Source organism: Arachis stenosperma, chromosome 1 (assembly GCF_014773155.1).
Source record: "Arachis stenosperma cultivar V10309 chromosome 1, arast.V10309.gnm1.PFL2, whole genome shotgun sequence".
NCBI classification, from domain to species: Eukaryota; Viridiplantae; Streptophyta; class Magnoliopsida; order Fabales; family Fabaceae; genus Arachis; species Arachis stenosperma.
In genome coordinates, this window is record NC_080377.1 from 130,143,876 (window position 1) to 130,215,964 (window position 72,089).

Below are 72,089 nucleotides of genomic sequence, written 5' to 3' on the forward strand. Positions count from 1 at the left end.
CCTGATGGGTATTTAATAGAGCCATCAGCAAGTTGAAGACATATCCTGGTTGGTTTGATTTATTCAGTTAAACCAAGCTTTCTGATAGTAGATACAGATATTAGGTTGATACTTGCCCCAAGATCACATAAAGCTTGCTTGGTGCAAATGCCCTCTAATGTGCATGGTATCATAAAGCTCCCAGGATCTTTAAGCTTCTCAGGTAAGCTTTTCAGAATGACTGCACTGCATTCTTCAGTGAGGTAAACTTTTTCAGTTTCCCTCCAATCCTTCTTATGACTTAAGATCTCTTTCATGAACTTAGCATAAGAAGGTATTTGCTCAAGTGCTTCTGCAAACGGAATTTTTATTTCAAGAGTCCTGAGATAGTCTGCAAAGCGGGCAAATTGCTTATCCTGTTCCGCTTGGCGGAGTTTTTGAGGATAAGGCATTTTGGCTTTGTATTCCTCAACCTTAGTTGCTGCAGGTTTATTACCTATAGAAGTGGGTTGGGAAGCCTTTTTAGAAGGGTTGTCGTCAGCACTTGTATGTGACTAATCCCCCACTAGCATTTGAATGCCAGGGGTGGAAGCTGGAGTGGCGTTAGACGCCACCTCCTTCTTTGTTACTGGCGTTTGAACGCCAGAACCATGCTCCCTTTGGGCGTTCAACGCCGGATTCATGCTTGTTTCTGGCGTTGAACGCCAGGAATGAGCATGGTCTGGGCGTTCAGCGCCAGCTTTATTCCTCTCTGGGCTCTGACTGTCCTCAGAGGGATTTTGATTAGCCATTTGTTCATTTCTTGGTTTCCTGCTGCTTTGAAGTGAGGTATTTAATGTTTTCCCACTTCTTAATTGAACTGCTTGACATTCTTCTGCTATTTATTTTGACAGTTGCTTTTCTGTCTGCTTTAATTGTACTTCCATATTCCTGTTAGCCATTGTTGTTTCCTGTAATATTTCCTTGAATTCGGATAGCTGCTGAGTTAGAAAGTCTAATTGCTGATTGAATTCATTAGCCTGATCCACCGGACTGAGTTCAGCAGTTACTGTTTTAGCTTCTTCTTTCATGGAAGATTCACTGCTTAGGTACAGATGTTGATTTCTGGCAACTGTGTCAATAAGCTCTTGAGCTTCTTCAATTGTTTTTCTCATGTGTATAGATCCACCAGCTGAGTGGTCTAGAGAAATCTGAGCTTTTTCTGTAAGCCCATAGTAGAAGATGTCTAATTGCACCCATTCTGAAAACATTTCAGAGGGGCATTTTCTTAGCATCTCTCTGTATCTCTCCCAAGCATCATAACGAGATTCATTATCTCCTTGTTTGAAGCCTTGGATGCTTAGCCTTAGCTGTGTCATCCGTTTTGGAGGGAAATAGTGATTCAGGAATTTTTCTGATAGCTGCTTCCATGTTTTTATGCTGTTCTTAGGCTGGTTATTTAACCACCTCTTAGCTTGATCTTTTACAGCAAATGGAAACAGTAATAATCTGTAGACATCCTGATCCACTTCCTTATCATGTACTGTGTCAGCAATTTGCAAAAATTGTGCCAGAAACTCTGTAGGTTCTTCATGTGGAAGACCAGAATACTGACAGTTTTGCTGCACCATGATAATGAGATGAGGATTCAACTCAAAGCTACTAACTCCAATGGAGGGTATACAGATACTACTCCTATATGAAGCAGTAGTGGGGTTAGCATATGACCCCAGAGTCCTCTTGGACTGTTCATTCCTACTTGCTTCCATGATGGAATACAAGGGATAATATATATGTTGATTTTTTTTAAGTTAAAATAAAAAAAACGAAATAAATAAAAGAAATTGGAAATATTTTAAAATTGAAATTTGAATTTTTATATAAAATTTTCGAAAAATGAAGTTCAAAATTAGTTAGAAAATATAATTTTTTTTTGAATTTTGAATTTTGTGATGAAAGAGAAAAACACACAAAAGACACAAGACTTAAAATTTTTAGATCTAATGCTCCTTATTTTCGAAAATTTTTGGAGGGAAAACACCAAGGAACACCAAACTTAAAATTTTTAAGATCAAGACACAAGAAAAACTCAAGAACACCTTGAAGATTCACAAGAACACCAAGAACAAAAGGAAGAACACCAAACTTAAAATTTTTAGAAAACTTTAAGAAAATTTTCGAAAATTATGAAAAGATTAACAAGAAAACACCAAACTTAAAGTTTGGCACAAGATTAAATCAAGAAAAATTATTTTTGAAAAAAAAGATTCCAAAGAAGATACCCAATTGTCAAGAACAACTACCAATGCTCCAATCAATTGGGCAGTAACTTCAATGTTGATTTTAAAAATGTATCATATTTATGGATAACAATATAAATTTTTGAAAGTTAATGTTTTGAAAAAGCACAAGAAAAACAAGAAAAGAAACAAAACAAGAAAAACTTGAGATCAAACAAGAAAAATAAACAAGAACAACTTGAAGATTAATGAAGAACAAAGAACACAAGTCGAAAATTTTAAAGAAAAATATAAAATATGCAATTGACACCAAACTTAGAACAAGACACTAAACTCACAAAAATTAGCAATTAATTAAGAGAAATAATAAATTTTGAAAAGAAATTTTTGAAAAGAAATTATCCTATCAAGACTTAATGACTCTATAACAATAACAATAAAAATAAATTATTCCTAATCTAAGAAATAAAATAAACCTTTAGTTGTTCAAACTCGAATAATCCCCGGCAACGGCGCCAAAAACTTGGTGCACGAAATCTTAATCTCAATATCAAAATCAAAATTTCTTATGATCTCGTACCACTAACCAGCAAGTGCACTGGGTCGTCCAAGTAATACCTTACGTGAGTAAGGGTCGATCCCACGGAGATTATTGGTTTGAAGCAAGCTATATTTATTTTATTAATCTTAGTCAGGAGGCCAGTAAGATTATTTGGATTTAATTGTAAGAAGTCAAAGTGTTTAAAATTATTAGAAAAATAAAAGAGAATCAAAGCGTTACTTGTTGTTCAGTAATGAGAAATATGTTGGAGTTTTGGAGATGCTTTGTCCTCTGAAATTCAACTCTTCCTTGAAATCCTTTTCCACACGCAAAATCCCTTCTATGGCAAGCTCTATGTAGGGTGTCACCGTTGTCAATGGCTACTTCCCATCCTTTCAGTGAAAACGTTCCTATGCTCTGTCACAGCACGGCTAATCATCTGTCGGTTCTCAATCAGGTTGGAATAGAATCCATTGATTCTTTTGCGTTTGTCACTAACGCCCAGCCTTCAGGAGTTTGAAGCTCGTCACAGTCATTCAATCCCGGAATCCTACTCAGAGTACCACAGACAATGTTTAGACTTTCCGGATTCTCATGAATGCCGCCATCAATCCGGCTTATACCACGAAGATTCTGAGTAATGAATCTAAGAGATACTCATTCAATCTGATGTAGAATGGAGGTGGTTGTCAGACACACGTTCATGGACTGAGGAAGGTGATGAGTGTCACGGATCATCACCTTCTCCATAATTAAGCGCGAATGAACATCTTAGATAAGAACAAGCGTGTTTGAATGGAAAATAAAGGAATTGTATTAATTCATCGAGACGCTGCAGAGCTCCTCACCCCCAACAATGGAGTTTAGAGACTCATGCCGTCAAAAAGTATGTAATTCAGATCTGAAAATATCATGAGGTACAAGATAAGTCTCTAAAAGTTGTTTAAATAGTAAACTAGTAACCTAGGTTTACAGAATATGAATAAACTAAGATAATTGGTGCAGAAATCCACTTCTGGGGCCCACTTGGTGTGTGCTGGGGCTGAGACTAAAGCTATCCACGAGTAGAGGCTTTTCTTGGAGTTAAACTCCAAGTTATGACGTGTTTTGGGCGTTCAACTCCGGATCATGACGTTTTTCTGGCGTTTAACTCCAGACAGCAGCATGTACTTGGCGTTCAACGCCAAGTTACGTCATCTATCTTCGCACAAAGTATGGACTATTATATATTGCTGGAAAGCCCTGGATGTCTACTTTCCAACGCCGTTGAGAGCGCGCCAATTGAACTCCTGTAGCTCCAAAAAATCCATTTCGAGTGCAGGGAGGTCAGGATCCAATAGCATCAGCAGTCCTTTTTCAGCCTAAGTTAGATTTTTGCTCAGCTTCCTCAATTTCAGCCAGAAAATACTTGAAATTACAGAAAAATACACACACTCATAGTAAAGTCCAGAAATATGATTTTTGCTTAAAAACTAATAAAATTCTATTAAAAACTAATTAAAACATACTAAAATCTACATGAAATTACCCCCAAAAAGCGTATAAAATATCCGCTCATCACTGTGGTAGTTGCTGTTTCCCTTGTTTATCAACCAAAGGAGTCTCCAGATAGGTTGGGTGTGCTTCAGTGCTTGCTTCCTCCTTCAGCGTCTCATCATGATCTTTACTTGGTTCCTTGTGCTCTTGGTCTACTTCTTGTGAGAGTTTGAAGACATTAAAGCTGAGCCGTTTATCATGGATCCTCAATATTAGCTCCCCTTTCTCCACATCTATGAATGCTCTGGCCGTAGCTAGGAAGGGTCTTCCCAATATGATTGGGTGAGTGTGACTCTCTTCCATGTCCAGGATGACAAAGTCTATTGGGAGAAAGTATTTCCCAACCTTTAGTAACACATTTTCCACCATTCCTATTGCTTGCTTTTGAGTCTTGTCAGCCAGTCTGATGACCACATCTGTGGGCATTATCTCATTGATCTGCAGCCTCTTCGCCAGGGATAGGGGCAGTAAGTTGATGCTTGCCCCTAAATCACAGAGTGCTCTGTCAAACATTGTTTCCCCTATGGCACAGGGGATGTGAAAACTCCCTGGGTCTCTTCTTTTTGTAGGCAATTTAGGTTGAATAAGGGCACTACATTCCTTGTTTAACACTATAGTTTGGCCTCCTTTATGAGTGAGCTTTTCTTGGGAAGAAGTTCCTTCATGTATTTGATGAATGCAGGCATTTGTTGTATGGCCTTGATGAATGGTATGTTCACATGCAGAGATGCAAACAAGTCTAGGAACCTTGAGTATATTCTCTTCCCCACAGCACCATTGAGCAGTTGGGGAAATGGTGCATAGAGCTTCAGCAACTCTTGTTGTGAGATTTCTGGTTCTTGGTGATCTCTATCCTCCTTCTCTGTTGAGTTGTTTTCAGGCTGTTGGGAGAGGTTGCTTTGCTCGTCTTCATCCTCTTGATCACTTGTAGTGACCATTTTGCAATCTTCCCATCTTACTTTCTTTGCTTCTCCTCTTGGGTTTTTCTCCGTGTCACTTGGGAAGTCATCAGTAGGTTTGGGAATCTTCTCAGCTAAGCATCCCACTTGGAATTCCAGCTTTTTGATGGTTTTTCCTTGCTTCTTAATGTTGGCTCGCACCTCTTCTCTGAACACCTTGTCTTCTTGAATCTCTTGGCATATTCCTTCAAGTAAGGTTTCAAGCTTAGAGAGTCTGTCATCAATTGATGGTAAATTGGGATTAGAGGTGGAAGGATGAGAGGTGTTGTTGTGGGGGTGTTGATATGTCCTCTGTGTGAATTGTTGATGAGCTGCATTGTTGTTGGAGTTGTAACGTCTCTGGTCTTGGCTTTGCTCTTGCTGATTCCCCCACCCAAAGTTTGGATGGTTCCTCCATCCAGAGTTGTATGTCTTGGAGTATGGATCATGGTTCTGTCTAGGTGAATTCCCAATGTAGTTGGCTTGCTCAAGGTCCTCTTCTTCAACTTCTTCTTGGGTTGTTGATGAAGTGGTGATTGCTGCCACTTGGTTCCTTTCCATCTTCTTGGTGAGGTCAGCTAGCTGCTTGGTAATGAGCTTGTTTTGAGCCAGCAGAGCATCTACATTGTTTAGCTCTATCACTCCCTTAGTGTTCCCTCTTTCGGAAGCATAGAAGTAGTCATTCTCAGCTACAGTTTCAATGACATCTATGGCTTCTTCAATGGTCTTCTTCTTGTTCAAGGATCCTCCAGAGGAATGATCTACTGCCTTCTTTGATTCATATGACAAGCCTTCATAGAAGATGTGCAGTTGGACCCACTCATTGAACATCTCTGGTGGGCATCTCCTTGTTAGGTCTTTGAACCTTTCCCAAGCTTCATAAAGTGTCTCCCCATCCTACTGTCTGAACGTCTGTACTTCGGTTCTCAGCCTATTGATCCTTTGAGGGGGTAAAATCTTGCCAAAAACTTATTCACTACCTCCTCCCAATTTGTCAGGCTTTCTTTTGGGAAGGATTCAAGCCATTTGAATGCCTTGTCCCTGAGTGAAAATGGGAACAAGAGCAGCCTATAGACATCCTGATGGACTCTATTGGACTTCATTGTGTCACAAATCCTCAAGAAGATGGTCAAGTGTTGATTCGGATCTTCTTGAGCACCTCCTCCAAATGAGCAATTATTCTGCACAACAGTGATGAGCTGAGGTTTTAGCTCGAAATTGTTGGCATGTATGGTGGGCTTCTGAATGCTGCTCCCATAGTTGCCTGGGTTGGGATTGATATAAGAGCTTAACACTCTTCTATCCTCCCTAACATGATTTGCTCTACCTCCTCCCCCATGGTTATTAGCCTCTTCTTCATGTTGGTTTTCTATGTTGCCTTCCATGTTTAGTTCAAAGTGTTCCTCCTCCTCTTCAGCACTGATTGCACGTTTCCCTCTTGCTTCCCTCCTTAATCTAAGGAGGGTCCTTTCTGGTTCAGAATCGAAGGAAGTTGAAGCCCCGCTTCTTCTCCCTGTCATACAACCAACAAGTACAAGCAAGTAAAAATATGTGCAGATAGTATTGTTGTCAGAATTAGTGTTAGTTGTGAGTGATGCAATATATCAAACAGTTAGTGGGTTAGCAAACTGAATTGTAAATAACAAAGAAACGAAAAAGTAGAGGGGGAAGGGAAGAAGTTAACTAAGACAGAAAGTAAATTACTCAAACAGAAAGTTAATTCAACAAAACAAAAATGCTCAATCTAGTGATCTTCCAATCTAATAATTGTTGATGCACAATCAATCCTCGGCAACGGCGCCATAAACTTGATGCAGGTGGAAATTGTCTCTCAACAAATTTCTTTCGGCAAGTGTACCGAATTTGTCGTCAAGTAAAAACTCACAATAGAGTGAGGTCGAATCCCACAGGAATTGATTGATCAAGCAACTTTAATTAGAAGAATGTTCTAGTTAAGCTAATTCAGAATTTGGGTTGAGAATTGCAGAAAATAAAATGGAGGTAATGTAAATGACAGGAAAAGTAAATGCTAGAATTAAAGAGCTGGAAGTAAATGACTGAAATTAAATTGCAGAATTGTAAATGGGAATGGGGTGTTTGCTCATGAAAATAAATGCAGAAATTAAAGAGAATGGGTGAGATCAGAATTGGGGAATTCATTGGGCACAGGAGATGTTGCAATTCTCCGGATCAAGTTCATTTTCATCTCTTCCTCAATCAATGCATTCATTGATCTCCTTGGCAATCTTAATTGATTGAATTACAATTTCTTGCAATTCAATCTCTCAAATCTTGATCAATAGCCAATTCCTTGGTCAATTGCTCATGAGAAGAGATGAAGTGTGGTCACTGATTATACCACATGCATTTCCCAAATTAAGTTTTGAGAGGATTATAGTCACATATCCATCCAAACCCAATTTGGTCCAGCATGAGAAAGCATTTCTAGCTTGATCTCTTTATTCCTCTTTCAAGGTTCAAAAGGGATCCAAGTTTGAATAGTTTCTTTTCCAAGATAACTACTCAATGGGATGAAGATCGAAAGCTTTCAAGTAAAATCAAGAGAAAAGATAGAAGAAGAATGAAGAAAACTAGTATTGATCCATCAAATTACAACAGAGCTCCCTACCCAATGAAATGGGTTTAGTTGTTCATAGCTCTAAAAAATGAAAACAAAGATGGAGAATACATTCTGAACTAGAAGAGCAGAGAAAGTAAAAATATAGAGAGTAATGCTTTTCTCCACTTCCAGAACTCTTTCAAACCTTCAAATAATTCAAAGCTACTCCTATATATACTACTCTTCTATTCTTCTAGTTGATTCTTCAAGTCTTGGGCCTTTGGATCTTCAGTTTGGAGCAGTTCTCTTCTTCACTTGGGCTCGGTTTTACTTGCAGAGAGAAAGTGTGAAGTGGGCAGAGACTTTAGCTCAGGACGTTAGAGGTGTTAACATTCAGTGAGAAAATGGGTTCGAAAACGTTAGTGTCATTCAACTTTTTCACTAACGTTTCTTACCCAAGTAAAGGCCACGTTAACCTCAACGTTAGTGGCACAAACGTTGCCACTAACGTTGCCTCTTTGTCCTTCCCACACGTTATTGGGACTTAACTTTCCCAATAACGTTGAGAGCCTCCCCCTTTCCCACATTAGAGTCCACATTAACTTAGTTAACGTGGCTCTTTTAACGTAGGCGTGCCAATCTTCGAGAACGTTAGTGACACTCAACATTGTCACTAACGTTCCAATATGCCCCTATCTCACGTTAGAGTCCACGTTAACTAGGTTAACGTGGCTTCTAACGTGGCTTTGCAAACCATTTCCAACGTTAGTGACAATGTTGAGTGTCACTAACGTTGGCTCATCTTTCACTCATTGCCGTTAGCTTCCACGTTAACTAAGTTAACGTAGAAGTTAATGTGGCTCCTTGGGGTTTTGTCGTTGCTTCCAACGTTAGTGACAATGTTGGGTGTCACTAACGTTGTCGACCATTCTTGCCTCTCACGTTAGCTCCCACGTTAACCAAGTTAACGTGGAAGTTAACGTGGTACATTGCACCTTAGGCCAATGTTAGTGACAATGTTGAATGTCACTAACGTTGGCTTCCTTCCCCTTGTTAACGTTAGAGGCCCGTTAACCAAGTTAACGTGGACTCTAACGCGGCCACTTATGATCATTGGCCAACGTTAGTGATAATGTTAAGTGTCACTAACGTTGGCTCAAAGTCCTTTCTTCACGTTAGAGCTCACGTTAACTTAGTTAACGTGACTCTTAACGTGGGCAATGATGGCTTCGAGAGCGTTATTGGCAATCACTTTTCTCATTAACTTTGCAAGTTACCTCCCATTCCACGTTAATTAGATTAACGTGACTGCTAAGTGGTTCTTCTTTGCTTCCTTTGGTCCTGAAATCAAGCAATAGAGTGCATCAAAGTTCTAGTCCAAGTCATGGGTAATGCAACATACAATTTGTCACTAAATTCATGCAAAATCCTCATGAAATCATGTAAAATGCACAATGTATGCTTGAATCAAGGTGTAAGTGAATATCTACCCAAAACTAGCTTATTTCCTAAGAAAATGCATGAAACTACCTTAAAAACAGTAAAGAAAAGGTCAGTGAAACTGGCCAAGATGCCCTTGCATCAGAATTTTGGTAGAATTTTTAGAAATTAGGATTTATTTCAACTCTTCAGCAGGTTCAATGTCTTTTTATTTCGACTCCTCTTAATTGTTGATTATTGATGTTGCTTATTTGGCTTATGACTCTTCATATTTTGATTGATTTTATTTTATTAATGCAATTGAGGTATTTCAAATTTATGATTGTTTTCTCTAATTTATGTTATTGATGCTTGTACTCCATCCAAATTATTTTCATTCAGGTAGGTTTTATTCCCTTTTGGCTTTGGTTGATTAATTGGTAACTCTTGAGTTATCAAACTCATTGTTGACTGAAAATTGGAATTCTTCAAGAATTGATTCGAGATCCAATGACTCTAACCTTTCCTAAGGAAAGACTGGGACTTGAGGATTCGAATTAATTCATTCACTTGACTTACCTTCATAGTTAGAGGTTAACAAAGTGGGAGAAAAAATCCAATTCTCATCACAATTGATAAGGATAACTAGGATAGGACTTTCAGTTCTCATACCTTGCCAAGAGTTTATTTTACAGTCAATTATTTATTTTACTTGTCATTCATCATAATTGTTCCTCATTCTTAAAACCCCCAATTTACAAACTCATAACCAATAATAAGAACATACCTCCCTGCAATTCCTTGAGAAGACGACCCGAGGTTTAAATACTTCGGTTATCAATTTATTTAGGGGTTTGTTACTTGTGACAACCAAAACTTTTGTACGAAGGGATTTCTGTTAGTTTAGAAGCTATATCTGCAACGCGAATATTTTTATAAATTCTTTACTAGCAAAAATCCTAACGTCACGGACCCCGTTCCCGGGTCCCGGACTCAGAGTTGCCTCCGACACAATTACCTGGGCCAGGACCCCCTTCAAAGTCCAAACCGGTCTTATAATTCCTAACCAACATTTAAATCAAATATCCCTCTTATCTTATCGATAAGATAACTACCTCGAGCTATATAGCCAGAGGTCCCCTCAGGTACGTTGCTCATTCCACTCATTTATACCTCTCAGATTCGTTCTGACTTAGACATTAAAGTGTCTTTGCAAGTACTATCCTCACCGCTTCAACCAGACGACCCAGCAACTATCTTGACTCGCAAGTCTCTGATTTATCTTACTACCCGTACTAGAGACTTCTAGTACATATTAATTTAAGGTATTTAATTTTTATGTAAATATGTAATTATTGATCATATATTAGTAAAATTAAAAAATATTATATATACACAAAAGTATCAATAAAACAATAATGATTATACATTTTCTATAAATATAAATTTTTAATTTATATTTTATATTTTAATATATATTTTATATGAGCAACTGATTTTTAGTATATATATATATATATATATAAAACTAAAATAAGTGTATTTGCTAAACATGATTTGTTATTTAAGCATTCTCAATTAATATTACTTTATTTTATAATCCACAGCAATGCAACTTGGATCTAAACATGATTTGTTGTTTAAACGTTCTCAATTAATATTACTTTATTTTATAATCCACAGCAATGCAACTTGCATTGAGAGCACAACGTGGCATTTCTATTTTTTAAATATGGTATTATTAAAAAAAATAATAAATAAAATTATTTTATTTACTTTAATATTTATAATTTTTTGTATCTATAGTTATGATATTTAAAATAATATATTATTCTATTTATCATTAATAAATATTAAATAAAATAATTTTAAATTATTTTAACTTAATTTTTATTGTTTGTTAAATATTTTTATTCAAAAAAAATTAGAGAATTAGTAGAAATTATTATTTTGGTCAATGGTTAACTAACAATATTTAAAAGTGTAGGCTAAAAATATATTAATAAATTATTTTGTTGATTCTTTTAAAATTAAAAATAATTTTATTTTTGTGGATATATTCGAATTTCGATCTAATTCTATCCGCAAATGTGCGGATATTGGACAACCCCTAATCTAGGTACACAACACACCCACACACTCCTCACACATATTATCACATTTTTTCTCAATTGCTTTTTCTAGGGTTTGAATCCTTGACCTTTGATGTGGGGAGAGGGAGAGATGCCATTAGAGCCGAGGCTCATTTGCTTTTTGTAACTATCTTAGTTTATCCTTTATTGTCAAAAAACGCTTCATTCATTTCACCGATTTTTTTCAAACCTAACAACTTTCATTTCATCCCGTTTTGTCCGCGCAGCTCATGATGCACGTTGCAGAAACGATTTTTTGGCCTGAAAATGTCCAAAATTGCCCACGCAGTAAACTCTTCAAACTTTACCACACTTAAGCTTAATCCACTGCTACTCCATCCACAGATTTCCCTTGCCACCTGTCATCACATCATTGGCCACTCAAATTTCAGTCACTCTTAGCCACCCGATCCCGTACCACCATAGAAGTACCCTTGATATTTTATCGAATAATCAAACGAGTCCGGGCTTATATATACTCCCAAAAAATTACGAGGTTGGAATCAAGCAATCACCTTCGATCCACGTTCAAATTTACTTTGTCATCATCATGAATACTCTTTTCTTCATTATCTGCTTTTGCTTATGCATTCAAACCCATGCATCAGCTTCTTCGAATTCTTCCAAATCAAACCCACTGTTTCCAAAAGAAGCTCACCCCACAAAATCAGGTTACCTTTCTGTCAGCAAAACCTTTTCTTCCGCCTTCTTCTACACTTTCTATGAAGCTCAGAACTCGACCTTGCCTCTCTCCAAAACCCCGCTTCTCATTTGGCTCCAAGGTGGCCCTGGAAGCTCCTCCATGATTGGCAGCCTCTATGCGGTTGGACCATGGCGTATCACAGAATCCATCACGTTTGAACCCAACCCTGGTGCTTGGAACAAGTTCTTTGGCGTTCTCTTTCTTGATAACCCCATTGGCACTGGATTCAGTATAGCCTCATCACCGCAAGAGATCCCAACGAATCAAGAAGGTATTGCCAAACACCTTTATGTTGCTCTTACAAGGTTTCTTCAACTTGATCCTGTTTACAAACACCGCCCTATTTATATTGTTGGCCAAAGTTATGGAGGAAAGTATGCGTCTACAACTGGAAATTACATATTGAAAAGAAATGCACGGTTGCATGCTTCTAAAAGAGTGAATCTTGTTGGTGTGGCTATTGGGAATGGAATAATTGAGGCAGTGACCCAATCCCGCACGCATCCTGCTAATGCTTATTATGAGGGTCTGATCAATGCGAGGCAAAAGAGTGAGTTGGAGAAGGATCAACTGGAAATAGTTAGGTTGGCACAGATTCGGCATTGGAGTGAAGCAACGATTGCATGGCGAAGACTCCAGGGGAAGTTGCAAAACATGTCAGGGCTGGCTACTTTGTATGATTACACAAGGAAAGATCATCCTTATCACTATCAAGATTGGGTTACTCAATTCTTGAATATAGCTGAAGTGAAGAAGGCATTGGGCGTGAACGAAACTCAAGTGTTTAAATCGAGCAGCAGTAATGTTGGGGAAGCATTGCTAGGAGATATAATGAAGAGTGTGAAGTTTATGGTGGAGGAGTTGTTGAAGAGCAACACTATTAGGGTGTTGTTGTACCAAGGTCAACTTGATTTGGTTGCTGGTCCGGTTCAAACTGCGGCATGGGTGAATACTATGAAATGGGAAGGGATTGAGGAGTATGTGAATGCAGAGAGGAAGATATGGAGGGTGAATGGAGAGCTTGCTGGCTATGTCCAACAATGGAAGTCACTCACCAATGTTGTTGTCTTGGGTGGTGGCCATCTTATGCCTGCTGACCAGCCTGTTAATGCTCAGACAATGATACAAGATTGGGTCTTGCAAAGGGGTTTGTATCAAAATGTGTAACAAAAACATGTACCTAAAAATTGTTGTATTGAAAAGGAAAAATCATAAATAGATAAATGAATAATTCAAGTTACCCCTTAAAAAAATTTGTTAACCTTTAATTTAAATTAATTATATCCCGCCGTATTTTAGATTTCTTTTGTGTAGTCAAGTATTATTACTACGAAAAATGTTGAAGAATAAACATTATTTATTATTTTTTTTAGTATTTTTAGTCATTAATTTAACTTTTTTTTATGACAATCTAACAATATTTTTATTTTATATTTTTAAATATTATTAACTAACTACTTATTAAAACAATAAATTTTATTAGCATTTTGGCTCTGTCACTATTTTTTCTCAACATAATTTAAATTTGCCACGAAAACGTGCCACATAATTGACTTTTTATTTTATTGTATTTGTCATTTAGTTTTATTTTATTTTTTTAATTTATTCTATTATATAAAAATTGAGTTTCTACACTTAACACATACTTCTGAGAGTATTTTTTAATTTATGTTTTTTAATTCATTAAATATAAGTTATTACGATGAACTAATTATATCAACTAATTGATTTGATTAGATATTTAAATATCACATAATTTATTATTAATTTATATTAATTTAATTTGATAGTATTTTCTTAATTATTTCTTTTAATGTTCTGTTAGTATTTTTTAAATTATTTCTTTTAATTTATTAAATCAAATTTATTATGTGTATTAATTAATTAATTTGATTGATTTATTCGTCATTAAAATAATAAATCTATCAATAAAATAAGTAATTGAAATATTTTCAACTAATAATTGAATCAAATCAAATCATATATATTAAGTCAAATTCAAATCATCTGAATTAAGAACTAAAATAAGATGATTTCTTACTTATTTAAATTAAATACAATAAATACAAATTAATTTTGTTAGACAATTATGGTCTTCTATTCTACTATATATAGATGGCCACACAAACTCATAAGAATCGTCATTTTTATCACTCTTAACTTGCTATTTCAACTTTTTTTTTATGTATAATTTCTTTTATGTATAAATGTATTCAAAATGAGAAGGTACATATGAGTGTTTCATTGATTATTTGTTTAACGAATACTATAACTTGAAAATATCTCAATTTAGACATTCTACCACTATCGATAGAAGTTGAACATGTAGTAATTCAAGGTGGCCAGTGTATTTTTTATAATATTGAATCGAAAAATATTTGTTAAAATGACTATATCTATTGTAATAATTTTTTTAATGGTTAGATTTTTATTCAGTCTTGTGAATTCTTTGAAGGCACAAGACAATAAAATAAGTTGACTTTAATATCATTAGAAGCTAAATTTAATTGTTCAAGTAAGCACCACTAATTATGTTAATAAAGTAATTTTGTAATAATAATGTGATTTATATTTTAATTTTCTCGAGTAAATTCAATTCAAAATGTAAAAATTAGACTCAATTACGCTAAAATTTTGAAGGCAATATAAAATTTCACAGCAAAATTAACCGTCATTAAGAAAATAAATTTATTTATGACTCTTTTCTAATTATAAATAAGACTTAGAAAAAATATTAATGTCATCATTCTTATCAACTAAACCATAATATTAGGTAGTTGATAGTTTCATAAGTTGACATGACATGCTTTTGAGAGTGTTTAACGATTTATTTTTTAACTCATTAAATATAATTTATTACGATAAATTAACTATATCAACTAATTGATATAGTTAATTATTTAAATATCACATAATTTATTATAATTTATATCAATTTGATTTGATACTATTTTCTAATTTATTTCTTTTAATGTTCTATTAGTATTTTTTAATTTATTTAATTAATTTATTAATCATTAAAATAATAAATCTATGAATGAAAAAGACAATCGAGATATTTTTTATTAATAATTAAATCAAATCAAATCAGATATATTGAGCAAAATTAAAGTAATGTGAATTAAGGATTAAACTAAAATAAGATGATTTTTTACTTATTCAAATTGAATGCAATAAATACGAATTTATTTTGTTAGATAATTATGGTATTCTGGTATTCTATATATAGATAGCCACACAAAATTATAAGAATCATCATTTTTATCGCTTTTGTTATTTCACCTCTTTTTTTTTCTTTATGTATAATTTCTTTTATGTATAAATGTACTCAAAATGAGAATGCATGGATGAGTATTTTATTATTGTTGGTTTGATGAATACTATAACTCAAAAATGTCTCAATTTAAGTATTATATCGTTGCTGATGGTAGTTGAAACTGTAGTAATTCAGGGTGGCTATGGTATTTTATATAGTATTGAATATAAGAATATTTTTTAAAATAAATATACCCATTGTAATTAATTTTTTTGTGAATTTGTTATCTTTTACCTAATAAACAATATTCATGTTGAATATATTATTTTCATCAGAAGTCATACATAATTGATTGATAATTCTATATATAAAAATACTCATGTGATAAATAAACACCATAGTGTTACTTCACCAAAGTTAATTCTCCTATGATTATCCCAATGTATAGCACTATTAGATAAAAATTAATTAAATTACATTTTTTTCTAACGAGGTAGGCAAATTTTTCATGGTTGGAATTGAGGAAGGTTAAAAAAATGCTAACAATACAAATATTTTTTATTTTTAATACCCAATAATAAATATATAAATTAAAACTAATATTTTTTCATACAAAATAATAAAATGTATATTATACTCAAAACATATCCAATCTGTATTATTTGTCATTGTTTATTGGTTACGTTATAACAAATCTGGTTATTAAAAAAATTAAAATTAACTTAAATATACACAATATTATTCCACGTCTTTTATTTTTATTTTATCATCATAAGAAGTCATATATATTATAAAAGAACCTCATCTTTTTACCAATGGTTTTTCTATTCAGTAATTTCTATAAGAAAAGATGGATGATTTTGTTAATTTCGGTTCTTTGGTGTGTGGACGACGCATAATAATATTATGTTTGACAAGAATATATAGGAGTTTGAAAGGCTTAAGCATGGGTTTGATCCTTGGCGTATTTGTAGATGAAGTGCAGAGTAGATAAAAAGATGGTTAATAAAAGAATAAATGGTTAAAGCTTCCTCAATGCTAATACTCGTAGTGCATGATAGGTGTTTTATAACATTTTTGAATTTGATTGTTTCTTTATTATTATATATTGTTCTATTTAATTTGAGCTAAAAAGATTTTTTATGATCATTTTATCGTGTTAGTGTAAAAGTTGTAAGTGTTATATTTACTTTGTATGCTTTTAAATTTTACGTCCCTTTTAGATATTTGTGATTGAGTAATTACTAAAAGAATTTGGTTTAATATCTATTTTATATTCTATTTAAATTATAATATTGAATAAATATTTTTTTCAAAATAAAAAATATGATTTTTTTTATAAAAATAAAGTTTAAATAATTATGAAATTAGATTATATTATAAATGTTGATAAATATTTTAGCGCTAAATCTGCTATAAAAAAAATTTCTAGAAATATTATATTGTATTATATAATTTGGTCAAAATTTTCTTATATCTAAATTATTTGGATTGGCATATTCTAAAAAAGTATTATTCAAAATTTTAATTATTAAATCAAATCAATTATAACTAATTAATTAGGTTGATTAAATATATAGATATCTTATAATTTAATATAATATAATTTAATTTATATAGATACATGACTTTTACAGTTTTATTATTTATGTAATAAATTCTAGAGATATTTTTTGTAAGTTATAATTTATTTTTTTATTTGTATATTCAATTTTTAAGAATAATTTTTTAGTTTTTTTATTTATGAATAGATTTTTTTTACTTTAATATATATATATATATATATATTTAACTTTATAATTTTAGATTATTGTATCAATATAATTAATATGATATTATTTATATTATTTGAGCATCAATAATGTCTTTATGGATTTTTTTATTGCATAATTTACTTTGACAAAAAAATTGATTTATGAAAAATTAAACTTGAGTGCTTATTACACTACAAGATTAATATTGATTTGAGGGAGTATTTTGATGGAGGTTTTAAAAACCTCCACAATATATTTTATCTATGGCATTTTAAAAAACCTCTACTCATAATTAATTAACATTCAAAGTTTTGGAATAAAACATCATTTTCTCTTTTTTTTTTCCCAAAATGTGGGGCACCGAGTTCGCTGAGAGAGAATGAAACCCTAAGTTTTCTACATACGCCATTCTTGCCGCTGTTCTCACTGCCGTTTCCGCCGCCGGCACCATCACCATTGCCGTGTCCGTTGCGGCAGAGAGCTTCTGGATCGAGAACTTCTGGATCAGGGAGGTTGATGTTGCCCGGTAAGATCCGTTACGAGGATTTCATCGCCAGAATGGTTGCTAAGTAAACTCCTCACATATCAGATCCTTGCAAATTCCATTCGCTATGCTTCTGGATTTTCCTAAATGCGTTCTTTCATTTTTTTCAGCTATTTCCGTATTGCTGTTTCTTCTTCTTCTTCTTATTTATTTTTGGTTAACCATGTTATGCGCATTTTGGTTTTTTGCCATATTAATGTCATTATGTAGCTAACAATGGATGGTTTTAGGAGGGATTCAAAAGTTGCTTGGATTGAATATATGTGTATGGTGAGATCCGAAGTGGTCTTTATCTGCTTCTGCTGTAATTATTTATTGGCTAAATAGACTATGGCCATGGTTGGGCAAATGTGTGTGTTGTGTGTGTGTGTCAAACTTGTGTTCTAATTTCAGAGAAGAAGAACGAGAAGAGCGTTGTTTTGGGGGGTTTCAAGTTTCAATTATTTTATTTTTGTTTTTCTGTGAAATTTTGTTTTCGGATTGAATGTGACTCGGAGTGCGCAGCCGAAAGGGTGAAAATGAATGAGGAAAAAAAGATTATTATATGAATATTTTTCCCTTTGTTTGATGCTTTTGCAGGTTTGAGTTGATAGAGTTTATCAGTTTACTCTGCAACTCATCTCACTCTCACTCTCCAGCTATATTTTCTTCCATGTTATCATTATTTTTCAAAAATCTCAATTGGAGGTAAATTACCAAATTTGACATGATAATAATATCTACATTTAATTTACATCTTGAGATGGTGGCTTTTTTTGTGTCTAACAAAACTGATACCAATTGTCCATGGTCCATAGTCCAATTGCATGCTCTACGTTTTTTTTTTTGTTTCTTTTGTTTCCATGTTTCACCTTGCATTCTTCAGCAAGCTTGTTACATAGTAATGGTTGTCAACTTAACTTTTTCTTCTATCAAATGTAAATGCATCCCAGCATGGTTGACGTTATTATCTACCTATTGTTTCATTGAATTGAATCTCAAATCTAATGCTGGATACTGAATTTGTGTTAGGAAAATTGTTATCAGCTACTATTTCTGAGTGCTCGTGCAATTGTCCAAGCTTATCTAACCAGGAACTTCTTGATTAACCTGAAACAGGTATTGAAAGTTGAAACTAACAGTTTATTTTCAATTATATTGTAGGTTTATTTTTATTCTTTCATCCAGGAATTTATATATGAGATTTTCTTATGAGGGTTTTGTTGGTCTTAGAATGCATGAGTAATTAAGTCCTCATCTGTTTATTTATATCGTGTTTTTCTTTAACTGCCTTTCGTCTTACCTTAAACTTAGATCTATCTCTCTTTAACTACCTTTAACTGCCTATCTTTCAAGATTTGTTATTTGCTATAATTAAGTGACAAGTGTTGCTCTAAGCCCTGAGCTTGAGGCTAGCGGAGGAAACTTGCTATAATTAAGCGGAGGAGACAAGATTTGTTATCTATAATTACTGATGTTGACTTTTCCAAAGATGCAGAAGCTTTTGTTGATGGATCTTGAGATCTTCCTTTCTTAAGAGCTTCCTCTGTTCTGTTGCAACTTTCTTACTGGTATTCCCTTTTATTCTGTATTTTTTTAAGTCAAGACATTAATTACTGTTATGTTAGGAGTGATAATTAGTTACTTTGTTTTGGTTGGTTGATTTGCATTTTGTATTTTTATTTTCTGTTCTTATTTTTTAAGTTTGACTTATAGAATATGTTTAAAATCAATGAGTATTTTTTACTATGTATGTGACTTAGGCTTTTTTACAATGTATGTTTAAAATCAATGACTTAGGCTTTTTTGACACAGGCCTTTCTCTTATTACTGCTGTAAACACTGCCCTTTTTCCATCTACCAGTTTGATTATTTTCTATGAACATGATTCTCTATCTTTCTTTCTAATTGTGAATTATAATTACTTGATTAATTAACTATTTCCCTTGCTACCTGCTCTTATCAGTTGTCTCTTAACTAGAGTTTTGAGTTACTTCTATTTACTTCTGGTTATTTGTTGTTAAGGCTGAGATTTATTCTAGATTGAAAGCGTTTGTATTGGTGCACCCACATATTTGAGCTAATACTCACCTTGAGAGATATTATGCCAAAGCAAAAACTGAGGTACAAAGAGCTTGAGATAGATCTAGTAGTTTACTAGCAGGGCTGTTCTGTGTAAATATTTTCGTATTTGTACTTTATCATCCACCACAATGCCATGCTGCAACTTGAATTATTACATATCTTTGCCAACTTAGAATTTTGCTTCAATGTGTGATAGGCAAGGTTTACATAAAGTTGGGTGTGGAGATTTCTGCTGATGTTGAACTTGTAGAACCATTACAAGAATCCTGTATATGGCGACAAGCTAAAGGTTCAGCTACTGAAATTTTTGGAATTGATGATGGTCTAGGATCCATAGACAAGGTTTTTTCTTTGCCAATTGTAGCATTCTTTGGTGAAGTAGTCTAGTTCTGCAGTTGCCAAAATTTATGTGTTGAACTCTTGGTGCAGGCTAGTGTTGCACAACAATGGTACGATGAACTGGATGATCTTGCCGCTCCTAAACCCGAAACAGAAATGGTTGTTGAAGATGATAATCTGAATAACAATTTGGTTGTTGACGATAAGAAAATTTGCATCAACTGTTGTATTTGCAATAGCCCTGGAACAAGTGAGGTATGCATATTTGTTTTTGACCATGCCTTTTTCTCATGTCATTTACTGATTAGAATAGCATACAAGAGATGGTAACATAATTGATGTGCCTTATTCTGTTATCAGTCCAAGTTGTTCTCTTCTGTGACTGTCTTGAATTAATTTTCTCATTAATCTTGTAAGTTGAGGTATAACTTTCTTCATTATATACATCATTAGGTATATTTCTCAGTCCAACCACTTCACTATTCTTTATAGACTTTCTTTCTGGTGCTTATTTATTCGTTAAATCATGCTTAAGTATGAAATATTTTCCATCTTTACTCTAGATGCATTTAACTTGATATATCTATCATTTTTGTTTCTCTTCTTGATAAGCTCACCTATGTTTGTGCTAGTTTTAGTACATTAGTAACTTGAAGTAGATTGCTAAGATTTATTTTGAATTGGGTCAGAAGTTTTACCACAATTTCTCTTAGGTTTAGTCCTTATAGTTATATCTATAAAGTATTGGTTATTTACCTTTGCAAAGCGATAATGTGTAGTCTGTTTCAATTATAAAATGAGTGTTTGTGCATTATGAGAGCCTATATTAATCCTATGAGGTATGTGTATTTGTTTAAAGCTTTAAATAAATTGAAGATCCGTATATTGAGATTTCATGGAGTTCATTGTTGTTAAATAGGAAGGGAAGCTTAAAGGGTGGGAATTGGATGCATGTGGTGACTGTTGGGTGAGTGAAGGCTGTCTGCTTGATTCAAATGACACTCCTACATCCATTGACGCTTACATGTACAGGTAAAAACCTCGTATAGAATAATTCTAGTAGTTTGATTTAATTTTTTGGACACAATTTTCGTTTCTAAGTTAGCAAACTAGTCTTCTAAGATTTAAATATATTAAGGTGCCTTTAGTTTATATTTTTATTTCTGTTTTTGTTTTTAATATTTTTTATTTTTAAAATTTTATAAAAGAAAAGTATAAAAATAATTTTAATAAAAATAAAAAATGAAAATGCAAATGAAACCCATTCTTAAATTCATGTTTAAATCAATGAATTCAATCCTTACTATTTTTTTAAATAAATATTTTATGTATACTAAAAATTTTCACTAAATTAATCATTATGTATTTATTAATTTACACATTTTTTATTTTATTGATCCTCCACTTGTTTATTTTCATGTGTATAAAATTAGTATCTTTTTTTTTTAAATTTGTCAATATTATAAATATTTATATTTAAAAATAACAATACACCAAATTTATTTTTCATCAGGTTCTTTACTAATTAGAGAACTATCACTTCATTTATTAAACAAAAAAACCAATACACCAAATTATTCTCTTTATTAATTATTATGTTCTGCTATTTGAGTTTAATTTGCAGAGGAGGCTCGGTACTGCTATTAATTATTCTCTTTCATTTTTTTATTTTTATTTTACAAATTAAACTCACTCATGGATTTAATTTCTGGTTTTATTAGGTATTTGCTTGGATTTCTTCTGTTTCTGGGATTAAAGTGGGTACTGGTTTTTCTCTCACCAGTTTCTTGTTATTACTTTTGAACAAGCACTTGTTGAGGTAAGATAATAATTATATCCTATTTTGTTTTAAATATGTTAGAAGTCTATTATAGCTTTGTAGTTTATTATCTTAGAAATCCCATATATATTTAGTAGTACACATGTCTAGTAATTATTTTTCCCTACTTGAAGTTTAACTAGCAACAATGGATAAATCTTGGATTGCTAAGCCACGAAACTCATGAATATATAGTTGGTCTAGAAAACTTCTTGGATTTTGCATTTCAACATGGAGCAATTGGGAATAGTAAGATAATATGTCCATGTCCAAGTTGTGGGTTTCGCAAATGGCATGCTCGAAAAGATGTTAGAGATCATTTACTTTACAAACCATTCCCTAAGAATTATGTTGTATGGAACTTTCATGGCGAGAAAGAAGTAACCGAATTCTCAACAAGTGCACATGTCATGCGCGAGACATTGGCAACTGAACATCCCCTAGATAACATGGTAAATGATGCTTTCGGGATACATATGGATCAGGAGAGTGGTGAAGATTCAGGCATGGAAGATTTTGTAAACGATGAGCCAACAGAAAATCACAGAGACTTTGATGAGTTTCTCAAGGAAGGCATTCAAAAGCTACAGGAAGGAAGTGACTTCACAAAGCTAGAATTCATAGTCAAATTGTATCATATTAAAGTCTTGTGTGGACTAAGTGACAAGGCCATTACCATGATACTTGAGTTGGTGAGGGATGCTTTTAGTTGTGTGAATTTGCCTACGACTTTTGATCAGGCAAAGAAACTAATTCAAAAACTAAGTCTTGACTATGTTAAGATAGATGCTTGCCCCAATGATTGTATGTTGTTCGAGGATGAAGACCCAAACAACATCCAACAAACATGCGGTCATTGTGGTGCTTTTAGGTGGAATTCTAAGAAGAAGAAGAAGAAAAAGCAAGCTGCCAAGGTTTTGAGATACTTTCCGTTGAAACCAAGGTTGAAAAGATTGTTCATGTGTCATAAAACTGCAGAGCATATATTATGGCATGCAACAGCGAAGGGAGAAAATGACAAAATGGTGCATCCAAGGGATGGTGAGGCGTGGAAGACTTTTGATTTAACACACAGAGAGTTTGGATTACAACCTAGAAATGTTCGCTTAGGACTTGCTAGTGATGGTTTTAATCCTTATAGATCAATGAGTTCTACTCATAGCATTTGGCCTGTGTTTCTGATTCCATATAATCTTCCTCCTTGGATGTGTATGAAACACACTTCCTTTATCCTGTCAATGGTTATACCTGGCAAGCATAATCCCGAAAATAATATTGACATATATCTTAAACCACTTGTCAGAGAGTTATTTAGCTGAAGAGTCTCTTACTTTCTGTTCTCGGTATATTGACGACATGGAGACTAGATTTAACAGGCCTAGTCGTCTTTGTTATGATCCCCCTTATGAAATGTCTTCAGTCTTGCCCAAGTTAGGTACTCCACATGGAGGTCATTCAAACTTCAATTTAACTAAAATAGAGAAGTTGCAAGCTCATCGTTATGTGGTTTTCAATCGCGAAGGTGTGAAACCATATATCAATGCCTTTAGAGACCACATTAGGAGAACTTCAAAGGGAAGAAGACTCTCACCTGCAGAGATATAAAAGAAAGTTAATAAAGATTTTGTTGATTGATTTCAAGCATTAGTAAGTGAAAATTCATATTTTATAAAGTATACATTGTATATTAGTTAACTAAATAATCTTGACTGATACTTTTTATTTATTTCAGAGTGTGAATCCAGATAATCCATACGAAATGTCAACTGATATAAAGTTTCTTGTACGAGGCCCAATGATGAATGCAATGAGATTTTCTGTTTATGACATCAATAGGTATAGATTTCGAACTTTGACTAGAGAATTTGGTCTTAAGACACAAAATAGTGGAGTATTCTTAGTCTCTAACACACCCTGCATTGCAAGTATTGCTGATAGAAATATGAGACAAGCAAATTTGCCATATTATGGCAAGTTAGAAGATATAATTGAACTTAAATACCATGGACAATTTGCTGTTGTTCTTTTTAAATGCAAATGGGCTGACACTACTAGGGACAGAGGCTATAAAAAGGACCATTGGAATTTCAATTGTGTCAATTTTGATAGATTAATTCACACGGGTGAGCGTGAGGAACATGAACCTTATATTGAAGCATCTCAAGCACAAATGGTGTATTATGTTGATGATATGGTAAATAAAGGGTGGAGTATTGCTGTGCATGTCAAGCCAAGGGATATGTATGACATGGGTCAAGGAAATGAAGATATAGTGTACGAAAATGAGCCGTATCAAGAGCAAGAACTTGAACAATTATTTGACCCCAATAATGAGTACATCCAATTAGCTACCAATTTATTAGATAGCGATGCTATTGAAGATAATGTAGCTACTAACTTGGCAAGGGATATGTTTGAATGAAAGTTTGTACAAAATTTTACCAAAGATAACGTTTTATGCTTTTTATTTATTATGTGCTTGACATTTTACCAAAGGTTGATGATGTTATTAATTAATAATATTTATTTATTGGAGCAGATTTCATATGGAAAGACAACCACTAATAATAATTAGTAAAGGCAGAGCTTTGTACTGAAGTTGGAATTGTTACCAGAGGTATTATTATCACTATTACCCTTTTTAATTAATAGTATTTGTTGCTATTGAGATTTTTCTGTGTGCTGCATACATTTGTTATTTAATTTGAGTTGCTTATTGGGACTTGGATGAACTCTTGTGTTGGATCAATGGCTGCTGAAAATGAGACGAGTATTAATTGCAAGAGGGCTACATGCAAGATGGGTAGCAGAACCATTGCTGCATGTTGGAGGTTGTATTTTCAACATGTTTATTGCAAGATGGGTAGCAGCACCATTGACATATATATATATATATATATATATATATATATATATATATATAAAATGTGTGGATAATGATGATTTCTTCTTTGACATTCTTACTCCATTCTTCATTGAAAAGTATTGGCAGCTCTAAAATAGCTATATATATGCGGGGTATTAGAATGAAAACAGTAGTTAATAAATCAAACAAGCTTCTTTTATTTATTTATTTATAATTTTGTATTTAGGATGTGCAATTATTGTTATTTTTTTAGCAAAGTCCATCTTGGAAACAGTAGTTAATAAATCAAACAAGCTTCTTTATTTTTTGAAGTGATTTTAGGGATTTAAATACTTGATTTTGATGCACTAAACTAAATTAAAAACCGATTGAAAATGTGAACAGCTATTGATTCCAATTATGTGACTGTTTTTGTAGATATACTCGATGGCTTATGGACCATGACTATCACTATCAGTCGCCATGCCCAAAAAGAAAAAGGCATAAATTACAGGCTTGTGGATGGTGCTAATTCTATGCTACTGTTTTTATATATTAGATGGTGCTACTTCTATGCTACTGATTTTATTTTGAGGCTTTTATGTAATTAGATGATATTGAAATATTAAAGTTGTATTATTTTACTTTTTAAAGAAAAACAATAATAGTTATGTAGAACAATATCATATGGAATTGTGTTTGGAACTATTGACATTGAGAATATTTTTATATATAGAGTTATATCTTATATTGAGAAATTGTGTTATAAAAGATTTAGTTTTTAAATTTTGATATTAAAAAATAAATTTCTAATTGAGAGTATATGAATGAGATGAGATTAATGAATGATTTGTAATTAAAAATAAATAATTAATTACAGAATTTGTGGAGGTTTGAAAATCATACAAAATAGTTAATTCTTGTTAAATTAAAAAATCAATTTGTGGGGGTTTTAAACTGCCACAAAAGTGATTTAAAACCGTCACAAAAGTCTAATATAAAACCCCCACTAAACACTCACAAAACTCCCACTGAATAGATTGTGGAGGTTTTTAAAAACTCCCACAAAAGACCTCGTGGCACCTCAAATTTTGGGGGTTTTAGAAACCCCCACAAACCATTTGGTGGGGGTTATAAACCTCCACAAATAAGAAAAAAACCTCCACAAATAAACAAAAATCTTGTAGTGTTACTATGGTTAAGCTCAAATTTTAATTTATTTTGTCATATTATATAAATATTAAATTCTTTGATTAAACACTTACATGATTACGATATGATATTATATATAACTTTTATATTGGCAATTAAATTTCAGTTGCTATATAAATACTGTATTTTAGGTAATTGTATACTTTTTGTTATTTTAAAAATTATTATATATTTTTAAGATCGTTTAATTATGTTTATTTTTTTCAGAACATTGTCATTATTGTAAAATAACTAATATCTGTGATAGCTATAATTAAAAAATTAAAAAATACAAGATATTAATATTCTGAGTTTTCAAAGTATAAATCTTGAAGTAAATATATATGATTATATTAATGATCATAATTAAAAATCTTTATTTTATTTTAATTTAATTATATTTCTTTATTGATTGCTATATTTTGTACACTTAATTGTCATTTTTATAACTGGAAAAAGGTAGACATGTATCTAAATAATGAAAAAAAAATATTTTTCTTTTAGTAAAAAATTTATGTCGCTTTAACTTTTTTTTTTTGCATCATATGTTATATTTTTACTATATTAAAAGTTTTACAGATACAACAAATTAATTGTTACATTATTAAATGTATTATTAGAGGAAAATTATTAAATATAAATTAATAAAAAATATATAATACTTAGTTAATTATCGTAATCACATTTAAAGGTATCTAACTTATTTTCATATAATAAAAGTGATATATTTTAAAGGTATCTAACTTATTAAAGTGGTGCATTTTAAAGGTGTATTAATAGAATTATTCTCTTATTATTTTTTAGAATGTACTTTTATGTATTTTGATTAATAATTCTTAAAAGAGTTATTATTTTATTTACTAATATTTTAAATTTTCTATAATATTTTCATAAAACGTGATTAATAGGTTCTTCTTCATGATTTTTTTTTGTTGAAATTTTTTAATAAAAACATATTTTAATTTTTGTTTTTTATTTTTTATATTTATTGATTATACTAAATTTTTCTTACAATGTGTATTTATCAACTACACACATTGTCTTTTCTGTCTTCTTTTATTTTTTTAATTATTTTGGTACCCCTTTTTTTAATTATTTATTTTACTTTTGCACCTCATATATTTATTATATTTTACTTCATCTTAGTATCAATTTTATAGTTAACTTTCAATTATATAAAATTGAATAATTTCTTTCAAAACATGCTTAAATATATTATCTATTATATACAATCATTAGGATAAATAAACAAATATAAATTGAATATATAATTTAATTTTAATTTAAACTAAAAACTAAATGAATTGTCAGAAAAATAGCAATTAATTTTATTTTTACTTTTTCTATAATTTTATTTAAAGATAAAAATTTCTCTATAACTACTAACATCACTGATAAAAAAAATTATAAGTCTCTATAAAATATAAAATATATAAGATAAATAACATATATGTAATTTTAAAGTTATTAATAATAGATTATAGACAAATTTCTAAAAATAAATCTTATGGATCAACATGCAATTTTTTTATATTTTTAAATTTTTCAGACTTATCAACATTTAAGTTACTTATACATCACTTCTCAAAGTATTATGATTTCACAAGTTATAATATGTGACATTAGTTATTGATATATATGAAAAATGTGACTTATTTAGTGGTTATCCATTTATCTTCTTTTAATATTATTATAACAAGGATACATGTGACTTTATAAGAATGATATAACCTAGACTTTGATTATCTAAGAATTGATAAAGTGGCTGGAATAATATAACTCCACACCACAAACCAATGAATGCTAACGATATGAATGATCACAAAAATATCAGGGACCACAAGGATTACTTGCGTTTTGGGCTAGATGGGGACCCATAAAATTCTCACGACCTGCCATGCAAAAATGGATAGGGACACAGACATAAGTATCCGTATGTATGGGGCCTATAAATCCACGCGAATATAAAATTACTAATTTATTTTAATTTATATATACATAAATCTATTTCTTAAATTTAGTAACCCTAATTCCTGCTTTAAATTCGAATCCTTCCTTTTTTTTTCAGACTCATTCTTAGCCTCAATTCTCTCTCTCTCTCTCTCTCTTCCTCTACCTCTCAAGTCCGTCACCACGTTGTTCAGTATTATCCTAAAAAATTATGTTATGTTATTATGTTGAAATATGTTTTTATGTTTTTTTCCTTTTGAAATGTTATTTTTCACAATGAATATGTTATGAATTGTGTTGAATTATATTAAATTGATTATTGTATAATTATTTTATTATGCCTTTTTGTGTTAATTTTTTTTCAAAAATTTTCAAACAATATTCGTAGATATGCTCGAGGAGATATGTGTTCTCTAAGGGGGATAATTAAACAGAAATTTGCAAAGACGGAGAAGGAACGGGAGCATACCCATTACCATACCTAACTAGCAATGGAGAAACAATTTAAGCCGATTTGAGAGGGAACACGTGGACTTCATCTATATTGAGCTTTTAAGGTAATAACCTAAGTCAGATTTGGAACCTTAACAATGAGTCTGGGTTGATCTTGCTTGCATTGAGGTCTTACTAGGTTCAAGTATATCTTGGATTAATATTTTGAGTCATTGTTATAACAAATACTATACTATTTAATATTCTAACACTTAGTATATGTAAAAGTTGGATATATTTACAAGAGATTTTTTAATTCAAATTAATGAAAAAAGTGAAAATAACAATAATCACTCACATAATTAAAATAGATAATCCTAATATATACATAACTCTACATATATCAAGGATTATTATATATGATAAATATATTTTTTTGTAATGACTATTTATATAATTTATTGCATAATTTTTCTCATCTTAATATTTAATGAATTTAAGAAACAATATATTATTTAACATACAAAATAAGAAACTTAAGTCATTATTTAGGACAATAAGTATAATGGTATAAATACCTACTTACTTATTAATAGTAAAAAAATGTAAATATTATAAATTGATATATTTTAGTATAAAAATAATAATAAAAGTTATTAATTAAGTTAATTATATAATTAAAAAGTATGAATAATTTTTTAAATAATAATAAAAAATGATATCATTATTTTCACATCCTACAAAGTTTATAAAAAAATCTTTGAACAATAAATCAATCCTCAATAGATTATACATTAGTCTTGTTAAAAAAATAAATAATTAATACATTAGATATTATTATTTACGTACTAATATAATATATATTATCGATTATTAAGTTTATAATTAATTTTTAACCCAATTTTTGGTAACTAAAATTTAAATGATTAAAATTATTAAAATGCTGAATATTTTGCACATAACTAATTTTATTTTTGTTATTAAAATTAAAAAAAGGAAGAATGGTTAATCAAATCTAAATTTTAATTTAAATTTGAGTAAGAAAATAAAAAAAATATTTTAAATTTTATCTCACTAACCCAAATTAATTTTAAGATAAAAAATTACTTTATACATCATATTGTAGGATAATGTGGTCATTTACTATTTTTTCATGACAAATATTATCAAATAAAATGGTATAAAAAATTTAAAAAAATGTATTTATTAGTTCAGGAAATACTAATTTATTTTTCAATAGAATAAATTATAGGAAGAATTTCATGTATACCAAATACACAGGTGTTCCAATAATTTTAACCATTGATCTTAATTATAAAAATGTATATATAATATATATTTATTAAAATCATCCTTTAAGGTTACTAAAACGCCGGTATTCTGGATGCATTGGAAAATTTTCCTAAATTATATATTGAATAACAAAAGTTGTTATTGGTTTTTCTTCACACTAACTAATACTCAATAATGCTGTTTTAGTACACGATATTACCAAAAAATATTAATCAATCTAATAACTTTTGTAATGACATAAATTTATAAGATTGAAAATTTAAAACTCATGTCATAAAATGTGAATCTTTTTAACAAGTAATAATATAGTTCATATTTTTTTAACTTCAAGAATCAATACAATACCAACAAATAAAATTATCTTAGGTAAATTTTAACAAAGACAAAAGTTCATAAGTATTTCTACTAGTGAGAAATTAATTTATTTTAAAGACAAATACAATATTTTTCTACAGATTTTCTAATTCGGTAGGCCAAGGACTAATCCATCACGTATTGATATTCTATTTATTAAGTGTCTACTGCTAACTAATAGATTGTTACACATAGAAGACCAGATTCGAACTCCAAATACTTACTTAAGCGGGCAAATCATTGAGTGAGATGACCATTCAACTAATTCAAATTGGTTAAAACAAATACCAATTATTTTTAATATTTTTTGTTTCATCTTTTAATAAAAAATTTTATATAATTTTATATAAGATCCCGTGTAGGACACGGGAACATACACTAGTTTTTAAGTAAAAAAGGAGTCTTTATGTCACATTACAGAAAGCCTTATTTCAAAAAAGAAAAAAATTTGGTAACAAAATATTTTCAGCATAATTAGCCAAAATTTTCTATAATTTACTTCATTTATATCATTTAATAATAGTTTTATTTTTTATCACACTCTCTTATTATTCCACTTATCATATTCTTATCAAATTCACTTATTAATGATATTAATTATCATATTATATCCCTTAATATTAGGCATTTTTGTAATCAATACTTAATATTTTCTTTTATAATTTAATTTTTATATTTAAAATAATAATAATAATAATAATAATAATAATAATAATAATAATAATAATAAAGAACGGTAATGATAATATCAATTACATCCAATAATTATAATTAATTCTTATCCGTTAAGGCATTTATCATGACTTAATGGAGATATAAAACATGAAAACTATCCTAATATATACCTTCCATTAATTCAATTATGTTCATTCAAAAATTACAAAAATAATACCATTGCAAGCACAATAGTGTATAAACCAAGAAATTTTACAAGAAGTCGCCTTTATCATTGCAAATAGTATGTCATTTGAATTTGACTTTAATACGGTACCTATGGCAGAAGGTGCTGAAGAATTTGAACAACAAACAGACTCATCCGATATGGTTGTTGTTGGTCAACCAATTTTCAAGAATATGAAAAACCACACTAACTTTGATGAGGTACGATAATAAACTGATTTTTTTTTTGTGTTTTTATGTGCATAATTAGAGTATAGTAAGTGTGCTAACTAAGTTCATACGCATAACATTCATAAGTTTATATACATAACATCCATAATTATATACAACTAACATCTAAAAATTAAATTCATATTTATTAGATATTACATCCATACACATATCATTTTTTAGTTATTGCATAAGTAACTATCAAGTTAATACATATTTTTAAATTTTATCATAATTGAATTTGAAAAAATGTCAAATTCTTAAATTAATTTATTCAACTGATAAATTTACTCATAACATTCATAAATTCATACATATAACGTCTATAATTTCATATTAATAACATCCATAATTTTGTACTCATAATATTCATAATTTCATACATATGATGTTTATAATTAATAAATTTTTATAATTAATATTACCAAATTTTAAACTATGCATCTTATTGAATTTTTTAAATTATCTCATATGTGCACTAATAAGTCATGATTTTAATTATTCTAATATTTTTATTTAATATTCATATGTTTGTTTATTTATTGATTTTAATATGACGAATTAATAATTATTTTTAAAAATTTATTTTTAAATTTTTGTTTATATTTTATTTTTTATTTTTTATTTTCTAATAGTTTATATATTAAATATTTTTATTTTTATAATAGAAGTTGTTAAAATTTTTTAATTTAATCTCCAAAATTTTTGCAGAGAAATTACATTTTAATGGGTAATAATCTGATTGAGGGATGTTAGGAATTTAATTTTGAAAAGAACATTAATGACTCAAAATAACTAGAAAAAAGATGGATAATAAGAAGAATGAATGATAAGGAGGTGTATGTCACTTACTTATCAAGGGAATAAAAATTTTTTCGTAACATTTTCATATTGTAATTACTCTTTAGCTTCCTAACATCACTTTTAAAAAAAAATACACCATTTAAGGACTTTACCTAGACCAAGTAAAAAGTAAAAACTCGGCGTCTTTCCATGATTTAATATGAGATGGGACTTAATATCTTGGAAGGTGCCTGATAGAAGACCAAACGTGGTTTCAGATTTTTCACAAAATAGATTTTCATTGTAAGTATAGCTCTGAACCAACAATTACCTAATCAAAATTTAATCCAAGATATTGTCACAATTCAAATCAAATTAACCGAGAGTATTTAGACTCCCGGGTCATTCTCCCTAGGAACTAGTGACAACAAGTGCATAAAATTTTGGTTGTGGAAAGCAAGGGTGACGAACGAACTTTATTGTGGTCTAGAATTCACAAATAAAGGCTCGTTGAAAGTATAGCTTCTAAACCAACTAAAATTCTTTCGTACAAAAGATTGTTTGTTACAAGTATAAACCCCTAATAAATAATAATCGAAGTATTTAAATATCGGATCATCTCTCAAGGAATAGCAGGGAAGTATGCTTATAATTGGTTATGGAAAAGTCTTTTTTGGGGTTTTTTGAGATAAGAAGCAAGAATAGTAAATGGTAATGAAAATCAAATGACTAGAAAAGCTCATGGTAAGGTATGAGAACTGAAAATCCTATCCTAGTTATCCTTATCAATTGTGATGAGAATTGTTCATTGCTCCCACTTAGTTAACCCTCAACGAATGAAGGAAAGTCAAGTGGACTAATCAATTTGATTCCTCAAGTCCTAGTCAACTCCTGAGGAAAGACTAGCTTTAGTGGAATCCAATTCAATCAGCAACTTTCAATTATCAATCAATAAGGAGTTTGATAACTCAAGTGTTACCAATTACTCAACTAAGCCAAGAACATAAAATCATACTCTAACATCCTTCTAAGCATTTTGTCAAGTACTTGGAGGGCATAACATAAAAACATAGAAAAGCAATAAGCAATAAGAGATAATAAAATCCAAACAATAAATTGCATTAATATGGAAATTGAGTCTAACATCAAAAGTTCACAAACTAAAATAATAACAACGAGTAATCAATAAGAGTAGAAGAGAAATCCTAAATCCTAAAACCTAGAGAGGGGAGAGAGCCTCTCTCTCTAGAAAACTACATCTAAAACCTAAAATTTTGTAAAAATGAGAAATGAAAGATTGAATGAATGGATTCCCCCACTTTGCAGCTTCTATTCTGTGTTTTCTGGGCCGAAAACTGAGTCAAAAACTGCCCATAAATTAATGGGGGCAATTTCTGATACGTACAGGTCACGCTCTGTCACGCGTACACGTCGCCCACGCGTACGCGTCGCTTGTCTGCAGCACAATCCACGCGTGCGCGTGCTTCACGCGTGCGCGTCACCTAGCAGCAAGGCAACTATGGCAAATTATATATCATTGCGAAGCCCCGGATGTTAGCTTTCTAACGCAACTATAGCCGTCTCATTTGGATCTTTGCAGCTCACTTTATGATTGATTGAGTGCGAAGAGGTCAGGGTTGACAACTTTACAGTTCCTTCAGCTTCTTGTATTCCTTCCACTTTTGCATGCTTTCTTTCCATCCTCTAAGCCATTTCCTGCCCTGTAATCTCTGAAAACACTTAACACACATATCAAAGCATTGAATGGTAATGAGAAAGGATTAAAATTAGCTAAATTAAGACCAAAAAACATGTTTTCAATCATAGCACAAAATCAGGAAGGAAAATGTAAAACATGCAATTTCAATGAATAAGTGTGAGAATAGTAGATAAAATCCACTCAATTAAGCACAAGATGTACCACGAAATAGTGGTGCATCAAATCTTCCCACACTTAAACATTAGCATGTCCTTATGCTAAACTCAAGAGAAACTATAAGAGTGAAGAGGAATGGTAGGATGTATGAAATGCAACCTATTTATATGAATGCAACTAGATGCAAAATGCTTTTACCTACTTGGTTAAAAGTAAATAAATCTGCAAGAACAAAAATGAATTGGATTCCACTAATTCAAATCATAAAAATGAAGTACAAATAACTTGCAAGAAGAAGATAGCTCATGAAAGCCTGGAACAAAGAATCGAGCATCGAACTCTTACCGGAAGTGTATACACTCTAATCACTCAAGTATTTAAGGTTCGATTCTCTCAATTCTCTACTAATCTTGCTTTCAAAGGCTTGCTCTTCATCTAACAATCAACAAAAATTTAATGCTCCAATACACAAATCAATAGGTCTTTTGAGGGTTGTAATGGAGTTAGGGTCAAGGTAGGATTGTATTTGGCCAAGTGGACTAAAATCTGAATCCTTAATTAACCTAAACTTCCCACCTAACTTAAGACAATTATAAAATGCAATATCTAACTTCCCATTAACTGTGTTTTTCACATATTCATGCATTCTAAATTTAAGTACAACTCATATGCATTGATATCACCATTTACTTTGGGGCATTTTGTCCCCTTTTTTTTGCTTTTTTTTTTCTTTTTTTTTTCTTTTATTTTTTTTTGTATATTTTTTCTTTTCTTTGTTTTTCCCAATGCATATGATTAAGTTATTGAATGCATAAACATGTTCTCAACATTTTTCACATTTTCTCAAGAATATAGAACACCCAATTCTCAAACCAGATATTTTCAATCCCAATTTTCCCACACTTAATTCATGAACACTCTCACTAGTCTAAGCTAACCAAGGATTCAAATTAAGGACATTATTGTTTTTCACTTAGAGTTAATGATGTGCTAAAGTAAAGAACAAAGGGGTAAAATAGGCTCAAAATTGGTTTGCAAAGGATAATGAAAGGGATAAGGCCATTTGGGTATGTAAGCTTAGTGAAAGAAGGCCTCAATCACATAAGTGTATGCATACAATAAACCATGGAAATATAGAATTAAGCAAGATAGAGATCACAAATTTAGAGAGAACAACACACAAAACAAAACAGAATAATGGTTGATAAAATGCAACCAATCAATTATCACTGGTTTTGTGTGTTCGAGCTCTAAACCATGTTCTAATATAATACTTCTTCAAACAAGTTTAATAAAATTTTAATTCAAATTAGTGAAATGCTATAAAATAATTTCTTGAAAAAGAAAATATTACTTCAACCAAGTAGTTGGTAAAATATGCACAAAATCAAATAAACATGCAATCAAACATGCAAATGTAACAATGAACTAACAAAGGAAATCCCACATTGGTATTGAGAAGGAACTAACTAACCCACAGAAGTCGGTATCGACCTCCCCACACTTAAAGATTGCACCATCCTCGGTGCATGCTGAGATGTGCAAGTGGGCGGGTTGCTCCAACTGATGCTCTTTCTTTAATGGATTATGCAGATGGACTTGTTGTTCGCCTCATTTAAAAGCTTTTCCTTTTTCTTTCTTGATGGCCATCCTGAAAGAAGAGAGAAATGAAAAAGAGTAACCCACAAACAAAGATAGGAAAATAAATAGAATATGGGTGGGTTGATGCCAAATAATGAGGATCTCAACTACATGGTAGCTACAACATACAAGTGAGAAAACAGTAGAAGCAAATGGCATATAAATAGTGCAAAAATTGCAATAATAGGTGAGAGAGTGTGGGTAATAAAAGACAATATAAGTGCGTATCAATGCAAATGGAATACAAATGTCATAAAAGATTAGCATTGACATCTAAATAATATTACCCAACAATGGAAACAAGTCACGAAGCACCAAAAGAAAGCAAGAGAAATGCAACAGTAGAATAAGAACATTTAATACCAATAGAGAAATAAAAAAAGAAAATAAAAACAAGCATACAGTTAAAATGCAATGAATGAAAGTATGTAAATGAAATGAGAAAAAGAAAATGAGAGGGAAAAGGGAGGAGATGAAAGTAGGAAAGGAGGGGGAAAGAATGAGAAAGGAGAGAGAAAAGTAGAAGAATGGAGTCTGCGAAGTGACACGTAAGCGTCGCCCACGCATACACGTGGGTGTGTGATGAGCGGATAATTTATACGTTTTTTGGTATTGTTTTTACATAGTTTCTAGTATGTTTTAGTTACTTTTTATTATATTTTTATTAGTTTTTATGCAAAAATCACATTTCTGGACTTTACTATGGGTTTGTGTATTTTTTTTTTGTAATTTCAGGTATTTTCTGGTTGAAATTGAGGGATCTGAGCAAAAATCTGATTCAGAGGCTGAAAAAGGACTGCAGATGCTGTTGGATTCTGACCTCTCTGCACTCAAACGCATTTTTCTGGAGCTACAGAAGTTCAATTGGCGCGCTCTCAATTGGGCTGGAAAGCTAACATCTTGGGCTTTCCAGTAATATATAACAGTCCATACTTTACCCGAGATTTGATGGCCCAAACTGGCGTTAAACGCGAGCTAGAGACCCTTTTTTGGCGTAAAACGCCGAAACTGGCACTAGAACTGGAGTTAAACGCCCAAACTGGCATCCAAGCTGGAGTTTAACTCTAGAAAAGGCCTATGCATGTGTAAAGCTCAATGCTCAGCCCAAGCACACACCAAGTGGACCCCGGAAGTAGATTTCTGCACTATCTGCACTTAGCTACTTATTTTCTGTAATCCCTAGTAACTAGTTTAGTATAAATAACACCTTTTACTATTGTATTAGGATCCTTTGGATCACTTTTATGCCATATTTCACATTTGGGAGGCTGGCCATTCGGCCATGCCTAGACCTTTTTCTCTTATGTATTTTCCAATGGTGGAGTTTCTACACCTCATAGATTAAGGTGCGGAACTCTGCTGTTCTTCATGAATTAATGCAAGTACTATTATTTCTCTTTCAATTCACGCTTACTTCTTCTCTAAGATATACTCTCGTACTTAATTTAGTTAAGTCAGAATGAAGGGGTGACCCGTGACAATCACACACTATCTTTATTACTCGCTTAGCCAAGATCTGTGTGCTTGACAACCACAAGCGGTCTACATAATGTTCAACGTTGTCATTGAACGACAGCCGGAGTATAGTCTTTTGGTCTCTGATCCACAAATCTGACTTGTCTCTCCTGACAACAGAGCATTTGAATCCGTAAGATTAGAACTTTCGTGGTAGAGGCTAGAACCAATTGACAGCATTCCTGAGATCCGGAATGTCTAAATCTTGTCTGTGGTATTCTGAATAGGATCTGGGACGGGATGACTGTGACAAGCTTCAAGCTTATGAATGTTGGGTACAGTGACAGTGTGCAAAAGGATAGAGAGATCCTATTCTGACAGAAATGAGAACCGACAGATGATTAGCCGTGCGGTAGCTGTGCCTGGTATTTTTCATCCGAGATGAGAAATTCGACATTTGAATAGCTGTACAGAAACTGTAGCTGGACCATTTTCACTGAGAGGACGGATGGTAGCCATTGACAACGGTGATCCACCAACATAAGCTTGCCATGGAAGGGAGCAAGCATTATTAGATGAAGACAATAGGAAAGCAGAGGTTCAGAAGCAACAAAGCATCTCCAAACGCTTATTTAAAATTCCCACCAATGAATTACATAAGTATATTTATTTTAATTTGTGTTTTATTTATCTTTCAAATATCAAAACTCATAACCAATTGAATCCGCCTGACTAAGATTTATAAGATATCCATAGCTTGCTTCAAGCCGGCAATCTCCATGGGATTGACCCTTACTCGCGTAAGGTTTTATTACTTGGACGACCCAGTGCACTTGCTGGTTAGTTGTACCGGAATTCTGAAAGGTGTGATCACAAGTCCATGCACCAGTGTGCAAAAGAAGAGGCGACACATAAGCGTTGTCCACGCTTATGCGTGGGTGAGCAAGTATCTAAGTGACGCGTAAGCGTCGGTCACGTGTACGCGTGACCACTGGTTATTCTAAATGCACAATACCAGCACCAAGGCAACACAACTCTTGGCCAAATCACCCATTGACGCCAATTTTCCATCCATGTGTATACGTCGCTGACGCTTACACATGGGTTAACTAAAATATGGGTGACGCGCACGCGTCGTCCACGCGTACGCGTGGGATGGCTCGTGCGCAAGGCACCCTTCCTGCACAGCTCCCGCATAACCTTTTGTAAGGTTTAGCGTCGCATGTGACGCGTGCGCGTGGTTCACGCGCACGCGTGGAACGCACTTTTCTCTTTTTTTTTATATGCAGATGCAAATGCAGACTATATGCAGTAATAATGGGAAGAGTCACTAAATAAAGCTAAGAAAAGAGAAAGGAACGATCATACCATAGTGGGTTGTCGCCCACCTAGCACTTTTAGTTATTGTCTTTAAGTTGGAAATTTGGTGAGCTCCTTATCATGGTGGCTTGTGCTTGTACTGATCCAGAAATTCCCACCAATGTTTATACTTCCAATAGCCTCCGGGATCCCAAACTAGGCATAAAGAGCCTTCAAGCAAGTTAAAGTAGGTGACAAGGTCGCAAGAGTATTGATTGCTGGAATGAATTCCGGGGTCCCAGACCTTGCTTTTGCACCCATCTTCTTGTTGATCATCATTTTTCCAACCGGGTGGCAAGCAATCTAAATTCTCACTGAAGCGGCCAAACAACTTCCTAGACCCATTCAATTGAGCTCTACACCAACCGTTGCACTTCAATTTGGAGCATGCAACCGTATTGAACCTAGTCTTGTGTTGCCAACCGTTAACCATCTCTCTTTTACTCTTAAAGCCACAAAAAGCTCTAAGTTGCCCATCTGTCTCAAGCAAACCATATTCAAGCGGGAAAGGAAAGGTTAATGATAAGAATTTTACCCACTTGAATGTTGTATTGGATGGTAATGGCTTTGGGAGAGGTGTTTCTAATGATCTTGCAAGCTCCACTCCCTTGTGCTCTTCTTTGAATTCTTCCACCTCCTTGTAAGCTTTTTCAATTTTAACCTCTTCCTCTTGGTAGCTTTCTTCCAATTCAATCTTTTCTTCATTGCTTTCCAAGGGCATGGGAGGTTGTGCTTCTTCTTCTTTAATCTCCATGTCAAGTCCAATGGGAGAGGATTCAATTACAGATAAGGATTTATCAATGATTGAGTCCATCTCTTGATCAACCTCTTCAAAGTCTTCAACCCAGGCTATGCCTTGGAGGTTGTACACCCTCCTCAATATCAATTTCAAACGTCTTTGAAGGAGGCTCTATAACTTGACTTTCCCATGGAGGTTTAGCATCTCCTAAGTCTTCAACCACTTCTTCCTCTTCAATAATTATGGCTTCCTCCAGTTGTTCTAGTATAAAATCAGACTCCTCCTTGATGTCTTCCCTTTCATGACAACTTTCTTCAAGGTTCTCTACTACCTTCACCTTTAGGGCCTCCTCTAGCTTCTTGTGAAGTATGAGATCCATTTCGTCCCTAAGATGATCCCTTCTCTCTTTTTCTGTGTCAGTAGCATAATTGAGATCATGCTGCTCTTGGATTGATGGATGTGGGTGCTCTTCCATGTAGGATGGTGATGGGATGGAAAGATCATTATGTGGTTGAAAAGGAAGTGCACTAGAGCTTGAAGGTTGATTGTTGGGGGTATTCAGTGATCCAATCTATGAGGTGAGAGCTTGTAAAGCAAAGGTCAGACCGTTTAAGATAGAGTTAAGTGTATCCTCCATGGTCTTTTGTCTTTGGTGAATAACACTAAGAGTGTTGTTATCCAATGGAGGTTGGGGTGGATAGGAGGGTTCATTTGTTGGAAGAAAGGGCTCATGATAGGAAGGTAGTTCATCTTGATAAGGATATGGAGATGGTGTATATTGAGGTGGTGGTTCTTGGAAGTATGGCTCGTAAGGCTCTTGGTATGGTGGGTAAGGATTAGGGTCATATGGGGGTGAATGGTGGAAAGGTGCTTGTGAGTATGGTGGTTCAGAGTTATGTTGAGGAGGTGGTTCATAAGCATATAGTGGGGATTGTTGGTAACTACAAGGGGGTCTACCATATCCATCATCTTGGTACACACCCTAGAATGGCTCTTGACCATAGCAATTTGACGGAGGTTGGTTGTCACAAATAGGTCCACCATAGCAATTGTCTTGGTGTGCATAATAGAATAGTTATTGGTTATAGCACATTGGAGGGGGTTGTTGCCAATAGGGTTGATCAAATCCTTGTGGCTCCTCCCATCTTTGATTCTCCCATCCTTGATGCATGTTCTCATTATAGCGTCCATTCCCTACAACAACATTGGAACAAAACTCATAGCGATAGGGGTGAGAATTCATAGTAGCTAATAAAAATTAAAAACAAAAACAAATAAAAAAGCAAAAGAAAAATATTTACAATAATCAATAATAAGGCACACGTTTACAATTCCCTGGCAATGGCGCCATTTTGACGAATGGACTTTAGTGTGGTCTAGAATTCACAAATAAAGGCTCGTTGAAAGTATAGCTTCTATACCAACTAAAATCCTTTCGTACAAAAGATTGTTTGTCAGAAGTACAAACCCCTAATAAATAATAATCGAAGTATTTAAACCTTGGGGGTCATCTCTCAAGGAATTGTAGGGAAGTATGCTTATAATTGGTTATGGAAAAGTCTGTTCTGGGATTTTTTGAGATAAGAAGCAAGAATAGTAAATGGTAATGAAAATCAAATGACTAGAAAAGCTCTTGGCAAGGTATGAGAACTGAAAATCCTATCCTAGTTATCTTTATCAATTGTGATGAGAATTGTTCATTGCTCCCACTTAGTTAACCCTCAACGAATGAAGGAAATTCAAGTGAACTAATCAATTTGATTCCTCAAGTCCTAGTCAACTCCTGAGGAAAGACTAGCTTTAGTGGAATCCAATTCAATCAGCAACTTTCAATTATCAATCAATAAGGAGTTTGATAACTCAAGTGTTACCAATTACTCAACTAAGCCAAGAACATAAAATCATACTTTAACATCCTTCTAAGCATTTTGTCAAGTACTTGGAGGGCATAACATAAAAACATAGAAAAGCAATAAGCAATAAGAGATAATAAAATCCAAACAATAAATTGCATTAATATGGAAATTGAGTCTAACATCAAAAGTTCACAAACTAAAATAATAACAATGAGTAATCAATAACAGTAGAAGAGAAATCCTAAATCCTAAAACCTAGAGAGGGGAGAGAGCCTCTCTCTCTAGAAAACTACATCTAAAACCTAAAATTTTGTAAAAATGAGAAATGAATGATTGAATGAATGGATTCCCCCACTCTGCAGCTTCTATTCTGTGTTTTCTGGGATGAAAACATGGTAAAAAAACAACCCAGAAATTGCCGATACGTACCGGTCGCAGCTCTGTCACGCGTACGCGTCGCTTGTCCGTAGCACAATCCATGCGTACACGTGCTTCACGCGTGCGCGTCGCCTAACAGCAAGGCAACTATAGTAAATTATATATCGTTGCGAAGCCCCGGATGTTAGCTTTCCAATGCAACTGGAAATTATGATGGATTAATCTCTTTAAGTCAACCCTTAACATCGAAGGATAAGTCAAGTGAGCATAATTGTTATTAATCCACAAATCCTAGCTAACTTACCAAATTAATTGGTAAAAAGCTAGCGTTAGTGGGAACAATAACAACTAACAATCCAAGAATTATCACTAAATATTGGACATTATAGCTCTAGCAATCCATACACTCATTTCCCAAAGCCAAGGGGTGGAAATCTATCCGATAACTAAGATTGGCATTTCATCAAACACATAGAGGGCATAATCATAAAACATGGCAAAATTGGGAAAATGATAAAAGCTATGAACCACAAATGCTCAAAATCAATAAAAGCAACTCAAAAAAACATGTAATGATCATAAAACATCAAATTAACAACTAAAAATCCAAAATTGTAAAACTATCCGTATATTGATGAAGTGCATTAAAATATAAGAAAGTGTAGAACAAGTAATGTCATAAAAGAGGAAATTAGGGAATACTTACAATAAGAAAGCAAAATCCAAAAGCAAAACATGAACTATAAAATTCTACATTGAAATCCTAATTAAAACCCTAATGAACTAGAGAGAAAACCTAACCTAACTACCCTAAAACTACTCCTAAAAACTATTGTATGAAGTATGGTAGTATATGTTATGATTTGGTGTTGCTTCCCCCTTCAAATATGCCTCTAAGCCACAAGAAATGGGCCAAAAAGCCTCCCCATAACGCAACCCATGTGACTTTTTAATGAAGTCATGCGCTGGTACCTGTGCGTATGCACATATGCTGATTTTCCATCTGTGCAGGGCATAGGTGCTGATTTTGACACTTGTGCGTGGGCACAGAAGGTGTGCGTGGGCATAGACCTGAAATGCTTTTCTCCTTTGTTTTCTTCATGTTTTCTCCCTTTGTACATGCTTCCTTCCACTTTTGCCTTGCCAAACTTGCCTCTAGGATCTAAAATCACTCAACAAACATGTCATGGCATCGAATGGCATAAAAGTGGGATTAAAATCACTAATTTAAGCACAAAAATACATGTTTTCACATTTAGGCACAATCTAGAGAGAAAACACAAAAGTATGCTATTTTAGTGAATAAATGTGAGTTTATGTGATGAAATCCACTCAAATCAAACCAAAACATCTCGTCAAATATGGATTCATCAGTGCCTTTGCGTGAAAAAATATTATAATTATTAAAAGAATATATGTGAATTATTATTATTATTATTGAATATTTTATTTTTTTTTCTTGCATTCTCTCCTTCTTGGCTCACACAGAAACGCGCATAATATATATATTCAAGTTATTTAACTAACCAAGTAGTTTTGACCTAATTCACTTCTACGTGTCACTATTTCTAACAAACTTTTAACTCAATGCGCGAATATATATAACTGCCTTTTTCATGCAGATTTTATTTTTTTCTTGAATTTTCTAAACGTTTTTTGCGTCTATATGTTCTGTTCCATCTCTGTATTCTCTGTGTTTCTCCTCCTTCTCTACATCCTCTTCGTTCTCTTCATTCAAGTTCAATGATATTTTATCTGATTTAAGATTTAGATCAAAGTTTTTGAAATCAAACTGTGAAATCAGGTTTGAATAGGTATTTCGTTGTCGAAGATAATGAATGATTCAGGTTCAGACTGTTAATTAAACCAAAGTGAAGTGGATTATTGTTTTGAATTGAATCAAGTAGCTAAAGTCTGGTTCGATTTTAGTTAATGTAGTTTGTTAGTAGTTTATGATTCTGTAGGTGAATAAAGTTGTTTTTCTCATTGAAAATTGCTGGTTTGAATTGAATGTAAGACAGGAGTTTTAAATCTAAATTATTACTGTGATGAATTTGTCTCGTTCTTATTTCGGTGTATTTCTATTTATAAATTGGTGTATTTTGGTAATCTCGCAGTGTGTTTTTAGCTTCGACTTTCAATTGAAGCAAGCAGAATTATATTATTATTTTGAATTGAATCAAGTGATAAGGTTAGTTTGAATCTAGGTAATGTAGTTTGATAGTTGTTTATGATTCCATAGTTGAATTTTGTTTTTGTTTGTGAAAATTATTGTTCATGGTTGATGGTTTGAATTTGAATGTAATGTACAAGTTTTGAATCTGATTTTATTATTTTGATGAATCTATTTTGTTAAAAGTTTTGAAGTATTTTAGATTCTAATATGGTGTATTTTGGAACAATTTTGGTATATTTTCAGTTTTTGTGTGATATTGATGAGTAGCTTGTTCCAAAGGGTGGGATGATTTTTAATATGCTTGAAGATGTTGAAAAATTCTACAAACATTATTCTAAACTTACAAATTTTTCTACGAAAATTAGGAACACAATTAAGAAGGAAAATGAAATTAAGAACCAATTGATTACATGTACCAAAGAGGGAAAATGAAAATCGAACATATCTCCAACTGAGAAGACAAATCCCTCAGCTTGATTAAATTGTCCTGCAAGAATTCATATACATATATTGAAAGACGTTGGTGTTTTAGATCATTTCGAAAGTTGTGTTGCATCATTCACATCCGTGCTGTCCAAATCAAGCAAAGATGCTTAAACAACATAGGCAATTAAGCATGTCTGTACGACGTACAATAGATAATAACGAGGAAGCCAAAATTAGACCAAGCAAAAGATATCAATCATTTGTCACAGCAGCAGCGGGTCATTGTGAATTAAGTTTCATTGAAAAATATGTGAGAAATTACATCATGAGAGAAGTGCGAAATATTTCGGGACTAGAGGATGCAAAAGAATTTGGGAAATACTTATTAAGAATGAAAGATAAGAATCAAAATTTCTCTTTCGAGCTTGAACTTAAGGTTGATCAATCAATTAAGACTGCTTTTTGGGCTGACGTAACAAGCAGGGCTGCTTGTGAGAATTTTAGAGATGTTATTTCATTTGATACCACTTACAATACATGCAAGTAATATGTTGTTCTGGTTTATGTGTATTTTGAAATGCTTTCGGTGTATCTAGATAATTTTTCGATATATATATGATTTGTCTTTGTGTTGCTGTACTCAGGAATAATCTGGTTTTTGGTTATTTTGTTGGGGTGATTTACCATGGTCAGTCATCACTTCTGGGATGTGCGTTAATGAAAAACGTGGATATTCAAACATTAAAATGGTTATTTGAAGGTTGGCTTCATTTCATGGGAGGAAATGCTCTGGAAGACATTCTTACCGATCAATGCGCAACGATGCAAAGGGTTATTGAGGCTTGTATGTCCACAACAATTCACTGGTGGTATATTTAGCATATTATGAAGAAGATCCCAAGTAAATTAAATGGCTACAAGCAACACGAAGAAATTGAACACGAGATGAGTCATGTTGTTTGGAACTCTTTTACAAAAAAATAATTTCATAGGAATTGGAATGATTTTATGATGAAGTATGGTGTTGGGGACAACAAGTGTCTTACAGGTAATGGTGTCTTTATTAGGATTAACTGATGTTGATACTTTTAGTTTGTGGATATTTATGTGTTTTTCTTGTGCAGTAGAGGTGTCAAACTGTATGTCTTTCGGTGTATTTTGGTTCTAATTTAGGTATTCTGATTTTTTCAGAGCTTTTCGAAGATTGTCATTTGGATTCCAGTTTATCTCGATCACCACTTCTGGGCCAGGATGAGAAGCACACAATGGAACGAGAGCATGAATGCTTTTTTAACAATTTTATTATGCACAACTGCTCACTTATCTAATTCGTTAAACAATATGATAATTGCCTAGGAAGTAGAGAGCAGAGAGAGAGAATTGGATGCAGCTGATTTTTATACTGTCATACCATGTGCAACAAAATCCTTAATAGAAGCTCAATTTCAGCATGTGTATACTCATGAGAACTTCAAGGAAGTCCAAACACAATTTAGAGAAAAGGTGAATTGCATCACAAGATCAATACAATCCGCTCTAGGTTATACGGCATATGAAGCTGTAAAATAGGTTTCTAACTCAACATTTAACAAGTTTGCAGTTACATATGACGCGATATCATTTGAAGTTAAATGCCAGTGCTTTATTATTCGAGTTAAGAGGGATATTGTGCCGTCACTCTCTGAGCACGTTAAGTTTTGAGCGAGTAAATAAAATGTTATCAAGATATATATTGGAACGATGGAGTAATAATGTAAAGAGAAGGCATACACATATCAGGAGAAGCGACAACGAGCCTCTATTAGAACCAAGAAGTAGGAGATTTGACGATTTGGTATTTTGGTCACAATATATTTGTGAATTTGCATCAAAACTGAGGAGTTGACTGGGATTCTACACCGCACTTATAATAATGCTATGGTTGAGATGCAAGAACACAAAGCCAAAAGCAAAGAAAAATCTTCATTATCTCACAACGATGCTTCATTGGAAGATATTAACGAGCTTCAAAGCCCTCCATAGTAAAAACAAGAGGACATCCGAAAAATAGATTAGCATCAAATACAAAAAAGCAGATTGTAAATGCTGCAAAGAAAAAGAAAAAGAAAGTTCTAAGTAAGGTAAAATTGATGTTCTTTAAACAGGAGAAATTGATTTTGTGCATGTTAATAGTTTTTCTTTTATATGATTAACTTTTTGCAATTGAACCTTTTTTATGGTGGTTCAGCGGTGCAGTCAAATTCTAGCCATTATCATAGAAATATGAATTATCAGTTCAGAGATTCAAGAGAACAAGATAGATTTTTGGTGTTTTTATGAATCCATTTTGTTGTTATTTGACACCATTTTAGTGTAATCTAAATGTTCTTTTTTTATGGAAATGAGCTTTAGTATTTATATTTTCTTGTTTTGTTCTATTTTACCATGTTTTGAAATTAGTTTCTTCAATTATTTGATGGAATTTATTTAGTTTAAATATACAGTACACAGACAATTCAATACTTAAGCAATGTAAAAATTCAACCTACAGAATTAGGTGTTTATTTGAATAGTTTCTGGTGTATTTGGGAGGCAATTCAGTGTATTATAGAATTTATTCTTTTTTTCCTATATTTTTTGAACCTGGATTCATTTAGAATAACATCATTTTAATACAGTATAGACAGATTCATAGAAGTTTAATTTTGCAAAGAAAATTTATGAAAAGCTTGAATTGAATATTTATAAAGATACAAAGTATGTGTTTGTTCGAGCTATACATTACACAGGCAATTTAGTAGACAACCTGTATAAAAATTCTTAGCAATTTACAATATTCAAAATGTTTACTATCAATATTTTCTGATTCTAATGTACAGTAAGACTTAATAATGCAGCAGATGGCTTGGATAGTTTGATGGCTTCAAATTCTTGAATGGCTTTATCTCTGAGTTGATTCATTTCGTTAAATAGAATGAGCAAAGCATATTCGACTCTAAAATGATCAACTTGTTCCTATAATTTAAAGAAATTTTTTATTAAACTCCGTTAATTTAATAATAGAGAGCTTTCTATTTTTAAAGATAGTAACCTGTTTCCAATTCTTCTAAGAATATTTTTTCTTTTTGATCTTTTTCGGATCAACTATCTCTAGCCATTTCATCACATATATTACACAATTCCATCTAAAAACCAAAATGAAAAAATACATTAAAATAGGATAGTGACAAAAAATACAATAAAATTTATTAAATAAAAAGATTTGATACCTTGTTCTCTACCCACTAATGTTGACCTATGGTTCTTCAACACCCTCATCCTTGCCTATCAAATGTTTTCCTCTGGCAAACATGTAAGACCCAGAATTTTTGAAAAATCTTAATAAGAGTTAATTCTAATTTATTTATTCATTAAAGACTTCACTTTTAGAAATTATTTTATTAAAAGTAATTAAATCAAATTTTGATAATTAAATTAAAAATTGTACTTAATCTTATAATTATTGAATAATTTTCTACATTTAAATTATAAAACTTAACCGTTGTAAAAGAATGAGAACTTTATATGATTTAGTTTAATAATTGAGATTTTAGAATTTAATACTTTAATTTTAATAAGCAAAGAAAATTAATTATATTATCTCCAATTTTAAATTAAAATACTTGATTAAAAGCCAATTAACAAATTAATATTTTAAAGTAATTTTGAGAGAATAAATTATATTTTAAATTTATACATTATACCCTAATTTTATTAAAGTTACCATAATCTATTAACCCTAATTCCCCAAATTGGAACCTGCTAACTCTAACCGCTCACTGCCACTCACACTCACTGCCTCACCTTCGTCACTCACTTACACGGTCACAGGAAAGAAAGAAAGAAAGGAAAGAAAGAAAAAAAGGAAGAAAGAAAGAAAGAAGAAAAGGAAAGGGGGAAGGGGACTGATGAGAAGATTTATGACGGTTCGGAATTTCACACAAATAATTCCGTTGATAGTATAGTCCAAACCGATAATCGATCCTCAAATCAAATTTTAATATGTTTTGATTGTCACAAGTACAAACTCCAATGAAAATTAACCGAAGTATTTAAACATCGGGTTGTCTCACAAGGAATTGCAATGAAGTGATCAATTATTGGTTATGAAGGAACAAGGGGGTTTGATTTAGTAATTAGCAAGAAATGTGAGTAACAAGAAAGTAAATTATAAGAACTAATAAAATAAAGGAAAAGAACCCTTGGCTAAGACTTGGAAATTTAGGTCACCATCCTTGTCTACAAACAATGTATTGACAATTATGAGGAACCAAGCTTATTAAGTCTACTTCTATGCTTGAAGTATGTCAAATGGCTTGATCAACATCAATCCATAAGTCCTAACCTAGCTACTAATTGACTTAGTAGTAGTAGGGTAGTGTCAATAGTTATCAAATTGACCACATAGGGTTCTCAAATCACCAATTCAATGAGACCCAATGACTCAAGGTAACTTAATTCCCTTAGCCTAGGCCAAGAGTAAAGAAAACTACTCAAAAGCTAGTGAAAATATTTCATCAAACACCTAGAGTGCAATAAAAGTAAACATCATAAATTGCAAGAATTAACCAAACCCATAACTAACATGAATAAGAAATCAACAATAGTAACTAAGATAAACATAAAAGGACATGGAAACATAAAATTACATTAAAAGAAATCAAAATCCAATAAGAGCATTGATGAACATAAAAGTGACATCAAAGGGAAATTAACACTAGAAACTAAGAGAATGAAGATGTAGGAACAAGAAATTGTAAAGAAAACAAGATGAAAACAATAGATTAAAACTAGATCTAAGATGCAATTGACCTAAGAACCCTAATTCTCGAGAGAAGAGGGAGCCTCTCTCTCTAGAAAACTAACCTACATGATGCTAATCCTAAAACTAATTGCTCCCCCTTGCCCAAGCTTGGATTCTGCATCAAATAGCTTCAAAAATGAGTTGGATTGGGCTTCAGCAGGTCCAGAAATTGCCCCTAGCGTTTTCTGTTAAGTTGGTCACGCGCTGCTTGTCACGCGTACGCGTCACGTGGCAGATTTCCTTCCCACGTGTACGCGTGGGCCACGTATACGCGTCATTTGGCAGATGTCCCTCCGACGCGTAAGTATGGGCCACGTATATGCGTCACTTGGCAGATTTCTGCAAATCCTCATTTCTTCATGAATTCTCCATTTTCCATGCTTTTCTTTTCACTCTTTCCATCCAATCCTTACTTTATGAACCTGAAATCACTCAACAAACATATCAAGGCATTGAATGGAATTAAAGTGAATTAAAATTAGCAATTTAAAGGCCTAAAAAGTATGTTTTCACTCTTAAGCACAAATTTAGGGAGAATTACAAAACCATGCTATTTCATTGAATAAATGTGGAAAAAGTTGATAAATTCTCCTAAATTCAACACAAGATAAACCACAAAATTGGGGTTTATCGAACCTCCTCACACTTAAACTAAGCATGTTCTCATGCTAAACTCAAGAAAGAAACAAAGGGTATCAACATTTGTTCAATGAAAATAAACTAAATGCACCTATCTATATGAATGCAACTAAATGCAAGATGATTCTACCTACTTGGTTAAAAGTAAATCAATCTCCAAGACATATATGAACATGTAGGGCTAAGTAGTATGATGATTCATAAATCCCACCAATTCAAATATCAAAATGAAGTTCAAATAGACTTGCAAGAAGAAAGCTCATGAAAGAATAGAACAAGGAATTGAGCATCGAACCCTCACCGGACGTGTATCCGCTCTGGCCGTTCAAGTGTATAGGGTTGATCACTCAATCCTCTTCTAATCATGCTTTCAAAGATTTGTTTTGCATCTAACAATCAACAATTATTCAATGCATGCATACATTTATCATGAGGACTTATTCATAGGTTGTAATGGGGCTAGGGTAAAGGTAAGGATGCATATGGTCAAGTGAGCTTGAAATTTGAATCTTTGATTAACTTAATGATGTGTGGAAAACGATCCAACACAAAACTCACCGGCAAGTGTACCGGGTCGCATCAAATAATAATAACTCACATGAGTGAGGTCGATCTCACAGGGATTGAAGGGTTGAGCAATTTTAGTTTAGTGGTTGATTTAGTCAAGCGAACAAGATTTGATTTGAGTGATTAGTATCTAACAGAAGCTAAATTGCATGAAATTAAAGGGAGAGGGGTAATTGACTGAAAATTAAAGGTGCAAGGAAAGTAAAAGTGCTGAATCTTAAAGTGCAAGAAATTAAATGGCAGAAACTTAGAAAGCAAGAAATGTAAATTGCAGAATCTTAGATTGCAAGAAATGTAAATGACTTGAATTGTAAATGGGTCAAGGATGTGGGATTGCAGAAATTAAACAAAGAAAAGTAAAATTGAACCAACAGAAGAGTAGATGATGGAGTTAGATGAACCGGATCTCAAATTAAAAGGAAAATAAGCTTGGTTTAGTAATTAAACAAGGAAATTAAAATGGAAGCCAATAGATCTCAGGACCCAAGAGACTAGATAACCAAGTCTAGATCTCAATGCCTTCCTAAATCCAAATTCAGAGAGCAATTGTAAGAAATTTAAAGATCAGGCAGTAGAAGAGTAAATCAGAAATTTAATTTCCAAAAGTTGCAGTAAGTGAAAACAGAGAGATCTCAAGATGAGATTGAGACAGAATTTTCTCAATTTTTCAACCCAAGATTCAAGACAAGTGTAGATGAAATTGAAAACACGAAAACTAAGAGGAAGAGAATTCAATTCTCCTTCCCCGAGAACAACTCAAAAAAATGTAAAGTGAGCTCTCTACTGTGAGTACTATCCAAATTCTAAAAGAAAGCTCTCTAAACTACTTAAATTCTAAGCTATTTATACACTCTCTTCAATTGATCTTCAAGCCTTGAATTGGGCCTTTGCTCTTGATTGAATTGGGTTGAAAAAGGCCTCTGTTGATTGCTCTTGGAGTTGGAGAGAAATCCATTGTGAACCGGGCCATGAATCACAAAAGCTTGAGTCAAAGTTTGAGGCAAACTTTGGCTCAAGCTTTTCATATCAGCTAAAGCCCCCTTCTGCCATCCACGTTTGAGCTAAAGTTTGAGGTCAAACTTTTAGCCAAACGTGGATCCCCTTATGTGCATGTGTGGCGCCAACGTTTGCCAAAAAGCTGGAGGCAAACGTTGGCGCAAGCTTTTCTCCTCCAGGATGTGTATGTGTGGCGCCAACGTTTGCCAAAAAGCTTGAGGCAAACGTTGGCGCAAGCTTTTTGCCTCCAGGGTGAATTCAATTCTTCCCAAAAGTTTGAGCTAAAGTTTGAGGCAAGCTTTTGCTCAAGCTTTTCGTTCTCTCTTGCTCCTTGCCCTTTCTTCTTTCTTCAACCTTCTTCAAAGCTCTTTTCACCTATCATCAATCAACCAAACACATCAAAGCTATGCTCAAGATCATGATTTTGTTATTCTTTCATAATATATGACAATTATAGCACAAAATCTCATGAAATTACATTAATTCATCCATGGTTGATTGAATCAAAGGAAACATGAAATTCTACCCAATTGGCTTGCTTATAGCTCAAGAAAGTGCATAAAATCAATTGAAAACAAAAGAAAAAGACTAGTTAAACTAGGCTAAGATGATTCGTCATCACTTAAGCTCTCACCAAACACATATAACAACCTATACAATTCTAAACAAACCTAACTACCCATGATTCACTTTTTTACACATACTCATGCATTTTTTTTAATTCACATTTTATATTCATTGTTATTATTACTTTACTTTGGGGCATTTTTGTCCCTTTTTTATTACTTTTCTTTTTCTCTCTTTTTTTTAATATATATTTTTTTTCTTTTGATATATATTTTTTACTTTATTTTGTATATATAAAAAATGAAAAAAATATATTTTTCTTTTAGTAAAAAATTTATGTCGCTTTAACTTTTTTTTTGCATCATATGTTACATTTTTACTATATTAAAAGTTTTACAGATACAACGAATTAGTTGTTACATTATTAAATATATTATTAGAGGTAAATTATTAAATATAAATTAATAAAAAATATATAATACTTAGTAAATTATCATAATCGCATTTAAAGGTATCTAAGTTATTTTCACATAATAAAAGTGATATATTTTAAAAAATATTTGTATATAGTTTATTAACAAATATACGAGATATTTACCATAATTTTTATTTTTATTAAAAAATATAAATGTATTAAAGTGGTGCATTTTAAAGGTGTATTTTGATTAATAATTCTTAAAAGAGTTACTATTTTATTTACTAATATTTTAAATTTTTTATAATATTTTCATAAAACGTGATTAATAGGTTTTTCTTCATAATGTTTTTTTTTTGAAATTTTTTAATAAAAATATATTTTAATTTTTGTTTTTCATCTTTTATATTTATTGATTATACTAAATTTTTCTTACAATGTGTTTTTATCAACTACACGCATTGTTTTTTCTGTCTTCTTTTATTTTTTTTAATTTTTTTTGTTACCTTTTTTTTAATTATTTATTTTACTTTTGCACCTCATATGTTTATTGTATTTTACTTCATCTTAATCTCAATTTCATAGTTAACTTTCAATTATATAAAATTGAATAATTTCTTTCAAAACATGCTTAAATATATTATCTATTATATACAATCATTAGGATAAACAAATAAATATAAATTAAATATATAATTTAATTTTAATTTAAACTAAAAACTAAATGAATTGTCAGAAAAATAGCAATTAATTTTATTTTTAATTTTTCTATAATTTTATTTAAAGGTAAAAATTTCTCTATAACTACTAACATCACCAATAAAAAAAATTATAAGTCTCTATAAAATATAAAATATATAAGATAAATAACATATATGTAATTTTAAAGTTATTAATAATAGACTATAGACAAATTTCTAAAAATAAATCTTATGAATCAACATGCAATTTTTTTTATATTTTTATTTTTTTTTAAATTTTTCAGACTTATCAACATTTAAGTTGCTTATACATCACTTCTCAAAGTGTTATGATTTCACAAGTTATAATATGTGATATTAGTTATTGACATATATGAAAAATGTGACTTATTTAGTGGTTATCCATTTATCTTCTTTTAATATCATTATAACAAGGATATGTGTGACTTTATAAGAATGATATAACCTAGACTTTGATTATCTAAGAATTTATAAAGTGGCTGGAATAATATAACTCCACACCACAAACCAATGAATGCTAACGATATGAATGATCACAAAAATATCGGGGACCATAAAAATAGCGAGTATTTGCTGGGATTACTTACGTTTTGGGCTAGATGGGGAGCCGTAAAATTCTATCGACCTGCATTGCAAATATGGATAGGGACACAGACATAAGTATCCGTATCTATGGGGCCTATAAATCCACGCGAATATAAAATTACTAATTTATCCTAATTTATATATACATAAATCTATTTCTTAAATTTACTAACCCTAATTCCTGCTTCAAATTCGAATCCTTCCTTTTTCTTTCAGACTCATTCTTAGCCTCAATTCTCTCTCTCTCTCTCTCTCTCTCTCTCTCTCTCTCTCTACCTCTCAAGTCCGTCACCACGTTGCTCAGTATCATCCTAAAAAATTATGTTAAGTTATTATGTTGAAATATGTTTTTATGTTTTTTCCTTTTGAAATGTTATTTTTCACAATGAATATGTTATGAATTGTGTTGAATTATATTGAGTTGATTATTGTATAATTATTTTATTATGCCTTTTTGTGTTAATTTTTTTTCAGAAATTTTCAAACAATATTCGTAGATATGCTCGAGGAGATATGTGTTCTCTAAGGGGGATATGATAAACCACTATTTTATGGTTTATCTTGTGCTAAATTGAGTGGTTTTTATCAGCTTTTCACCCACTTATTCATATGAATTGCATGATATTACAATTCCTTCCCAAATTTATTCTATGATTGAAAAATTGCTTCCTAAAGCTTTAAATTGTGTATTTTAATTTCTCTTTATACCATTCGATGCCGTGATCCGTGCGTTAAGTGTTTCAGGATTCATAGAGCAGAAATGGCTTAGAGAATGGAGAGGAAGCTTGCAAAAATGGAAGGAACACAAGAAATTAAGGAGATGACCAGCGAGAAGCGACGCGGACACATGGCTCACGCGACCGTGCGAAATGGAGGAAATCGCAGTGACGCGCTCGCGTGCTTGACGCGAACGCGTGGATTGGATGCTGCACGAGTGACGCGAATGCGTGGACGACGCGTACGCGTGGCAAGAAAAAACGCAGAATGACGCGCACGCGTGACATGCGCGATCTGCAGAATTAACAGAAAATGCTGGGAGCAATTTCGGGCAGCGTTTTGACGCAGATTTTGGCCCAGAAACATAGATTAAAGTCAGGGAACATGCAGAGACTCAACATATTAGATCATACACACAATTTTAGGTTTATATGTAGTTTTTAGAGAGAGAGGTTCTCTCCTCTCTCTTAGGATTTAAGATTAGGATTCCTTTTAAAGGAATTAGGATTTCATCTTCTTCAATCACAGGTTCAATGTTCCTTTTATTTATTTTCTCAATTTAGTTTATTAACTCTTTATGTTTAGATTGATTTTCTATTTAATACAATTTGAGGTATTTCAGATTCGTGATTGTGTTATTCTATTTATGATACTTTCAATTTAAATTAGATTTATTTTCCCTTTTGGCTTTGGTTAAGTAATTGGTAACACTTGAGTTATCACACTCAGCTGTTGATTGAAATTGGAATTACTAATTGATCTGAATCACTCTAAAGCTAGTCCTTCTATATGGATTGAATAGGACTTGAGGATCAAGCTAATTAGTCCACTTGACCTTCCTTTGTTTAGTAAAGGCTGACCAAGTGGGGTTGAAACCCAATTCTCATCACACCTGATAAGGATAAATAGGATAGAAATTCCAGTTCTCATACCTTGCCAAGAGTTTTTCAATTATTAATTTATTTCCCTTGCAATTTATTTTCCTTGCTCAATATTTCAAAAAACCCAAAAATATACAATTTTTCATAACCGATAATAAACACTCATCCCTGCAATTCCTTGAGAAGATAACCCGAGGTTTGAATACTCGGTTATCAATTTTATTGGGTTTGCTTAAGTGACAACCTAACTTTTGTACGAAAGGATTCTCTGTTGGTTTAGGAACTATACTTACAACGCGATTATATTTGTGAATTTCTTTACCGATAGAAATCCGATCGTCAAAATGGCGCCGTTGCCGGGGAATTGCAAACGTGTGCCTTATTATTGGTTATTGTAAATATTTTTTTTCTTTTTTTTGTTTATTTTTTTTGTTTTTAATTTTTATTAGCTACTATGAATTGTCACCCCTGTCGCTATGATTTAGTTCCAATGTTGTTGTAGGGGATGGACGTTATAAGGGGAACATGTATCAAGGATGGATGATAAATCCATATTTTATGATATATTTTGTGCCTAATTTAAGTGATTTATTCAATCCTTCACTCACTTATTCATATAAATTGCATGGTTTTACTTTCCCTTCCTTATTATGAGATATATGTGAAAAACATGTTTCCTATGCTTTAAAAATAATAATTTTAATTTCCCTTCATTATCATTCGATGCCGTGATTCGTGTGTTGAGTAATTTCAGATATTCTAAGGCAGGAATGACTTAAAGGATGGAAAGAAAACATGCAAAAATGGAAGGAAAGCATAAAGCGGAGTTTTTGAAGAAACTGGCAGCGACGCGATTGCATGGGCGACGCAGCCGCATGCCAGCGCAAAATGGCAGTGACGCAACCGCGTGATTGACGTGATCGCGCGGCATAAGCGAAACGCATATGATGCAGATGCATGACTGAAGCGACTGCGTGACAAGGAAAACTCCAAATGATGCGACCGCGTGACCCACGCAGACGCGTGACAGAGGCTGGTGCACGAAATTGCAATCACACTTTTGGAATTCCGCACAACTAACCAGCAAGTGCACTGGGTCGTTCAAGTAATACCTTACGTGAGTAAGGGTCGATCCCACGGAGATTGTCGGCTTGAAGCAAGCTATGGTTATCTTGTAACTCTTAGTCAGGATATCAATAATTATCAGGTTTAATTGTGAAAAAGTAAAAGAACATGAAATAAGTACTTGTTTTGCAGTAATGGAAAACATGTTGAGGTTTTGGAGATGCTCTATCTTCTGAATCTCTGCTTTCTTATTGTCTTCTTCTTCAAGCACGTAAGGCTCCTTCCATGGCAAGCTGTATGTAGGGTTTCACCGTTGTCAATGGCTACCTCCCATCCTCTCAGTGAAAATGTTCAACGCGCTCTGTCACAGCACGACTAATCATCTGTCAGTTCTCAATCAGGTTGGAATAGAATCCAGTGATTCTTTTGTGTCTGTCACTAACGCCTGATGCCAAGGCATCTTAGGCTAGTTTCACTAGCATTTTTCTGTTAGTTTTAGTTGTTTTATGCATTTTCTTGAGCTTAAAGTAACCAAGAATGGTTAAATGAACAACAAAGTAATGAATCATCCAAGCAATATAATTTTGATGCAAATTCCATGAGTTTTAGTTATATTACTTGAATGCTATGAATGGAAGATTTCTCATGAAATTTTGCAAGACTTTGATGTAATTGTTTGGATGATTTCAGGGAAGAAGAGGCTAGGCAAAGAAGCAACAAAATCAATAAAGGAAGCTTGAAGATCACATGTGCCAAGCCATATAATGCTGTAACTGGCGTTTAACCTCCAGTTTAACCTTAAACTGGAAGTTAAACGCCAGAAAAAGGAAAGGCATCAAAGCTGAAAGTGGCGTTTAACCTTCAGTTTAAGGTTAAACTGAAGGTTAAACGCCAGAATCATGAAAGCTGAGAAAAGAGGAAACTGGCGTTTAACCTCCAGTTTGACCTTAAACTGAAGGTTAAACGCCAGAATGAGAATGGCACCAAGGGAGTATTTCCACGTTTAACCTCCAGTTTGACCTCAAACTGGAGGTTAAACGTGTTCGAACCATATTATGCACCAGGAAGCCATTCTCACGTTTAAGCTCCAGTTTGACCTCAAACTGGAGCTTAAACGTGTTCGACATTTTTGCTCCTCCAGGGTTGCCTTCTCATTTTCCACGTTTAACCTCCAGTTTGACCTTAAACTGGAGGTTAAACGTGTTCGACTATTCCTCTCCTCCAGAGTGTTTTCTTCATTCCACGTTTAACCTCCAGTTTAACCTCAAACTGGAGGTTAAACGTGTTCGACCCCATTTACTCCTCCAGGATTGTTTTCTTCATTTCCACGTTTAACCTCCAGTTTAACCTTAAACTGGAGGTTAAACGTGTTCGACATTGTACACTCCTGGGTTGCTTTCTTCCAATTCCACGTTTAAGTTTCAGTTTAACCTTAAACTGAAACTTAAACTTCAACTTAAAGGCCATCTTTTGAAAGGGTTTCTGGGCCAAATTTATTGAAGTTTAAGTTAGCAATTGAGCACAAATGTTAACTTAAACGTATTATGGCATGAAACCCAATTGAATATCATGGTTTATGGGATTGGGCCTGAAGAATTGATGAGTCTGGAACTTCAAATTGTTGAGTATTGTGTCATTACTTGTTTATCACTAAGTTGCTCAATGAATGTTACAGAATTGGATCACAGCCTCATCAGGATTATGGACCATAAACCCAAAGCAAAAGGAAATCAAGGAAAAGCCTCAAAGCCCAAGAAACACACCAGAAGCTCAATTTAGAAAGTGTATAAATAGGATAGAATTTAAGTTAGAAGGGACTTTGGAACTTTTGGACACTGGAGAACTTTTGATCATTTTGTTATTTTTCATACTTTGTAATTGAATTCAGAGCTATGACTCACTAAACCGCTTTCATTGGGTTAGGGAGCTCTATTGTAATTCAATGAATCAATAATAGTTTTTATCTTCTTCTTCAATCTTTTCTCTTGAATTTTGTTAGAAAGCTTCTCGATCTAATTCTATTGGGTAGTTGTCTTGGGAAAGAAACTACCCATAATTGGAATCCTTCAGAACCTTGGGAAAGGAATGATGGATTCATGCTAGAGAAGATTTCTCACAGTGAATTGGATTGGGGTTTGGATGGATATTGTGACATGTAATCCTACCAAATTGTGGTTCATGAAACTGTGTGGTATAATCAGTGATCGAGCATCATCTCTTCTTATGAACATTTAAACCAAGGGATTGGGAATTTGTTTGTTTTTAGAGAGAATTGGTGAGCCAAGGAATTGGGATCCAATCATATAAGATTGCCAAGCAAGATTTAATGAATGCATTGGTTGAGGAAGAGATAAAGATATTTTGATTCGGAGATCTCAATATCTCCTAACACCCAATGAACTCCCCATTTCTGATCTACACTTTCTATTTACCTTCTGCAATTTCAATTCATGCAATCACCCCCATCCCTTTTACTTTCAGCAATTTACTTTCTCGCACCTTAATTCTAGCAATTTCAGTTTATGCAATTTTTAATTCCTTGCAATTTACCTTTCCTGCCACATTTACTTTATGCAATTCACATCCAAAAGTTGATTCCGCTCAACTAAACAAACTTCTAATTCGAATTGCTCATTCAACCAATCCTTGTGGGATTCGACCTCACTCTATTGTGAGTTTTTACTTGACGATAACCAGTGCACTTGCCGGAAGGAATTTTGCCGATCGTGCAATTTCCTAAATCGTAGCATAACAAGATTATGCGCATCAAGTTTATGGCGCCGTTGCCGGGGATTGGTTTTCGATTGACAATTCTCAAATTGGAAGTTAACTAGATTGAGCATTTCTTTCTTCTTGTTTTGTTCATTTAGTCAAGTACTTGTTGAATTTTAATGTCTGCGCTCTGTTACTTGCTTTTTCTTTCTTATGCCTTTCAATTCAAACAACTAACTCACTGACCCACTAACTATTTGAATTAATTCCTCAACTGCTCTAACCATACTCTTCCATTAACCAAGAGTATTCCACTTGTTTGCTGCTTGTGGTGTGTTCGTGTATGACAGGTAGGAGAAGAGAAATATCAACTCCTCCATATACCGAACCAGAGAGGACCCTTCATAGACTTAGAAGGGAAGCAAGAGGGAAGAGAGTACTGGGAGAAGAAGAATCTGAAGGAGAATCTGAGGACAACTTTGAGGAAGCTCTAGATCTCAACATGGATAGAGAATTTCACAACCATGAGAGGGTTGATGGAAACAATGCCATTCCTGAGAGGAGGGTTCTTGGTTCATACATAAACCCAACCTCTGGGAATTGTGGTAGCAGCATTCAGAAACCACCCATTCAGGCCAATAATTTTGAACTCAAACCACAGTTAATATCACTGGTGGAGAACCATTGTTCATTTGGTGGGAGTGTTAATGAAGACCCAAACCAACATCTCACAAAATTCCTGAGAATTTGCGACACGGTGAAGTCCAATGGAGTCCAGGAAGATGCCTATAAACTGCTCTTGTTCCCATTTTCACTTAGGGACAAGGCAGCTAAGTGGCTGGAATCATTCCCAAGGGACAGCCTAACAACCTGGGATGAGGTGGAGAGCAAGTTTCTGGCACGTTTCTACCCCCACAAAAGGTCAATAGGCTTCGATCTGAGGTTCAGACTTTTAGACAACAAGATGGTGAGACACTCTACGAGGCATGGGAGAGGTTCAAAGAATTGACAAGGAAATGTCCACCCAACATGTTCCCTGACTGGGTGCAATTGCATATTTTCTATGATGGACTTTCTTATGAATCGAGGAAGGCTGTAGACCATTCATCAGGAGGTTCATTGAACAGGAAAAAGACTGGGGAAGAAGCCATTGAAGTGATTGAGACAGTGGCTGAGAATGAGTACTACTATGCTTCAGAGAGACGCAACACTAAGGGAGTCATGGAGCTGAACCATGTTGATACAATTCTAGCCCAAAATAAGGTGTTTGCCAAGCAACTAGCAGAACTCACCAGGAAATTAGACACAAAGCAAGTGGCTGCAATACACACACAAGATCAAGAGGAAGTAAGCATTGAAGGAGGAGATTGGGAAGAGGCCAATTATGTAGGAAATCAACAAAGGCAATCATATGATCCACATTCCAACACTTACAACCCAGGATGGAAGAACCACCCAAACTTTGGGTGGGGAAACCAGCAAACCCAACCACAAAACCACAAACCTTACAACCACAACCAACATAACAATTCCACATACCAAAACTCCAACCAAAGATCATACCAAGCCACACAAAACACTTACTCCCAACCACCATATCATGGCCAAAATAACCAACCTGCCCAATCTAATCCGAACCAACGATTTCAAGATCAATTAGACAGGATAGAAGGAAAGCTTGCAAACATGGGTCAGGACATAAATGAGTTGAAAAGCTTTAGGGAAGATGTGAGATCGACCTTAAGGAGCCATGGTGAAAAACTCAAGTGGATGGAGTCTCGAGTAGGAGAGCTATCTCAACAGGCCCCCAAGTTAACTGCAGTGTTCCCTAGTGACACTGAGAAGAATCCTAAGGGGGAACAAAAGGGAGTGAGATGGGAAGAATGCAAGGCCATCACCATATTAAAGGAAGTCTCAGAAGAAGAAGGAATCAGACCCTCAGAAAAGGAGCCAGAAATCTTGAAAGAAGGTGTGGAAGAAGCTAAGCAGGAAAGTGAAAATGAGCAAACCAAGGAGATGCAAAAGGAAGGCATGCTGGGAACATACCAACCAAAAGTACCATTTCCTCAGAGGTTAGGAGGAGGTGAAAAAGGGAAAACATATTCAAGGTTCTTAGAGACATTTAAGTCTCTTCACATCAATATTCCCTTTCTTGAGATCCTCCAGCAGATGCCTACACATATCAAGTATTTGAAGGAATTGCTGAGCAAGAAAAGAGTTTTGAAGGGAGGACAAACTGTAATAATGAACAAAGAATGCAGTGCACTCATCAATAAGGATATGGTCTCTAAGAAAACAGACCCAGGAAGTTTTCATATCCCCTGCATCATAGGGGAAACAAAAATTGACAGAGGATTCTGTGATCTAGGAGCTAGCATAAATGTGATGCCTCTCACTCTTATGAGGAGGCTACAACTGAATGAGGTGAGATCCACTGATGTAATCATACAACTGGCTGACAAAACGCAAAAACAAGCTGAAGGGGTAGTTGAGAATGTGCTGGTGAAAGTGGGAAATTATTTTTTCCCCACAGACTTTGTCATTTTGGACATGGAGGAAAGCTACCTACACCCTATCATTCTGGGAAGGCCATTTCTAGCCACTGCTAGAGCGCTCATAGATATAGAACAAGGAGAGCTAATTTTGAGAGTACATGATGAACAGCTCATTTTCCATGTTTTTAAACCTGCATCCGAGCCTGAACCAGAACCTGAAAAGCCTAAGGATGATAATAGCAATCTGTGTTTGGAGGAAAGCAATTCAGCAGCTGAAACTCTAAAACAATCCTTTGAAGGCAAACAAGAATTACAAGAGTTGAAGCCACAAGAATCAATAGAAACAGCTCAGAAGGACCCTCCTGTCATAAGGGTCAATGAAGAAATCCTCAAGAGAGAGGGAAGAATTGTAAAGAAATTGCCAAGAGGATGGAGAAACAAGAAAATTCCCACTGAAGGTTTCTCTCCGGGAGATAAAGTGATATCAAGTCATTATCTGCCAATCCCACCTGGCCTCAAACCTATTCCTTCCCAGCGCCCTCAAGTGTTCACAATCAGGAAAGTTCTTTCTATGGAACATTTGGAAATCATGAAGGAATCAAATGGGGATGTTTCCATAGTGAGAGGAGAGGACATCAAGCATTACAATCCACCCTAACAAGGGACAACCGTCAAGCTAGTGACGTTAAAGAAGCGCTTCATGGGTGGCAACCCATGTTTTAGTATCCTTACTCTTTATTGTTTTGCTTGCATCTAATAAAGCATGGTCTCTTATGCATGAACTTGAATCCTCAGGACAACTGTTGATAAGGTGCACTAAACATTGCATGTAAAATACAATTGGTCTTTAAGTTTGGTGTGCCTGAAGGCACCCCAAGTCTTATTCAAATTGTATTCAATCTTTCTTTCAAGGTGCATAACCAAACACTAAGTTTGGTGTTCCTTTTGAACACAGTTAATGAAAAGCAAGAAGTCCTTTTGGATTTAAAAATTCATGACAAGTATACCATTTGCACTTTTAATACTTTGATTTCAATTACTTTAGGTAGTAAATTTGTTTAGGATCAAAGAGCCAAAGTGACTATGATTTATTAGAATTATGCACAATTATTAAGGATAACCAACATGGATTTCATATCATCAGAAGACATTACCACACACTAAGTTTGGTGTCCATTAATAAGTGTGCATACATACAAAAGTCACGGCTATAAGCTCATGAAGACAATCATTGATTTACAATTCAAAAAGAATGAAAAACATGTGCAAGTACTATTCATTATTCACATGGACCGAAAAATAATAGCAAATTTGTTTGTTTGTGTAGGTACAAAAGGAAAGATAAGAATGGAGGAAAAAGACAAAGGGGAGGGGTACGGTTCTTGGTCAAAAAGGAAGTTCAAAAGCCTTTGAAACTAACACATGGGAAAGGGAAGTTCTGCATGAAAAGATAGCTACATGTACAACTTAATGCACCTAGAATACTTCCAAGAAAGTGAAAAGCAATTCGTCCTTTTCCCTAACTCATATATTTACCATCAAGCCATACTTCACAATTCACCCTAGCCGTCCATTTTTCAAGCACATGCACTATAAAGAACCACTTGGAGAACGAGTTCCACACCACCAAATCTCCTTCTTGCACATTTTCTTTCATCATAGCATAACCATCTCTTGCCGAAAACAACTTCACCCCACTTCTAACAACACTTTCTTACTTCACTTTGTCAACTTAGCTTGTCACTTGCCAAAACCAAGGAACCAATGGCAGCCTCATCTAGCCACAAAAGAAGAAAGGATAAGGAGCCAATGGAGGAGGAAAGGGAATTTAATGCATGGAAATACAAATCCGTTTTCCATGAGATTCAAGCCGAATGGATGAGACCTAAAAGGGTGCTAGCTGAGGTTCCCTTTGACCTTGAAAAGGATGAGTTTCCAGGTATTTGGGAGAAGATCAAAAAGAGGAAGTGGGAGCTCTTGACTAAGCCAATCACTAAAATCAACATCAACCTGGTGAAGGAGTTTTATGCAAATGCAGTGAGGGAGGATACAACCGAGGAACCCACATACAAAAGCTATGTGAGAGGGGTGGAAGTTGACTTCAGTCCCAAAGCAATCATGAAAACTCTTAGCCTGAAAAACATACGTTTCAGCCAAGCAAGTTATGAGGAAAGGATGATGGGAGAACCTGACTATTCGACTATTGCTGAAGACCTTTGTGCCATCAGAGCTGAATGGGTAAGAAAAACAAAAGGGGCTCCAAGAGTCTTGAGAAGGGGAGACCTAACACCTGAAGCTAAAGGGTGGTATGCAATAGTTAGGAGATCCATTCTACCCACTGCAAACACTTCAGAAATCGTTCCTAAAAGAGCCATCTTGCTACATTGCATTATGGTGGGAGGGGAGATCAAAGTTCATAAACTCATTGCTGAACAGATACAAGAGTTTAGTGAGAAAAGTGACCATGACTCCTGGCTCCACTTCCCTAGCACCATCATTAGACTATGCATCGATGCCCAAGTACCACTTGAAGATGAAAGACCTAATTGGCTATATCCTGGAATGGCCATAACCGCATACAGAATGACTCTTGGCCCAGCGCCCCCAAGACATACAAAAGAAGAAATGAAGAAGGGCAACAAGCAGAAGCAGAGCAAGAAGCAGAGCAAGAAGGAGAAGAAGGAGAAGAAGGAGAAGAAGAGCAAGAAGAGCAAGGAATTCCAGAAAGAAGGCAACAAGTTCCCAGAGACCCCATGGATATGAGCAGAATGCAGGAAATCATAGATGGAATGTCTCAACAATACATGAGATCTCAGGAGAGACAAGAGGACTTCCACCTAAAAATGATGGATATGCAAAGGAACTTTGAATCAAGATTCCTAGATCTGCAAAGGGAACAGAATTTACAATTACAGGAATCCCTCAGCCACATATGCCAACACCAAGATGCCAGTATCTTTGCAATCAAGGAAGCCACCACTTTGCAGAATGCAAGATACTCAGTTCAAGCTGATTACAACATCAGTTCTCAAATCAAGCTTAACTACATAGGGGAACATCTACACAAGATGGACCCAGCATTCTCAGCTTTTGATGAGTATTTCAAAGGGAGAAAAGAAGGAGAAATAAACAAAGCAATGGTCTTAGAAAAAGGAGTGGAAGAAACAATGAAAAAGGCTAGATTCTGGAAAAAGCTCATAAGAAAAGACAAAGGAAGTACAAGTGGTCAAAAAGAGATAAGAAGCAAGAAGAAGCAGGATCCCAAGAATCAAGAAGAACCAAGCAATAAATAAGAGGTGGTCCCGTTCCTTGATAATCAAATGATAGTGTGAATTGCCTTTATGAGCTTTCTTTCATTATAAGTCATTTAAGTTTTAATGTGAAGTTGTTAGTATGTTTGCTGGTTTACTGCTTTGAATAAAGTGAATGCCTAGATGTTTGGATATAACTCCACCTTCTTAAACAAATGCTTGCCATGCTTGTTCTGTTTCCAGAAATTAAAAAGAAAAGTTTGAACAAAAGTAACTTGGCTCAATTAGTGACAAATCAAGTAGAATTAAGTGGTGGTATGCATGCTTGATTGTTTAGTTAGCTCACTGGAAATTGAGTGTAGAATTATCATTTTTTGTGTAGAAGTTGAATAGTGTCTATGGATCTTGATGAATAAATGTCCTTGGCCATGAAAAAGAAAGAAAAGAAGAAGAAAAGCCACTGAAAAAGGGCAACCAAAAAGCAAAAGAATTAAGAAAATAAAGCTAGGCACCAATGGTTTGAACATTTGAGACATATGCCTGTGGTGTTTATGTACTAGGATCTGCTTGGATGAATAGGTTCTGTGGAGTGTTTCAACACTTGGTAACTTGGGTTAACTAACCCGGGATTATCAACCAAAAGTCCATTATCAAGAGCAACCTAGCTACAAAACATTTAGCTACACAAAGAGGTGCTGGGCACCAATGTCTCAAAAAGAAATGTGAACTAAAATGCCTGTAGTGGATATGTGTACTGCACTGATAAGAAAAAGAAAATGCCAAAGGCTTATGCAACACATGACACTGAGCAAACAAGGAGCAAAGGAGCTCTAAGAAAAAGAAAAACAAAGAAAGAAAAAGTGCCAAGGACATAAGAATAACAAGAGGCCATAGCAGTGCTTGATGGATGCAATGAAAAAGTGATAATCCTCCCTGATAAGAATGAAAAAGTGATGCTGCAACTTTCTGCATAAAACCCTTCTGATGAACTTCAAATGCTTGCTAATATAGCCAATGTAATTGCTTTTTGTTTCATACTTTCTTCTCAAATATCTTAGGACTTGCTTAGGGACAAGCAAGTATTAAGTTTGGTGTTGTGATGCCAAGGCATCTTAGGCTAGTTTCACTAGCATTTTTCTGTTAGTTTTAGTTATTTTATGCATTTTCTTGAGCTTAAAGTAACCAAGAATAGTTAAATGAACAACAAAGTAATGAATCATCCAAGCAATATAATTTTGATGCAAATTCCATGAGTTTTAGTTATATTACTTGAATGCTATGAATGGAAGATTTCTCATGAAATTTTGCAAGACTTTGATGCAATTGTTTGGATGATTTCAGGGAAGAAGAGGCTAGGCAAAGAAGCAACAAAATCAATAAAGGAAGCTTGAAGATCACATGTGCCAAGCCATATAATGCTGTAACTGGCGTTTAACCTCCAGTTTAACCTTAAACTGGAAGTTAAACGCCAGAAAAAGGAAAGGCATCAAAGCTGAAAGTGGCGTTTAACCTTCAGTTTAAGGTTAAACTGAAGGTTAAACGCCAGAATCATGAAAGCTGAGAAAAGAGGAAACTGGCGTTTAACCTCCAGTTTGACCTTAAACTGAAGGTTAAACGCCAGAATGAGAATGGCACCAAGGGAGTATTTCCACGTTTAACCTCCAGTTTGACCTCAAACTGGAGGTTAAACGTGTTCGAACCATATTATGCACCAGGAAGCCATTCTCACGTTTAAGCTCCAGTTTGACCTCAAACTGGAGCTTAAACGTGTTCGACATTTTTGCTCCTCCAGGGTTGCCTTCTCATTTTCCACGTTTAACCTCCAGTTTGACCTTAAACTGGAGGTTAAACGTGTTCGACTATTCCTCTCCTCCAGAGTGTTTTCTTCATTCCACGTTTAACCTCCAGTTTAACCTCAAACTGGAGGTTAAACGTGTTCGACCCCATTTACTCCTCCAGGATTGTTTTCTTCATTTCCACGTTTAACCTCCAGTTTAACCTTAAACTGGAGGTTAAACGTGTTCGACATTGTACACTCCTGGGTTGCTTTCTTCCAATTTCACGTTTAAGTTTCAGTTTAACCTTAAACTGAAACTTAAACTTCAACTTAAAGGCCATCTTTTGAAAGGGTTTCTGGGCCAAATTTATTGAAGTTTAAGTTAGCAATTGAGCACAAATGTTAACTTAAACGTATTATGGCATGAAACCCAATTGAATATCATGGTTTATGGGATTGGGCCTGAAGAATTGATGAGTCTGGAACTTCAAATTGTTGAGTATTGTGTCATTACTTGTTTATCACTAAGTTGCTCAATGAATGTTACAGAATTGGATCACAGCCTCATCAGGATTATGGACCATAAACCCAAAGCAAAAGGAAATCAAGGAAAAGCCTCAAAGCCCAAGAAACACACCAGAAGCTCAATTTAGAAAGTGTATAAATAGGATAGAATTTAAGTTAGAAGGGACTTTGGAACTTTTGGACACTGGAGAACTTTTGATCATTTTGTTATTTTTCATACTTTGTAATTGAATTCAGAGCTATGACTCACTAAACCCCTTTCATTGGGTTAGGGAGCTCTATTGTAATTCAATGAATCAATAATAGTTTTTATCTTCTTCTTCAATCTTTTCTCTTGAATTTTGTTAGAAAGCTTCTCGATCTAATTCTATTGGGTAGTTGTCTTGGGAAAGAAACTACCCATAATTGGAATCCTTCGGAACCTTGGGAAAGGAATGATGGATTCATGCTAGAGAAGCTTTCTCACAGTGAATTGGATTGGGGTTTGGATGGATATTGTGACATGTAATCCTACCAAATTGTGGTTCATGAAACTGTGTGGTATAATCAGTGATCGAGCATCATCTCTTCTTATGAACATTTAAACCAAGGGATTGGGAATTTGTTTGTTTTTAGAGAGAATTGGTGAGCCAAGGAATTGGGATCCAATCATATAAGATTGCCAAGCAAGATTTAATGAATGCATTGGTTGAGGAAGAGATAAAGATATTTTGATTCGGAGATCTCAATATCTCCTAACACCCAATGAACTCCCCATTTCTGATCTACACTTTCTATTTACCTTCTGCAATTTCAATTCATGCAATCACCCCCATCCCTTTTACTTTCAGCAATTTACTTTCTCGCACCTTAATTCTAGCAATTTAAGTTTATGCAATTTTTAATTCCTTGCAATTTACCTTTCCTGCCACATTTACTTTATGCAATTCACATCCAAAAGTTGATTCCGCTCAACTAAACAAACTTCTAATTCGAATTGCTCATTCAACCAATCCTTGTGGGATTCGACCTCACTCTATTGTGAGTTTTTACTTGACGATAACCGGTGCACTTGCCGGAAGGAATTTTGCCGATCGTGCAATTTCCTAAATCGTAGCATAACAAGATTATGCGCATCAAGTTTATGGCGCCGTTGCCGGGGATTGGTTTTCGATTGACAATTCTCAAATTGGAAGTTAACTAGATTGAGCATTTCTTTCTTCTTGTTTTGTTCATTTAGTCAAGTACTTGTTGAATTTTAATGTCTGCGCTCTGTTACTTGCTTTTTCTTTCTTATGCCTTTCAATTCAAACAACTAACTCACTGACCCACTAACTATTTGAATTAATTCCTCAACTGCTCTAACCATACTCTTCCATTAACCAAGAGTATTCCACTTGTTTGCTGCTTGTGGTGTGTTCGTGTATGACAGGTAGGAGAAGAGAAATATCAACTCCTCCATATACCGAACCAGAGAGGACCCTTCATAGACTTAGAAGGGAAGCAAGAGGGAAGAGAGTACTGGGAGAAGAAGAATCTGAAGGAGAATCTGAGGACAACTTTGAGGAAGCTCTAGATCTCAACATGGATAGAGAATTTCACAACCATGAGAGGGTTGATGGAAACAATGCCATTCCTGAGAGGAGGGTTCTTGGTTCATACATAAACCCAACCTCTGGGAATTGTGGTAGCAGCATTCAGAAACCACCCATTCAGGCCAATAATTTTGAACTCAAACCACAGTTAATATCACTGGTGGAGAACCATTGTTCATTTGGTGGGAGTGTTAATGAAGACCCAAACCAACATCTCACAAAATTCCTGAGAATTTGCGACACGGTGAAGTCCAATGGAGTCCAGGAAGATGCCTATAAACTGCTCTTGTTCCCATTTTCACTTAGGGACAAGGCAGCTAAGTGGCTGGAATCATTCCCAAGGGACAGCCTAACAACCTGGGATGAGGTGGAGAGCAAGTTTCTGGCACGTTTCTACCCCCCACAAAAGGTCAATAGGCTTCGATCTGAGGTTCAGACTTTTAGACAACAAGATGGTGAGACACTCTACGAGGCATGGGAGAGGTTCAAAGAATTGACAAGGAAATGTCCACCCAACATGTTCCCTGACTGGGTGCAATTGCATATTTTCTATGATGGACTTTCTTATGAATCGAGGAAGGCTGTAGACCATTCATCAGGAGGTTCATTGAACAGGAAAAAGACTGTGGAAGAAGCCATTGAAGTGATTGAGACAGTGGCTGAGAATGAGTACTACTATGCTTCAGAGAGACGCAACACTAAGGGAGTCATGGAGCTGAACCATGTTGATACAATTCTAGCCCAAAATAAGGTGTTTGCCAAGCAACTAGCAGAACTCACCAGGAAATTAGACACAAAGCAAGTGACTGCAATACACACACAAGATCAAGAGGAAGTAAGCATTGAAGGAGGAGATTGGGAAGAGGCCAATTATGTAGGAAATCAACAAAGGCAATCATATGATCCACATTCCAACACTTACAACCCAGGATGGAAGAACCACCCAAACTTTGGGTGGGGAAACCAGCAAACCCAACCACAAAACCACAAACCTTACAACCACAACCAATATAACAATTCCACATACCAAAACTCCAACCAAAGATCATACCAAGCCACACAAAACACTTACTCCCAACCACCATATCATGGCCAAAATAACCAACCTGCCCAATCTAATCCGAACCAACAATTTCAAGATCAATTAGACAGGATAGAAGGAAAGCATGCAAACATGGGTCAGGACATAAATGAGTTGAAAAGCTTTAGGGAAGATGTGAGATCGACCTTAAGGAGCCATGGTGAAAAACTCAAGTGGATGGAGTCTCGAGTAGGAGAGCTATCTCAACAGGCCCCCAAGTCAACTGCAGTGTTCCCTAGTGACACTGAGAAGAATCCTAAGGGGGAACAAAAGGGAGTGAGATGGGAAGAATGCAAGGCCATCACCATATTGAAGGAAGTCTCAGAAGAAGAAGGAATCAGACCCTCAGAAAAGGAGCCAGAAATCTTGAAAGAAGGTGTGGAAGAAGCTAAGCAGGAAAGTGAAAATGAGCAAACCAAGGAGATGCAAAAGGAAAGCATGCTGGGAACATACCAACCAAAAGCACCATTTCCTCAGAGGTTAGGAGGAGGTGAAAAAGGGAAAACATATTCAAGGTTCTTAGAGACATTTAAGTCTCTCCACATCAATATTCCCTTTCTTGAGATCCTCCAGCAGATGCCTACACATATCAAGTATTTGAAGGAATTGCTGAGCAAGAAAAGAGTTTTGAAGGGAGGACAAACTGTAATAATGAACAAAGAATGCAGTGCACTCATCAAGAAGGATATGGTCTCTAAGAAAACAGACCCAGGAAGTTTTCATATCCCCTGCATCATAGGGGAAACAAAAATTGACAGAGGATTCTGTGATCTAGGAGCTAGCATAAATGTGATGCCTCTCACTCTTATGAGGAGGCTACAACTGAATGAGGTGAGATCCACTGATGTAATCATACAACTGGCTGACAAAATGCAAAAACAAGCTGAAGGGGTAGTTGAGAATGTGCTGGTGAAAGTGGGAAATTATTTTTTCCCACAGACTTTGTCATTTTGGACATGGAGGAAAGCTACCTACACCCTATCATTCTGGGAAGGCCATTTCTAGCCACTGCTAGAGCGCTCATAGATATAGAACAAGGAGAGCTAATTTTGAGAGTACATGATGAACAGCTCATTTTCCATGTTTTTAAACCTGCATCCGAGCCTGAACCAGAACCTGAAAAGCCTAAGGATGATAATAGCAATCTGTGTTTGGAGGAAAGCAATTCAGCAGCTGAAACTCTAAAACAATCCTTTGAAGGCAAACAAGAATTACAAGAGTTGAAGCCACAAGAATCAATAGAAACAGCTCAGAAGGACCCTCCTGTCATAAGGGTCAATGAAGAAATCCTCAAGAGAGAGGGAAAAATTGTAAAGAAATTGCCAAGAGGATGGAGAAACAAGAAAATTCCCACTGAAGGTTTCTCTCCGGGAGATAAAGTGATATCAAGTCATTATCTGCCAATCCCACCTGGCCTCAAACCTATTCCTTCCCAGCGCCCTCAAGTGTTCACAATCAGGAAAGTTCTTTCTATGGAACATTTGGAAATCATGAAGGAATCAAATGAGGATGTTTCCATAGTGAGAGGAGAGGACATCAAGCATTACAATCCACCCTAACAAGGGACAACCGTCAAGCTAGTGACGTTAAAGAAGCGCTTCATGGGAGGCAACCCATGTTTTAGTATCCTTACTCTTTATTGTTTTGCTTGCATCTAATAAAGCATGGTCTCTTATGCATGAACTTGAATCCTCAGGACAACTGTTGATAAGGTGCACTAAACATTGCATGTAAAATACAATTGGTCTTTAAGTTTGGTGTGCCTGAAGGCACCCCAAGTCTTATTCAAATTGTATTCAATCTTTCTTTCAAGGTGCATAACCAAACACTAAGTTTGGTGTTCCTTTTGAACACAGTTAATGAAAAGCAAGAAGTCCTTTTGGATTTAAAAATTCATGACAAGTATACCATTTGCACTTTTAATACTTTGATTTCAATTACTTTAGGTAGTAAATTTGTTTAGGATCAAAGAGCCAAAGTGACTATGATTTATTAGAATTATGCACAATTATTAAGGATAACCAACATGGATTTCATATCATCAGAAGACATTACCACACACTAAGTTTGGTGTCCATTAATAAGTGTGCATACATACAAAAGTCACGGCTATAAGCTCATGAAGACAATCATTGATTTACAATTCAAAAAGAATGAAAAACATGTGCAAGTACTATTCATTATTCACATGGACCAAAAAATAATAGCAAATTTGTTTGTTTGTGCAGGTACAAAAGGAAAGATAAGAATGGAGGAAAAAGACAAAGGGGAGGGGTACGGTTCTTGGTCAAAAAGGAAGTTCAAAAGCCTTTGAAACTAACACATGGGAAAGGGAAGTTCTGCATGAAAAGATAGCTACATGTACAACTTAATGCACCTAGAATACTTCCAAGAAAGTGAAAAGCAATTCGTCCTTTTCCCTAACTCATATATTTACCATCAAGCCATACTTCACAATTCACCCTAGCCGTCCATTTTTCAAGCACATGCACTATAAAGAACCACTTGGAGAACGAGTTCCACACCACCAAATCTCCTTCTTGCACATTTTCTTTCATCATAGCATAACCATCTCTTGCCGAAAACAACTTCACCCCACTTCTAACAACACTTTCTTACTTCACTTTGTCAACTTAGCTTGTCACTTGCCAAAACCAAGGAACCAATGGCAGCCTCATCTAGCCACAAAAGAAGAAAGGATAAGGAGCCAATGGAGGAGGAAAGGGAATTTAATGCATGGAAATACAAATCCGTTTTCCATGAGATTCAAGCCGAATGGATGAGACCTAAAAGGGTGCTAGCTGAGGTTCCCTTTGACCTTGAAAAGGATGAGTTTCCAGGTATTTGGGAGAAGATCAAAAAGAGGAAGTGGGAGCTCTTGACTAAGCCAATCACTAAAATCAACATCAACCTGGTGAAGGAGTTTTATGCAAATGCAGTGAGGGAGGATACAACCGAGGAACCCACATACAAAAGCTATGTGAGAGGGGTGGAAGTTGACTTCAGTCCCAAAGCAATCATGAAAACTCTT

At 34.0% G+C, this 72,089-nt stretch overlaps 2 protein-coding genes across 9 annotated transcripts; both read left to right on the forward strand.

Moving 5' to 3' along the window:
* Positions 1-11,838: 11,838 nt before the first annotated feature.
* LOC130963394 (serine carboxypeptidase-like 50) lies at positions 11,839-13,337 on the forward strand. Its single transcript, XM_057889520.1, has one exon. It carries the CDS (start codon positions 11,875-11,877, stop codon positions 13,192-13,194), a length of 1,320 nt encoding a protein of 439 aa, XP_057745503.1. The 5' UTR covers positions 11,839-11,874; the 3' UTR covers positions 13,195-13,337.
* Positions 13,338-17,323: 3,986 nt separating this feature from the next.
* On the forward strand, positions 17,324-25,361 carry LOC130935685 (uncharacterized). 8 transcript variants are annotated; one of them, XR_009067949.1, is made up of 12 exons: positions 17,324-17,563; positions 18,161-18,268; positions 18,593-18,679; positions 19,053-19,131; positions 19,586-19,684; positions 19,842-19,987; positions 20,075-20,239; positions 20,904-21,016; positions 21,706-21,803; positions 23,536-23,639; positions 24,343-24,420; positions 25,087-25,361. XR_009067949.1 is itself a non-coding variant. In XM_057865550.1 (4 exons), exon 1 carries the CDS (start codon positions 22,214-22,216, stop codon positions 23,120-23,122), a length of 909 nt encoding a protein of 302 aa, XP_057721533.1. In that variant the 5' UTR covers positions 21,810-22,213; the 3' UTR covers positions 23,123-23,450; positions 23,536-23,639; positions 24,343-24,420; positions 25,087-25,361. The 8 variants fall into 8 exon arrangements, 1 of the variants encoding a protein (XP_057721533.1); XR_009067952.1 differs by having other exon boundaries at positions 19,059-19,131; XR_009067945.1 differs by lacking the exon at positions 19,586-19,684.
* The last annotated feature ends 46,728 nt before the right edge of the window (positions 25,362-72,089 follow it).

Coding starts and splice junctions, on each gene's coding strand:
- LOC130963394 (XM_057889520.1), top strand. CDS start 11,875: ATGAATACTCTTTTCTTCATTATCTGCTTTTGCTTATGCATTCAAACC.
- LOC130935685 (XM_057865550.1), top strand. CDS start 22,214: ATGCGCGAGACATTGGCAACTGAACATCCCCTAGATAACATGGTAAAT.